The sequence below is a fragment of the Canis lupus genome, chromosome 15 (assembly GCF_003254725.2).
Source record: "Canis lupus dingo isolate Sandy chromosome 15, ASM325472v2, whole genome shotgun sequence".
In the NCBI taxonomy this organism is placed as follows: domain Eukaryota; kingdom Metazoa; phylum Chordata; class Mammalia; order Carnivora; family Canidae; genus Canis; species Canis lupus.
In genome coordinates this window covers 2112610-2181527 of record NC_064257.1, presented here as the reverse complement: position 1 = coordinate 2181527, position 68918 = coordinate 2112610, and the positions used below count along the sequence as shown (strand labels likewise).

Below are 68918 nucleotides of genomic sequence, written 5' to 3'. Positions count from 1 at the left end.
TATATTTTTGTCATCTTTAAATGTATATTATGAAATAACTGACATGAATATTTAAAATTTATGAAACAGAAGCCATAAAAATGAACCATGAAATCAAGGAAGAAAATTAAAACCAAAGAATTTCCTTGGGTGCCTGGGTGGCTCAGGTGCCTTGGGTGCCTGGTTAAACATCTGCCTTTGGCTCGGGTCATGATCCCAGGGTCCCAAGGTCCTGCTCAATGGGGAGTCTGCTTCTCCCTCTCCCTCTGCCCCTCTCCCTGCTCATGCTCTCTCTCTCTCTCAAATGAATAAATAAAATCTTTTTTTAAAAAATTAAAAACTGTTTCCAGTCATTCCAAAAGCAATACATCCCTAAGTGGGATGGGTAAGTGTGAAAAGCAGGTATGTAGAGGTTCCTGGAGGCTTTCACGATCCACTTAGCACAAAGGAGTGGATCGCATGAATACTGACATTTTTTGTGGACTTGACACAAAGTACTGAACTGACTAGGAGAACGTAAAAGGTGTAACACGCCCCTACAAAAGGACACGGATGGCAAACTGAGGGATGAGTTTCATCAGTTAACAAAGGATTCAGGATTAGTCATTGCGTGAGATGTAAGGTGTTCTGAAAGAAACCTGACAGGTTTTCCTGAGCTTGAGAACAGTCCTGAAAATGTCCATAAACGTGACCAATAGCAAGTTGTGAAATGGGAAGAAAGTTTTCTGAATTATCAACACTATTTATTTTCCATGCTGGAAAAGAAACTGTGCTGGAGGGAAAGCGGAATAGTCCCTCTCTTCTCTGTATAGAAACACAAACTTACAAAATTGTTGTCCCGAGTGTGAAGAGGCGAGCAAAGAAAATGTAGCCCCGAACACAGGAAACAAGAAACGGATGTCAGACAAGCAATTTACAAAAATGTCATGTACCTTTTTGGATTCTGTGACTTTTGAGCTATTTGTCAGCTGCTAAAATTTTATAATCTGTTGTGATTTATTTTCTCATTGCAAATAAATCTTCCTGCACCTAAATTCATTAGCTATTGCTGTAATTCTGCTCTAGTACTCCCAAACTCAGTGGCTTACAACCCTAATTATTTATTTACATGGTTCTGCTGATCAGCTGGGGCGCCACAGCTTTAGGTTAGAGCCGCTGGGAGTCAGATGACCTGGGACAGGCCCAGGGGGATGGCTCTGCTCCAAGGGTCTCCTCTTCCACCTGGGACCAGTGTGCTAACCAGGGAATGTCCTTGTTTTTGGTTTTTAAGATTTTATTTATTTATTTATTTATTTAGGAGAGAGAGACAGAGACAGAGGGAGAGAGCATGAGTTGGGGGAGAGGCAGATGAGTGGGGAACCGGACGTGGGGCTTGATCCTAGGACCCCAGGGATCAGGACTAGAGTAGAGGCTTAACTAACTGAGTCATCCAGGTGCTCCAGGGCATGTCCTTGTGCTGATGGCAGGCAAAACTCAGCTCACCAGTGTCACACTGTCATTTCCATTCCATCCCATTGGTTAAACCAAATTGTGTGACCAAACCCAGCATCAGTATATCCCTGCGGATATACTCTGCGTCTTTAGTGGCCAGACCTGCAAGGTCTCATGCCAGAAATGTGCACACAAGGAGGGGTGAAGAATTAGGCTCAATCACATAATACCCTATTCAGATCTAATTTTACACTCCTAGAGGCATCTGGGTGGCTCAGTGGGTGAGTGTCTGCCTTCAACTCAGGTCCCAGGGTCCTGGGATCGAGTTCCGCATCGGGTTCCCTGCATGGGGCCTGCTTCTCCCTCTGCCTGTATCTCTGCCTCTCTCTTTGTGTCTCTCATGAATAAATAAAATCTTAAAAAATTTTTTTACACTTCTAATTTCATAATCTTTACCTTCAAGAGCTCCTCTCCCCAAATTGTATAAATCTCAGGCTTCTACAAAATCTGGATGGATCCCTGGTGGCTGTGTTCTTTTGAAGATGCCCAGGGTAGCTGCAGGGCCACTGCCATAACAATGAACACTCTGCAGATAAGAGCTTCATTAGTAGTTTGAAATACTTGGTACCATAAAGTCCTATTGAATTCAAAGTCCATTCACATCATTTGAAGTCATTTCAGTCATCAATGACAGAAAAGGAAGGGCTGTTAAGTTCTTTAAATAAAATTTTGGGGGGGTGAGGGTGACTGGGTGACGGGCACTGAGGTGGACACTTGACGGGATGAGCACTGGGTGTTATGCTATATGTTGGCAAATTGAACACCAATAAAAAATAAATTTATAAAAAAATAAAATTTCAATTGTGGTTGCAAAAAAGTGTTGATAGTAATTTTTAGAGGTAATTATTAGCTCTGATCAGGAATTTTGGGTAGCTGTTGCGAATACAAAATCTGATCTAAAAATTTAGGTTCCCAGAAGCAAGGTCAAATCTCTAATTAAAAATTTTGAAAAAACTGTATTTGAATGGGTTTATAGATTCAGCACTTAGTATCTTTGCTAACTGTTTTTCCAGGGGATCCTAGGTATACAGAAATAAATGATCACAATTCTTGGTTTATGGCAAAATGTTTTTAAAAAGATTTTATTTATTTACTTATTTGAGAGAGATTGAGTGGGACAGAGAGCAAGCAAGCACAAGTGGAGGAGAAGCAGAGGGAGAGGGAGAAGCAGGCTCCCCACTGAGCAAGGGGCCCAATGTGGGGTTCGATCTTGGGACTCTGGGATCATGACCTGAGCTGAAGGCAGATGATTAACTGACTGAGCCCCCCAGGCACCTCCATTTATGGCACACTCAGTTGGCCCACGTATATTACACTCCATTTTGTTATTTATAGTAATGTAATATGTTATCCAAAACCAAAGCTAGCACTCTGGCCATTATCTATAAGTAACTTAAATCCCCCCATCCCGGCCCCTGTCTCACCCAGTATCACATTTTGACTTTCGTGGATATGGATGCTTCTGCCTTTGTGGGTCTATTCCTACACACACACACAAAGACACACAAACATACACACACAGACAAACATCTATGTTTATTATATGACTATTGATATAAAGAATATACTAATATTATACATTAAAACATTTTCTTTGACCTTTGCTTCTGATTGAAAAGAAATTAAAACATTTTGATGGGCCCTACAAATATTTCGGGCCTAACGCACTGAGTCTGCTATCCCCAGTGGATAAGCTGGCCCTACTCCCCACAGTGAGGTACCAATTGCCCTGGATCCTATGCTCATCAATCCTTGTTTTCCCATTTTTTAGAATTTATTGCACCTCTCTGTATTCCTTTAAAGAATCCTTTCTATCTTAGTCATTTTTAACTTCACAAAAGGCTATCGTACTGTATGCAATCCTTTGAGATTTACTTTCCTTGTTTAGTGTTAGACCGGTAAAATTAATTTATATTTGAGGCATGTCCCTGGAGCTGCTTCATTTGGACCGCTGTCTATCGGACATCATGTGTGAGCTTATATCACAGTTTATTCCTCACTCTCCCACTGATGGGCATTTGAAATGGACATTTTCCATCATTTCCTACAGGAACAAACAACCCCAATGTTTCAGTGGCTTCCAGCACCAAGTCACTTCTAGCTCTCATTCTGGGAGGCGGAGGGTCCCATGTGGCTCTGCTGGGAAAGAGTCTTTGCCAATGGGGAGACTTGGCAAAGGTGAAAAGGAATAAACAATTATGAATAAGTAATGCAATCGATCCCAGATGGCTTCCAGGTTTTACTACATGGGCAGCCCTGCTAGAAACACGGGTAACGCCAGAGCTGCTGGGTCGTTAGCTACATGGATGCTCAGCCTCAGAGGATAAAGCCAGACTTTCCATAGAGGTTTCACCAATACACATGCCTGCCACCCGTGTGCAAAAGATCCTAGGGATCCACGCCCTTCCCACACTTGGTGTTACCGGACCTTTAACTGTTGCAGAGTGAGTGGATGTAGAATGGTGTTTCCCAGAGGCCTCCATTTGCATTTTCCTGATCACTAACAACACTTGATGTTTCTTCACACTGGCTCTCCGTGCTTCTTCCTCACTGGAACATCATGCTCATGGTCTTTGTCCATTTTTCTCTTTTGTTGTTGTTTTTTGCCTTACTGATTCGTAGTTATATACATATAATATAAATATTTTAAGATTTTATTTATTTATTCATGAGAGACACAGAGGCAGAGGCAGAGGCAGAGGCAGAGGGAGAAGCAGGCTCCATGCAGGGAGCCCGATGCAAGACTCGATCCCAGGACCCTGGAATCATGACCTGAGCCAAAGGCAGATGCTCAACCGCTGAGCCACCCAGGTGTCCCAGTTCTTTATACATTTTTTATATTTTTCCCTTTTCTCCTCCCACCTCATAATTTGTCTTGTTACTTCCTTTAAGGTGGCTTTTGTTGAACATAAATTCTTAATTTTAACACAGGTTTATCACTCTTTTATTTTGTGGTAAATGCTTTGGCGACCTTATTTAAGAAATCTTTCTCTACTCCAAACTCTAAAAGATATTTACCTGTATTTCCTACTAAGAGTTTTGGAGTCTTATGTTTGAAATGCAAGCTCTCAATCCGTGGAGAGCTGATCTCTCTCTACACCGTGAAGTAATAAGTTGCCACCTCTGCCATGGACTGAGGTCCCGTAGTTGTGCGGGTCTGGCTCTGGGTCTCATCTGTCCCGAAGCAGCACCACACTGCTTTCAGAGCACAGCTCCAGAGTAAGTCCCTCCTCCCTGCCCTCCTTAGAAGAGCCCCGAGCACAGCAGGGCACCCCCACCAGGGAAGGGAGAGGAGTTGGACAATCTCCCCAAACAGATAGGGTGAGGACTTCAGAACCCAATCCCCATCGCATCCTAACTCTGTTCATTCTGCAGGAGTGGTTTCCGGCACATCAGTTTCCCCTTTGAGTCTTGGGTTTCTGTGTACAAATTGAGAGTAAGGATGCTACCCAACAAAGATGTCCTGAGGGTCAGATAAAAACATATAAGCAAAGATCTCAGTCCAGCACCTGTTCGTTTGTGAGATGGGGCCCAGAGATGCTAGATGCCATGCTCAAGGTCACACGACTAGACTGATCCCATGCTGACTTCTTGCTGCTCGGATTCAAAGATAATTTCTAATTAAGCCTTTTCAGTTTCTCTCCCTTCCCTTCTTTCCACCTCCCCCCATCCCCAAATCCATTTCTGAAAGCTCATGGCACACCATAGTTCCCAATATCTCCATCTACTTTGGCTCTTTCTTATCTGATGGGAACAGAGTGGACTGGTTAAGGGTCTCTCTAACAATGTTGGAGAGGAAGCCAGGTTTATTTAAAATCCAACTTTAAAAAAAAAGATTTTATTTATTTATTCATGAGAGAGACACAGAGAGAGAGGCAGAGACACAGGTAGAGGGAGAAGCAGGCTCCTCACGGGGAGCCCAATGCTGGACTTGATCCCAGGACCCCAGGACCCCAGGATCATGCCCCGAGCTGAGGGCAGATGCTCAACCACTGAGCCATCCAGGTGCCCCTAAAATCCAACTTTTGGTGGCCCTGTTACCACAGGCCTTGGCTGAGTTATGGCTCAGGGTCATCTGAAAGCAACCAGGTCTGGGTTTGGCTTCTGGGCGGCAACCTGGGCTGACCATGAAGCAGTCCCTGGAACTCAGGAATCCGGAATTATGGACGTCACAGGGGCCGTGAGGGTTAATTGCTAAAATCAGTCCACGAGGCAGGGCCCACATCTGTGTTCTTGTTCTCTTTCTCTCTCTCTCTGTCTCTTGTTCCCACCATGGCCCCTGGCATGGAGCCAATGCTTGAGAATGAGTGAATGAACATACAGAGATGCAGAGTCACCTGGAAGGGACAGTTTATCCTCATCCTAAAGACCCTGGCACAGCCAGGGAAAAGGTGTGCAGCTTCCCTGCTGATTTGGTAAAGTCTTACTGAGAGAAAGGGTTCAGGAAAGAGTAGGTGTATATTAAAGGTTGCAAGACTCAAAGTGTGTAACTGGCTCAGAAACTGGAGAGATTAATGGAGAGGAATGGAAGCCACAGACAGACCTAAACTTACAAGGAAATTTGGTGTATGATAAAGGTGGCCTTTCACGTATGTGACAGGATATTCCACTTAGGGGCAATTGATGGGTCATTTGGAAAAAATCTAGCTGTGCCCCTAACTCATTGCATACATTAAAACAAATTCCAGATGAGCCCAAGATGTAAAAACAAAAATAAAAACCATAAAAATAATAGAAGAAACTATCAGAGAATATTGGCTTTTGTAATTACAGAGTAGAGAAAACCTTTCTAGAACGTGACACAAATCCCAGAAGTTATCAAGAAAAGGATGGGGAAAAAAAAAAGAAAGAAAGGAAAAAAAAAAAAAGAGAAAAGGATGGGCAGCTCTGACTACTTAAATATTTTCAAACTTTTATACGGGGAAAAGGCATATGCAAAGCAAATGACACGCTCAACCGAAGAAAATACTGATTTGCTTTTCATGTAACAGATGAGGACTAAGAAGCTGATCTGCCAAGAACTCTCACAAACCAGCATTTTAAAAAAAGCACAAAGGGGGTCACCTGATGACTCAGTGGTTGAGCGGCTGCCTTCAGCTCAGGTCGTGATCCCGGGGTCCGGGGATTGAGCCCCCCATCAGCCCTGCATGGAGCCTGCTTCTCCCTCTGCCTGTGTCTCTGCCTCTCTCTCTGTGTCTCTCATGAATAAATAAATACTTAAAAAAAAAAAAAAAGCACAAAGGAAGAAAAGACAGAAAAAGATGAGTAAGAAAAATAGGCAAATAACATGGGAAAATACATTTTATAGAAAATGACATTCAAGTGGCCAAAAACACATGAAGAGATGCTTGATTCCAGAAAACCAGATCCAAATGAAAATGACAATGTGATGATATATTTTTTATATATCAGATTGGCAAAAATTAAAAGGGGCAGAGTGGCCTTGGGCCCTCTCATGACTGATGGGCAAATGCAAATAGGCACATTATTTTTGGAGAGAAATTCATCAATTTCTACCAAGACTTTATATTTACATTATGACTTTGATCTCGTTAACTCTGGCTTTGAGAATCTGTTTATAGAAACACTGGTATGAGGGGACAAAGATAAATACACAGGAAGTTCTTTGCAGCATTGCTTGTAATAACAAAAGACTGGAAATGTGTGTGTATCAGCAGAGGATTGAGGAATCATGGTATGTCCGCATTAGACAGCTGATAAAGAATGAGAGCGAACTATCTATATATGCCAATGTGGAAAGATGCCCACAACTCAGTTTTCTATTTTGAAAGAAAACCAAATGGAACGGCGTCTGGCTGGCTTGGTCAGTGGGGTGTGTATCTCTTGATCTTGGGGTTGTGGGTTTGAGCTCCATGTTGAATGTAAAGATTATTTAAAAAAAAATCTTTGAAAAAAAAAAACCAAGCTGAATAGCAGATATATTATCTACATATGCAATATTATATCACTAATATATATTATAATACATATTCAAATGCTATTAATTTTTAATTTATATTTTTAAAATGATCTCTCCATATGTTTGTATAAAACACGCACACATAATATCTAATTATATGTGATTATATATCTGAAAACTTATATACCAAAATGTTAATAGTGATTTAGATTGAAAGGCTAAGGTTGAGGGGCAGCCCTGGTGGCTCAGCGGTTTAATGCTGCCTTCAGCCTGGGGTGTGATCCTGGAGACCCAGGATCGAGTCCCATGTCAGGCTCCCTGCAGTGAGCCTGCTTCTCCCTCTGCCTGTGTCTCTGCCTCTGTGTGTGTGTGTGTGTGTGTGTGTGTGTGTCTCATGAATAAATAAATAAAATCTTAAAAAAAAAAAAGGAAAGGCTAAGGTTAAAATTCACATTTTCTATATCACTTAAACTTTTTCCAGTGAGCACATAATACTTTTACAGCAATGTTAGAAAACAGCTGTATTAAAAATATTTTTAATATTTAACTGTATTTAAAATATTTATTTTGGTTTAATATATCAGTGTTTGTGAGCTGGTTACTAAGTCTGCCTCTGAGGATAGACTCCCAATTGCTAACACAATTAGCAATTCTGGCTTTCTGCTGGATCACATTTTCCTCTCCCAGCTTTAGGGACTTCCCACCAAGAACCCCAACTTCCTTTGAGAGCTAGAGTTTGGGAGGACTGCCCTTTCTCCCGAGAGACCCAGAGAAGCCAATCGTGCTTGCCCAGGACTCACTGGGACATAGTAAAAGTGGCCCAAGTGTGAACCCTTAGCTTTAAGGCAAACCCTGAAAAATTAAGCTACTTTGTTGGGTTGGCCTTTCACAGCATGGTAATGGCATCCTCCCCTTGCCACCCCAGACTGAGCTCCCCCAGGGCAGACACCCCATCCCACTGTTGTCTGTATTCCTAGGGGCCAGCTCAGAAAAGGTAACTGGCCCTAATTTGGGAACACAAACATAGGCCAAGAAGACTTGCCCACCAGGCAGGTGGTGATGTCTGGCTAGCCAATGGATGTAAAGAAGCGAGAACAGACTTTGCAGTGAGCCATCAATGGCAGGAGGGTGAGAGGGAGAAAGAGCAAATACAGCAAGTCAGTTTATGAAAGGGAGAAAGGGGGGAGGCAGCCAGCACCCTCCAAATATCTCAGGCAGGACTGCTGGGCAAGGAGCCTGTCCATCGTGGGAACAGAAGGCAGAGTGGTGGGTGCGGATGGAGTGGCGGGTGGGACAGACTATACCGCGTGCTGTCCTGCAAAGCTAGCAGGCAAGGAGAGAGCTGGGGTCGCTGCTCAGGATATCTGCCTGAAAACCCCTTGGTGATGGACACAGCTCGGGAAAGGCAGGTAGCTGCGGCCTGCCACAGCCCACGTGCAATTGAGAGGCTGGCGTGAAGCACTTCTTTGGGTTGGTATCCCCCGTGCCCAGGGCCTGGCACAGAGCGGATTCTAGGAGGATGCTGGAGGAGGATGCAAAAGAGGGCGGCAGAGATGGGGGCCAGGGCCAGGCAGCAGAGTGGGGGGGGCCAATGGCCCACGAACCAGCGAGCTCTCTCCTAGTTTCCTGCTCCCAGAGAATGCTTCGAGGAGGTCCTGGAAGACTGCCTCCACTTCACTGCGCCTCCCTGGGCTTCCATATTCTTAACTATTTTGTTTTAAGATTTTATTTATTTATTCATGAGAGACACACAGAGAGAGGCAGAGACATAGGCAGAGGGAGAAGGGGAGAAGCAGGCTCCCTAAGGGGGACCTGATGGGGGACTCGATCCTGGGCCTCCAGGATCATGCCCTGAGCCAAAGGCAAACAGTCAACGGCTGAGCCACCCAGTCGTCCTCCATATTCTCAGTGGGTGTTGGGAGGGAGCAAGAATGTTGGGCCAGCTCAGTGATTCTGACCTGGAGTCCCAAAACCCCAGGGAACTCTCGAGATAGAAATGGGTACTATAATCTATTTTAGTACTTCTAAATGCATAACAGGAATCGTGCATTTGCTCAGGATGAGACTATGTGCTGACGGCCAGGTGTCTATCTTTGGGGCTGGAACTCCATTCCTCCCCAGGAACAGGAAAGCATTTGGATCCAGCCCGCTCCGCAGGAGGGCCGACCCAGGTTAGGTCATATCCTGTTGGGCCTTTGGCCAGGTCAGCCTGTCCCGGGTGTTAGTTTCCTCTTGGTGGCAATGAGGGTGATTACAGTCCCCCCACTCAGAGGATGACGGAGCCCATGGAATGAGTTGGCACAGGTAGAGGGGCTTGGCACCGAGCCTGGCCTGGAGTAAAGGGTAGTTACTGTCATTATTAATTCAGGGTAGGAGGCCTGGACATCTCGTGCCAATCAGAAACACTGATTGGAGCTACATATATTGATTAATAAATAGTAGGAAATGAATGAATGATGAATTATTTAGAGCAGCTTTTTGGAAGAGAACAACTTTCAAAACATGAACCCCCCCCCACACACACACACCACCAGAGCCCCTTTGTGTCAGTCTCCTTCCTGCCAGAGTCTAATAAGAGACTAGGCCTTTGTCTTAGGAGCCTTGGTGCAATTGTTCTCTCAGCCTGGAATGCCTTTCCCTCCCCCTCTCTGCCCGACTGACTCCTCCTATGAGGCCTCCTATGACACCTCCTCCAGGAAGCCTCTCGGGAGGTGACCTCACTCCTTTGAGGTCACCACTACAGTGTGCAGAGCTTTCTTAGAGCAGTGATTCTCAACCTGGACCACACATCAGAATCAAACCGAGGGCTTGTTAAGACAGATGTCAAGGCCCCCTGCCGAGTGCAGGGCTGCGTGGGTCTGGAGTGGGCCCCGTGGATCCGCCTTTCTCACAGGTTCACAGCAGTTGCTGCTGCTGCTGGCCCCAGGCATCAGGCCGGGGGACCTCTGGCTTCCCTGAGTTCTCTAAGACGCCACGGATCTTACCGGTTAATACCGTGGCACCTCTGGCAGCCCCTCCGTGTCACCTGTGACGATGGCAGAGAAAGTCAAATAACAACATGCAGCATGGGTTTCCCGGGGTTCTGTGGGCTGGCAGCCAGACAGCGCTGTGACCCAGCCAGAGGTGCCACCAGCCTGAAGGCTGAAGATGGGGGGCCGCCCGAGGGTCAGGGCACCTGGAGGCCTGTGGCCTAGGTCATAGCACCCTCTGGTGGCACCAGCTCAGCTCTGCGCCTGGAGCGAGTGGCGGGGCCGGAGGGGATGAGTCCTCGCGCCACCTGCTGAAAGGTGACTCTGCTCCCTCTCTCCCTCTTGCCCCTCCTCCGGGTTAGACCTTACCCACGGCTGTCTACTGCCTTCTGGGTGAAGCCAAGCGTTCCCGGTCCTTTGCTGCCCGCCTCTCCTCTCCTGCCTCCTGCCCCTCAGTACTCTGTTGCTCCCCTCGGGAACCCCAGGTTTCATCCACAGCGACAAGCCTCGGATTTCGTGCCTTCCCATATGCTGTTCTTCCTAATGGGACTGCAGCCCACCTTCCCCTCCCAGAAACTTACTCTTCTGTTAATGTCAAATGTGGCCTCTTCCATGAAGCCCTCCTGGTCTCTCCCAGACAGAAGTGATTATTCGTATAACCCTGCGCCTAGGCCGTTATGGAGACTCCATGGGGCCTGTAAGTACTGGTTTGTGGGGTCTGGGTCCTCCTTGACATCATGAGCTTCTTTGGGGCTCCTGACTTAGCTTTGGTGTCTCAATAAATGCTTATGGAATCTGAAAGGCTGTTTTTCTCCTCTCTCTCTCTCTCTCTCTCTCTCTCACACACACACACACACACAGCTCCAATACTCTCTCAAACCCTCCTTTCTTTCTTTCTTTTTTTTTTTAAGACTGCATTTATTTATTTGAGAGAGAGAGAGAGAGAGAGAACGAGCTGGAGGAGAGAGAAGGAGAAGCTGACTCCCTGCTGAGTAGGGAGCCTGATGCGGGGCTCGATCCCAGGATCTGGGGCTCATGACCTGAGCCAAAGGCAGGCACTTAACCGACTGAGCCACCCAGCCACCACTCAAACCCTCCTTTCAAAGCTGAAAATCACTTTCTAATTCCTAAGGCTGCATAAATCCTTACATATAATTCATTCGTTAATTCAATCTCCAAGCATATTTGAGGCATTCCTTCCTGCGGGCATTCATCCTAGCGCAGGGTGTATAGAGGAGAATAAAGACAAAGTTCCTAGTCCTGGAACTTACATTCTAGTGGAGGAGAAAGACAATAAGCAAAATATATACTGTTAAGCAGTAATAAAGAAAAGAAATTATAAAGAAAAGTAGGGCAAGAGATGGCAATTGATGGACGGGGTCTATTTTAGGTGTGGTTCAGAAAGTCTCACTGCTGAGATGAGATTTGAGCAAAGACCTCAGCGAAGTGACGCTCTGAACCGAGCATATATCTGGGAGAAGGCGTTCCTGATGATATGCCAAGGCCCTGTGGCAGGAGCAGGCTTGGCGTATTCTAGGAACAGTGTGAAGGCCAGTGTCTTAAGTCAGAATCCTGAAGCAGACTCTGAGATGAAGATTCACGTGCAAGTGACTTATTGGGTGGTCCCCTAGGGGTGAGCAGCAAGTGCGTGGGGGGGGGGCCGGGGGGCAAGGCAGGGAAGAGGAGTCCGAGCAAAGATGTGACTTCAGGCAGGATGCTGCAGAGGGTGGGCCCAGCCTGATTCCACAGGGAGCTCTGGAGCGTGAGTCATGCCTTAGAGTTTGTCCCAACCCAAGGCAAGGTTGCTGAGACTTTCATACTCCCGTCCACCCTTGGTTTAGGGTCACCCAGGGAGAAATACAAGCTCAGATGCTTCATGCAAGCAAAGTGGGCTCCAGTAGCTTGAGGGTGGCCCTGACCCCCTTCCCCCCAAAGAGCCATGGGTACTAAGTGTTGAAAGCAGAAGTGCACCAAAGCTGGAGAACGCACGTGATGTGCACAAAGGGAGAACCTGAAGCCATGTAATATTATCAAACATTATTAGTGGAGCATTGACATTACCTGTTACAGTCAATGAGGCTGAGGAGGAGAAGCCAAGGGGAAGAATTAGGAAATGAGATCCAAGAGTCAGCTAAGGCCAGATTAGGTAAACCAACATCTGATTTTGCTCAAAGAGGCAAAGTGCCCAGCTAAAAACCTATACTTCCCAGCCTTCCTTGCCTCTATGGGTGGCCAGTTCTAGACAGATCTAAGTGGATAGAAGTCTGCTGGAGGCTTGTGAGAGAGCACTGATTTCCTGATGGAGGCATCACCTCTTCCACCTTGCTACTCCCATCTTCTTACCTGGAATGTGAACCTGAGACTGGAGGTCAAGCAGCCATCCTGTAGCCATGCAGTCACAACGAGGCAACCATGATAATAAGAGCTTCACGCTAAGGATGGTGGAGCAGAAAGACAGGAGGGGTCTGAACTGCTGGGGATGCAGCAGTGTGACTGCATCTCCAAACTTTTTTTTGGGGGGGATAATAAATTCCTCTTTGATGAAGTCATGGGCTTTCTATTATATGCAGCTGAGCATCATTCCTAAATGACACTGCCTCTAAGCAGTTTGGGAGTCTACACAGCCTCCTACCTTCTGTGAGATCACCTGTTCCCACCCAAGTAGGGTGGATGCCGCAAAGCTCTTTCAGGTTTGCTGATCTTCTGTGTGACTCATCCTATCTTGTTTTTTTTTGTTTTGTTTTGTTTTCTTATCTTGTTTTATTGTGCATTTATTTAGTTATGAGTGGGACTGAGCATTTTTATATGTTTACTGACTATTTACATTTATGTGAACGACATGTTTTTGTGCGTTGCCTGTTTTCACTTGGGGACCCAAAAGGGTTCACAACGGGCATTAGTGTCTTAAAGGTTCTGAGAATTCCTGTACAGCTTAATTTTAGCATAGAATCCTCCAAAATTGGGCAGCCCCGGTGGCGCAGAGGTTTGGCGCCGCCTGCAGCCTGGGGTGTAATCCTGGAGACCCGGGATCAAATCCCACGTCGGGCTCCTTGTGTGGAGCCTGCTTCTCCCTCTGCCTGTGTCTCTGCCTCTCTCTCTGTGTGTCTATGAATAAATAAATAAAATCTTAAAAAAAAAGAATTCTCCAAAATTATTTGATCACAGAACATGTTTCATCTTGGGGTCCCTTTGGCTACTAGCTAGGACAGAGCTTTCCAGCTGATGTGCCACGAACGGGCTGTGGGCACGTTGATCTGTTCCACCACTCAGAAAGTTACTGCAGCTGAAAATATATTTGAACCCTATCAGATGGCTCCCTCTGTGATTGGCAATACTTATTTTTATGGCCAAGATTTTACGGCAAGCCACCTGCTGCCAGCAAGGCTTTGTCAGGGCCACATTAGGTAGGCCACACCTCCCAGAGGTGCAGAGCGAACCATCTCAGATCGGCTGATTAGCACCCTAATTGGCAACTACAACACTGTTTATTTTGCGAGGACCTATAAAATACTGACATATCTGTAATTCTCTTATTTTCCCCATTTTGCTAACATGGGAGGATGGATGTTATTATTAGTCATGGCAAGTGCTTCTGTATAAAAACTAATGAACGTGTTAATTTTCCCCCTTGTCATTTCTTGACTGAGTGAATGACTATTGATTTTTGATGCTAATGTTTAAGTCAGTGTGATTCCTGATGGAATTTCAGAATGAGTCGTTGTGAGCTTTTAAAAATGAGAAAATGCTTCAAAAGTAAAACATACCTGCACGGACCCTGCGCTTCTAGTCTTTGGTATTGATTTATCCAGTGGCAGGAAGAGTGCGCGTCCACGAAAAGACACGCACAGGCATGTTCAGAGCAGCCGTGTTCATCCAAGCTGAAAACTGGAAACAACCCAAATGTTCATCTCCAGATGAATGAATAAAGTGTGACATATCCACACCGTGAGGATGAATTCTCAAACATGAAGCCAAGTGAAAAAGCCAGGTAAAAAAGGCACCCACCGTAGGATTCCGTTTACATAAAGTCCTCGAACAGGCAAATGTAACCTAAGGTGAGAGACATCAGATCGGTGGTTACCTGGAAAGGGATGAGGCTGCTTTCTGGGCAGATGGAAATTGCCTCTATCTGGATCTGGCACACAGAAATGGAAAAATACAAGTGTATGCTGCAGGTTCATGCACTTCACACATCTCACTCTGTGTATCATAGCTCAATAAAAATAATGTAAAACAAACAATAAAAATGTTAGGCCTGGAAATGAAAGTAATTAAAAATAATCAAATCTAATGTTTAAGAGACTTAGACTTTATGGCACCAGAAAATGGGTTTTTGAAATATTTTTGTTCTGTTTGAATATGAGTAATAGCTTTATGTCACGAATTTTCAGAAATTTAATTAGTAAGTTAAATAAAATTAACATTTTAGTACTTCCTACTTTGCCTGCTGAATTCTTTTTTAAAAAGAGGGGAAGGGAGAAGAAATGGGTAGGAAATATCAGAAAGGGAGACAGAACATGGAAGACTCCTAACTCTGGGAAACGAACTAGGGGTGGTGGAAGGGGAGGAGGGCGGGGAGTGGCGGTGACTGGGTGAGGGGCACTGAGGGGGGCATTTGACGGGATGAGCACTGGGTGTTCTTCTGTATGTTGGCAAATTGAACACCAATAAAAAATAAATTTATTATTAAAAAAATAATAAAAAAAATTTAATGCAATGCGTATAAAGCATTCTTAGAGATGCAGAAGACATATGGGCATAGGGACCTATGGTAACCTTAACTATCTTTTATTTAAATAGATATAATTTAAAAAATTATTTCAATTAACATACACTGTATTATTAGTTTCAGAAGTCAAGCTTAGTGAGTCCTCAGTTGCCTACAACACCCAGTGCTCATTACTCCCAGTGCCCTCCTTCATGCCCATCACCCAATTACTCCATCCCCCCACCTACCGCCCTCCAGGGACCCTCAGTTTGCTTCCTAGAGTTACGAATCTTTTATGGTTTATTTCCTTCTCTGTTTTCATCTGATTTTTCCTTCTCTTCCCTTCTGTTCATCTGTTTTGTTTCTTAAATTCCACATATGTGTGCAATCATATGATAACCGTCGTTCTCTGACTGACTTATTTCACTCAGCATAATACCCTCTAGTTCCATCCACGTCATTGCAAATGTAAGATTTCATTCTTTGTGATGGCTGAGTAGTCCATTGTGTATATAGACCCCATCTTCATTATCCATTCATCTGTCGATGGGCATCTGGGCTCTTTCCATAGTTTGGCTACTGTGGACATTGCTGCTATAAACATTGGGGTGCATGTGCCCCCTCGAATCACCATGTTTGTATCTTTGGGATAAATACCCAGTAGTGTAATTGCTAGGTTGTAGGTAGTTCTATTTTTAACTTTTTGAGGAACCACAATACTGTTTCCCAGAGTGGCTGTACCAGCTTGCATTCCCACCAACAGTGTAAGAGAGTTCCCCTTTCTCCGCATCCTCACCAACAACTGTTGTTTCCTGAGTTGTTAATTCTAGTCATTCTGATTGCTGTGAGGTGGTATCTCATTGCATAATATTTATGGATAATTATTTTTTCCATTATAATGGAAAGCTTTTAAATTAAAACTAGGATGTCATTGGAGCACCTGGGTGGCTCCGTTGGTTGAGCGTCCAACTCTTGGTTTCAGCTCAGGTCATGATCTTATTATGGTCTTAGGATAGAGCCCTATGTTAAGCTCCATGGAGAGTCTGCTTGAGACTCTCTCCCTCTCCATCTCCCTTTGCCCCTCCATGGTCCCCACTCCTGCTCTCACTCTCTAAAATTAATAGATGAATCTTTGAAAAAAAAAACTGGGATGTCATCAGAATCACTAAACACAGTAGTACAAAAAAGCATTTGTCATTCAACAGTCAATAAATACACCAAGATAATCACCCATTTGTACTCTGGGACCCTCCAGTTTTATCTGTTGGCTCATCTCACCAGTCTGCATGAGAACTATCAATACTGAGTTTGGGGCTGAAGAAACAAATAGAGATTTTGGTTTGCTCATTGAAGCCCCCGGCTTTGGGGGAGGAACCAATGCTCACAGAGGACACCATTAGAAATGTTGTTTGTATTACCAAGGCTTTGACTGGAATGATATGTTTAAGAGAAACATGCCTTGAATTAGATATGACCAGACAAGTTTAAGAAAAGGTTGATTTATGAAGCCAAGGAAGGCCCTCAGAAATGTGGGTCTGAGACCTTGCTTACGGAGTTTCCCAACAGCTTAGCACACCCCACTAACATATTCACTAACTGCCTCTGCAAAAGCTTGAACTCAAGGTCAACTGATATGGTCTCCATTGATAAATAAATAAGGGCCTGTATTCCTTGCTTGAGACAACAGGCCTAAGACTCCCATCCATGTTATATCAGCTCTTAGAGTGTGCCCATAGGCCTTTCTCCGTGTCCTATGACAACCTCCTGACATCAAGGACTGTATTCCACCTCGTTCTGATAGGAAGTCTCCACCCCAAAGTAAACATGGGAATATATGTTATGCATAGGTTTGCTCAATGTGAATGCTACACCTTTTCTCATGAATAATTATAAATTTCCCTGCCCTTTCATCAAGATATATGCAAAGAATCATTTGGATGTTTTTTTCTCCTGTCAATTCAAGGTTATTCCAATGTCACATTGGTTCCTTCAAATTGTAAGTATTGAAAATTTTTTTACTGTCTACCCCTCCCTCCCAAAAAGCAGCATATAAAAAGTTGCCTCTTCCAAACAATCCTATGGACTCATTGAAAACATCTCAGGTAATGTAGAACTAGAAGCTCAAAAAAACCTTTTGTGCAAAATGCTGAACCTCCAGTCATCAATCACAGTGGTCAGCTAGAAGCAGCAGCAAGCAAAATTCTCAGAACCAGTGAGGAGCAAGCAGTCAGGGGTAAGCAAGCACCTTGGATTATGGTCCCCTGGGGTGGCTGCAGCAACAAGATGCAGAAGCTTGACTTCACAAGTTCATCCCCTAAATCCTAGACTTGAGAAGCACATTCTTTCATTCACAGGAAGTTATCATATGTAAAGATTTGCATTTTGCAATAAATAATGTGATAAATTAAAATCCAAGCCATGGGGGGCCTGGATGGCTCAGTCAGCTGAGCATCTGACTCATGATTTTGGCTCAAGTCTTGAACTCATGGTTGTGAGTTTGAGCCCTACATGTAGTGCTCTAAACTGGGCATGGAGTCTACTTAAAGAGAGAGAGAGAGAGAGAGAGAGAGAGAGCCCCAAGCCTGTTAGTCCCAAGTGTTTTCAGCTTCATGTGAAGAAATAGGCCAATAATATGACCCTCTGCTGTTTCATACAGAAATGCATTGATTCACCCCAAGAAGAGTTCTGTCAAGAGTTTTTGGGCCTAAAAAGAATAAAAATAAAGTATAAACATTGTGAACCAGTCTCACTTTGCAGTTGTTTTGAAGGATTGTAAGTGGCTTCAGAATCTGACTTACTTAGTTGACGTTTTTGAGTCTCTGAATCAACTTGATCAAAAATTGTGAGAATTAGGCAAAAGTACATTTGTGCAGTAATGGGTTAGCTCAGCAGGACCAGGTTCCCCAAACTCTGCACATTCCAAAGATATTTAGGACTAACTCTTGACCAGCTCTTGGAAGATGGCCTCTGAGCCATATTGGACCATGGTCTATGATGCATTAGTTTAATATGCAGGGACCTGGAGATGGGGTTGCTAAGGCCAGTCATGTGGGTGCTGCATCCCTAAGTGACTTAACCCAAATTAAAAACCCTGGACGGGACAGCCCCGGTGGTGCAGCGGTTTAGTGCTGCCTGCAGCCCAGGGCCTGATCCTGGAGACCTGGGATCAAGTCCCACATGGGGCTCCCTGCATGGAGCCTGCTTCTCCCTCTGCCTGTGTCTCTGCCTCTCTCTCTCTCTCTCTGCATCTCTATGAATAAATAAATAAAATCTTAAAAAAAACAAAAACAAACCCTGGACACCAAAGCTAGCTGAGCTTCCCTGGTTGTCACCACTCTGCCTATGTGTTCACATATCATTGTTGGGAGAACTAGGGCCTCTCTGGGTGACTCTATCAAACTAGGAGCTTGTGCCTAGTTTCTCCTGGACTTCTTCACCCAAGCACCTTTTTCCTGCACTGATTTTCTTCTATGAATCCCCTAGCAAATCAGAGCCTAGGGGCAGTCTTGGGATTTCCCCTCCAGTATTAATTAATACACGTTACCAACATTTAGGGACAAAGAAAAAGACTTTACCTTCAGAGAAGTGAAATTACTGGTGAACTAACTTGGAATTATGATTTGAACCCTAAAAAGAAACTACTAAGACTGGTAGAGCAATGTCTGTGTATTCTGGAAGAAAAATTCATCATAATTTTAAAATACTTGACTTGAGAAAAGTACCATTGTATTCTAAAGCCCTTTATATTATTACCAGAAATTTCAACATTACATGTTGTCAACCAAAGAAAAAGCAGAACTGTTAGCTTTTTAGAACAATTGACTCATTCAAGTAAAATTCAAAGGATCCTAATTCTATTAAGAGTAAGAAAGGAGTTTCTGACAGTTGGAGGGGGAAAATTAGAGATGTTGCTGTCACTCCCAGTATCCTCTTGTGAAATGTTTCTTGTCAATGGTGATGATCATGAATTAGAAGGGAGCGTAATTGGAAAAACACAGTCAGAAATATTGTGGCCATTTCCAAGATAGAATCTAATAGAAAACGTTCATAAAAGCAAGCTGAATTCCTATCTGACATTTGAAGAGACGTTATTTGGAAGTTTTATTCTATTAATTTAAATCTATTAATTAATTTTACTCTATTAATTTAATTCTATTAAATATTTACTATTTTCCTAAATACTTTGTATTTTATTTCCTTTCATAATTATGTACCATGAAGAAAATATAGTATTTTCACCAAGTTTTATATCAATAGCCCCAAATCTTGAGTATATTCTGATACTCCCTATAAATACTGCCATTTCCTATACGTCCCATGATGTGGAACATGTTTGGGAAGCACTGAGTTAAAAGAATTTGACTACTGTAAAAAGACTCAAATTATGGGGGCTTAAAAATACAGAATTATAGGGGCACCTGAGTGGCTCAGGCAGTGACTAATTCCTGTTTGCAGCTCAGTTGATCTCAGAGTCCAGGGTCAACTCTCAAGTCAGGCTCTCAGCTCAGCTCAGAGTCTGCTTGGGATTCTCTCTCCCTTTGCACCCCCCCCCATGCTCTCTCTCTCTGTTTCTCTCTCTCAACTAAGTAAATAAATAAATCTTTAACAAATACGGAGTTGTATTGCCTCGTCAGGTAATAGTCCAAACGCAAGCAGTTCTGGGATGATGTGTTGGCTCCTTGGGTCATCACTTGAACACATGCCAGCCAGTAAGAAGGGGTGAGTTTGACCTTTGTCATTGTTGCATCCAGCAGGGGATGTTAGTGATCTTCCTACCTGTCCTGTTCTCCTATTGACCACAGGCTTTCAGGGCAGGGAGCATCTCTCATTGGATGAAGCATCTTGGAGCCAGACAGACATGGGTTCAAACCTCATCTCTGCTGATTACCAGCTGGGGACTTGGGCAGTACTCATCGTTTCTTACTTTCAGTTTCTTCATCCATTACAATGGGGAGCAGAGAATAAAACTCAAAGGGCTGTGGGGAGAATTAAATGAGGAAGGTGGGTCAAGCACTCAGTATGGCATCTGGCGGAGAGTGAGGGCGATAAGGCTCAGGATTTGTCTCTACCTGGTACCTAGCCCTGAGCCTCGAACTGGTGGGCCTGCATCAGTGTTGGATGAGATGAAGGGGACTGAGAGCTCGGGGGAAGGACATTAATCCTCCACCACGTCAGGTCTGCCCTGTGTGCACAGAGGTTCTAGGAGCCACAGGAAGCCCTAGGCAAAGATTTTTGGGACTGGACAGTGTATAGTCAAGGTAATGTGCCCTGGAGGGCTAAGCACATGGGCCAGGTGATGACAATATTGGCTACACTGGATGTTGCCTTTTGTTTTGTTTTGTTTTTAGAGAGAAATGTCTGGGTGGACCCTACCTTTTGCCTGGAATGTGGAAGGAATGTTATGAGAAGCGGGCAGTGGTGATTATCTTCTAGGCCTTAGGTAGCAGCCTGGCTGTGGTGGACTTGTGGTTATCTGCCCCCCCCCACCCCCCAATTCTATTCTCTGCTTCTCCTTAGTAATAAGAGCTTCCCTGTGCAGATGGTCACCCTGCTAGAGGGGACATTCCCTGGCCTTACCTACAGCCCACATGTGGCCCTCCGGCTCAGTTCTGATCCATGCATGGAATGGGACAGAAGGGGTGCAGGCAACGTCTACATTATTTTTTTTTCTAAAGATTTTATTTATTTATTCATGAGACACACAGAGAGAGGCAGAGACATAGGCAGAGGGAGAAGCAGGCTCCATGCAGGGCCCTACACAGGATTCGATCCCAGGACCCCAGGATCACAGTCTCAGCCAAAGGCAGTTGTTCAACCACTGAGTTGCCCAGGCACCCCAACATCTTACATTATTGCCTCAAAGGAAATCGTTGTCCTTCACGTCCTTTCCGTCTCTGCTCCTGGCTGATGTGAACGCAGACACTGCAAGAAGCCAGCCTGGCCCAGGCGGCCGAGGGCGAGGAAGGCAGAGTAACAAGTTGGCAGGAACCTGGGTCCGGGGTGGCTCGCGGGTCGGCCACCACTCGCCCTAAGGCTGTGATGCCGGGAGAGATAAACCGCCTCTTACTGAAGCCACACAGTTTGGAGTTCCCGGGGGTGAGGTGGTCCCCGCTGGAGGCAGGAGAGCCCCAAAGGGCCGTGCGGGAGCCTCTGGGGAGTGCCGGCAGGTGCGCTGGCCGAGCGCGGGGGCCCAGGGCCGACGTACAGCACGTGCCTGAGGAGGCGACCGAGGCGGCGGGCTGGCCAGAGAGGGGGCAGGACGTCCAGGAGCGTGTCCTCTCTGGGGCCCGTGATCTGAGGAAGGGACAGAGCCCCGGCCGCTGTAGGAGGCCCACGGCGGTGTTTCCTACTCTGCCTTGTGCCACCTGAGCGTGGGGGGCCCCGCGTGGCTCCCTGGTGCCAGTCTGGCCTCCGCGCCCATGGTGCGCCCCCGTGCCCAGGGCTCCAGGCCTTACTTCCAAGCTGGGTGAGCTGGGGCTGCGGGTCCTGCACCCCTGCCCCTGGAGGGCTCCACACAGGGGGCGCAGATGAGCTGCCTCGAAGCCTGGGCGGCCCAAGTGAAGCTGGGGCCACTGCTCTCCCAAGAGGGTTCTGGGGACCGATGGATGCCGAGGCGCTGGGTGGCTTCCAGCTTGTCCTCTGCTCCTCGACCGGCGCCCCTGCTCCAGGGCTTGCTGGCCCTGCTGAGCATGGGGGCCCCAGGCGCCCACCCCCCAGGCCTGGGTGCCCCCCAGAGCTCCCCTTCCCTGTGGCTGGCTTCTCCACAGCCCAGCCTGGATGGTTTTCTTTCTTTCTTTCTTTCTTTCTTTCTTTCTTTCTTTCTTCTTTCTTTCTTTCTTTCTTTCTTTCTTTCTTTCTTTCTTTCTTTCTTTCTTTCTTCTTTCTTTCTTTCTTTCTTTCTTTCTTTCTTTCTTTCTTTCTTTCTTTCTTTCTTTCCTTTCTTCCTTTCTTCCTTCCTTTCTTTCTTTCTTTCTTTCTTCTTTCTTTTTCTTTCTTTTTTTTAGATTTTTTAAAATATTTATTTATTAATGAGAGATAGAGAGAGAGAGAGGCAGAGACACAGGCAGAGGGAGAAGCAGGCTCCATGCAGGGAGCCCGACACAGGACTCGATCCCAGGTCTCTAGGATCAGGCCCTGGGCTAAAGGCTGTGCTAAACCGCTGAGCCACCTGGGCTGCCCTGGATGGTTTTCTTCACAAGGATTCGTTAGTGACCCTTCTCTGATCACCCCAGTCTCCCCACCCAGGGCCTTCACTTCCCTAGCTCCCCTGACAGTCTAATTCCCATAGCAAATCCCTGGAGCCTCAGCAAGTCAAGGTGACTCTCGATGCTTCCCCCACTAGCTGGGCTCTCAGCTTCCTTGAGTCTCTTAGGTTTTCACTCAGTCATCTGATTTCTTGCTGCCAAAGTTCCCCGCCAGCCCACCGCCCCCATCATCTCTCCTGCTCTCCTGCCTTTATACAGATTAACGGGTTTTTATTTGTATTTTTTAAAGATTTATTTATTTTCGGGGGTGGAGTGGGGAGGGCCAAACGGCAGAGGGAGGCAGAGAAATCTGAAGTGGGCTCCAGGGCTGAGGGAGGCTCGATCTCATGACCCTGAGATCATTCATTACCTGAGCCAAAAATCAAGAGTCAGACACTTAACCGACTGAGCCACCCAGGTGCCCCTGGATTAATGTGTTTTTAAAAACTTTTCTTTAGTGGAGTTATTTTTAAATAAAGTTTTTTTATTTATTTGACAGAGAGAGAGCACAAGCAGGGGGAGTGGCAGGCAGAGGGAGAGGGAGAAGCAAGGTCCTCCCTGAGCAGGATGTGGGGCTCGATCCTAGGACCCCAGGATCTTGACCTGAGCTGAATGCAGATGCTTGACGAGCAGAGCCCTCCAGTCGCCCCTCTGTATTGTAGTTTTAATGAGGTTTCTTCAGTGGGGAGGGAAAGTTTGGCGTGTTTGTTCAATCTAGTGTTGTAACCCCGAAGTCTTCTCACCACTGAGGCCTTCGCAGGGAGCCAGCCATTCACAGCTTCCTACCAGGATCTGTGACAGCACGTGAGGCCCTCCTCTGACCCCTCCGTCCCCCACCTCGCCAGCCTTAGAGATGCTGCTCTGGAAAGTTTTTTTTGACATCTGGCTGCGTAAGGTGCCCCTCCATTTCCCCCAATCCTATCCTGACCTCGGTATGGTAATTGTTTTGTGACCCAGGCCCCTGGGACAGTGCCTGGCACATGGGGGAGGCCAATACAGGCGTCAGTGAATGAATGAAATAGATGTTTATTTTGCTGACTTTTTTGCTTTGTTTGCATAAAAGGAAACAGAGGAAGATGACTTGTTTACCTAAAAAGGAAGAGGATCTGGCATGGAGGGGGGAGAGAGGAGACAGCTACAACTTAAAGGAGCCAAACAAAATGTTGATTCTTGAAAAAAATAAGAGCTTTGGTAGAGGAGCCTATTATTCCCAGTTTAGCTTTAAAAAGAGCCCGGAGAAAACTAATCTGTCTTGTCAAAAGTCAGGGTGGTGGTCTTGCAGAGGAGGTGGGGGCTGAGGGACATAGAACTGGTAGCTAGAGGGGAACGAGGGGGCCTTCTGGGGTGCTGGTAATGTTCTGTTTCTTAGTCTGGGTGCTAGTTTCATGGATGTGGTCAATAGGTAAAAATACATCAAGTTGTACATTTATGATCTTTACAATTTTTTGTAAGTATGTTATACAAAATATAATTTTTAAAAGATATTTTTAAAGGTTTTATTTATTTGTTTAAGTAATCTCTACACCCAATGTAGGGCTTGAGATGAAAAATCTCATGCTCTTTTTTTTTTTTTTTTAAGATTTTTTTTATTTATTCATGAGAGACACAGAGAGAGGCAGAGACACAGGCAGAGGAGAAGCAGGCTCCCCTCGGAGAGCCTGACGTAGGACTCGATCCCCAGACCCTGGGATCACAACCTGAGCAGAAAGCAGATGCTCAACCACCCAGGCACCCAAGAGTCTCATGCTCTTCTGACAGAGCCAAATGGACTCCCCAAAATAAAGTTAAAAAACAAACAAACAATAACTCAGCCCCAAACTTCTTCTTCCAGAATAACATCACTTCTACCTACCATATCAGCCTCATCCATCTTTCCAGTTATTTAAACCCACAAACATATGGGTGTTTCCCCCATACCTCCTTGAGATCAGATTAGCTAAATGTGTGTTGAATGCAGGTATTTTAAAAGGTTGAATCATTTTTAAAACTCTCATCATGTGCTACAGGAATCGAAGTGTTAATTATGCAAACGTGGGAGTTGTTGGAGATCTACATGAGTTGTCCCTATTTCCCCCCAGGTTTAAAAGGTGCCTTTCAAGTGATCCTGGCACTAAAGGCAGGAGTTGTTCTTAGAGACTGAAATAGATCTCTTTGAGAGATCGAGATACAGATGTCTGGAGCCTGGCCTCAGAACTTGAAATTATAACTATGGAGTTTTATACACATATATGGCTCCACTGAGTGCTTCCTGGATGCAAATCTTTCTAAATCTCTCAAGCTCCTGACTGTCCATCTTCTTTGTGCCAATTGATTAAGTCACTCAACTCTGTGGCAGCTGGGAGAATGCTAGATGCCCAGTGAGAGTCTGGAGAATATTGACATATTGACCCCCTTAGTGATTCTCAGTCCACAAAACACCTTGAGGCAACACTGCCTGGAAACATTTGAGTCCCTTGGATTACTGAGCTGGGCTGAAGTTGCTTTCATGGTGTCTTCCCAACTGAAGTATAATTGGTTTTCTTGCAATAACACTCATTTGTCTTGAACAAATAGGTGGGGAAAGGCCACACCATGAGAAAACTGAACATCACAAGGTTAATTTCATAATTCAGCTCGTCAAATGTCTATTGAGGGCTTGCTATGTGCCAAGCACTCTGCTAGGCACTGTGGACAGAGCGCTCTGCCTCTAGAGTTTTCATACTGAAAGGGTGTAAGGGCCGCAGTTTGGTTGGAAACAAGTGGTGGGAGCTTGTTCTGAAGCTCTGTTTGCACAACGAGTGCAGATTTTTTAGGTAGATTAGATGTTTGAGGTGGTTCCGGGGGGGCTTCTGAAGCTTGAGGGAGGCTTTGCCACCCCTTCCTGCAGCTACTGCAGCTGAAAAAAGGCCGTTTTTTTTTTTTTCTCAGTCTAGAGAGAAGCAAATCCAGATAATCTCAGTATAATGTGGTAAATGCTGAAATGGATGAATTCCATTACAGCGTGCTCTGTAGATCAGAGGAGTAGCAATCAACTAGCATGGGGAGCTGGGAGGGGTGCTAAACGGTGAGGAGACTGGAAATGAGTCCTGCTTGCCATGTTCTCTGAACCCAAAAGTCAAAATATATGGTCTGAAAAAGTAGTCACTTTCTTCTCTGCCTATTTATTTGCATTGAAAGTCTTATATGAATATAAAAACAAAATGACATTCACTTACACACATAACACATTACTTTTCTTAAAAAGAATAAAGAGTAAAATTCCAAGAAATCAGAAGTATCTTTCTGAATCTGGGATAGGTGGTGATGTCAGCTGTGTAAACGTATTTGTCCACTAAGAATTCATTATTATGCTTGCATAATAACATATAAGGTGTTTTTTTCTTTGTCTTTTACTATGTTTTTCCCTAAACGTGTTATTGAGGTACTAGTGTATGATCATAGCATAGGATTATATATAGTACTAATGCATATTATTATATGCCCTATATGAGACAGATGTCTCCATCAGATTATAACATCCCATCATATTCTCATGAAGGACATCAATTAATTCTGAGGTAGATATGAATTTTACCCCAAGCTCAAGTAACTGTTGAAAGCCTTTGATTGTAACATGAATAGCTTTGTTCCATGTCTCTCTCAGAGTGTAATCATTGCCCCTTTCAATCTACCCAGCACTCAGGTTCGAGAACTTTCTTCATAGATGAGCACGAGAAGAGGCTTCATAATTTACTTTTGAATAAGCCAGGTTTTCCAGTGGCTTCTCCCCCCCCCCCCCCCCCCGCCCAGTGCATACTCTTGGCATCCTGTTGGCTCTCAGCAGAGCTGCTTTGCCTGAACTGCACTTTGCGGCACTGCCATCAGCCCTTATTGAGAATCATTCTAGGGAGGAGCCCTGTGACCAGAGGTCTGCTGTATGGGTGTGATTGAGACATTTTATCCATGCATTACATATCCTGCGTCCTCTCCATGAAGACTCTGAGAAGAAATTGATTTCTGATCTTAGTTACAGAAATAAAAGTCCTTTTAATTCATTTGGGAAACACTAACTGAGCACCTACTACTTGCAGGCAATGTGAGAGGTGCTGGGATACACTCCTAGATGAAATACAGTCTAGTAGAGAAGACACACATCAAATAACTAATTACCCCATCAGTTGTTATATTTTTGATAAATGCGACCAGGGAAAAATAGTGTAGGGGCCCCTTACGGGTGCCAATAGGAGGCTCTAGGGGGGTAGCGAAGGGTTATATTTCTTCTGAGCAACTATTGTACGGTGTTCTATAAATCATATTGACCCTTTTCATTTTGGCTGCTGGGAAGTAAAAGTCAAATTTGTGACTCACCTCTAGAAAGCTTATAGGATTTGGGATCTAATTTAATTTCTAGATTCATTTATTTGTAGGGGAAAAATATTTTCCAAATGTGCACCATGTGCTGGGACCAGCTAGGCACTGGGCATATACCAGTAAATCACATAAACAGGTCCCACAGTTCAAGAGCTTGTAGGTAAGGGGGAGATCTGGACATGGAAATGAACTGTCAAAACACGACTCGTAGGTGTTGTGCTTGGAGAGGTCCAGGCAGCAAGAGAAGAAATGGAGAAGTGCTAGACCCAGCTTGGGGGAGGAAGGCTGTCCAGGAAAGTTACCTGGGCAAGTGAAGGCCAAGCTGCAATGTGACATTAGTAAGGCAAAGGGAAGGGGGTTTTCCAACAGAGGTCTATGCAAAGATCCAGATGTGGGAAAGAGAATAAATGGCATATTCAGGCAACTGAAAGAGTCCAGCATGACAAGTGCATGGGGTGGGTCATATGGCTGGTGAGGTAAACTGAGGCCAGTTTGTGGGCAGCCTCATTAAATCAAATTACAGTTTTGACTTTATCTTGAAGGCAGTGGAGTGCCACTGAGGAGAAAAAGTTCCTACCTTAATTTCCTCTTTGCCTCATTTTTTTCACTCGTATCTTACACACAGACAGACACACACACACACAGAGCTTTTAATCTGTTCATGTCCAAGTGAGGGTATAACCACGTAATTCACTAACCATCATTAAAGAAAACTGGCTCAAGTGAGGAAAATCCAGCATATCACAATTGTATGAAAATAATATATAGCCAATAAGAGAGGATACAGACTATGCACAGAGTATCTCTTGAAAGACAAATAAGAAACTGGTAATACTGGTTGCCTCTGGGAGGAAAACCAGGTGGCCGGGGAATAGGTATGTGGGGAAAGCTTTTACTGTGTGTTTCTTTTTGCCTTCTGAATTTTGTACAATTTATGTATTTTTTAAAAACTAAAACAACCTTTTTATTTTAGTATAAGTAGCCCCCATCTGGGCAAACTATACAAATTTAAGTCAGCAGTTGTGGGCTCCGTCCTCCTCCGCAGCTCACCCAGATAATGTTTTTTTAAAATTATTATTATTTATTAGAGAGAGAGAGAGAGAGAGAGAGAAAACAAGCAGGGGGAGTGGCAGGAGGAGAGGGAGAAGTAGGCTCCCTCCTGAGCAGAGAGCCCAATGTGGGGCTCGATCCCAGGACCCCAGGATCATGACCTGAGCCAAAGGCAGATGCTTAACCAACTGAGCCACCCAGGCGGCCCTCACCCAGGTAATATACTAGAACACTCGGCCAGGGTGACAGCATATTGATGTGAAAGTAAAGAAAGTCACTCCAAGGAGCCTTGGTGGGGAAACAATTAGCAAGATTTGGTGATGGGCGGGGGGGGGGGGGGGGGGGGAGGAAGGGGGGCTGAACAGAAAGGAGTCAAAGTGAACCTTCATATGTGCTCTCAGGAGGGCATTTTTACTTTTCACTCCCAGTTTCGTGTCACGTGGGATGTAGTGATAAGGATGGCATTTGCATCACAGGGTAGTAGTGGGAATTAAAGTTATTAAAAGGTGAATGGGAATTATGTCTGATAAGGGATCTGAGACACAGAAATGTGAAGCAGTCTCAAAGAGATTACAATCGGGTGGGGAGGAGACGTCCAAGTAGATGAGCAATTTCAGCACCCGGCTGAATAAATGTCTTAGGGAAGCAGTGAGCGCCCCGTGGGAGGACCTGTAGGAGAGGCGCTGTCCTAGATCCCGTTCCCTAGAAATCAAGACTGAGATGGGGTTCTTGTGTAAGGGAATGCTCACTTTTCACTTGAGCAATGCTCACAAGTGAAACCCATAAGGGGGAGGCAGCACAGGGCAGCGAAGGAGCTAGTCAAGACGAGGGGTGTGTTTAGTTCAGGGGTTGGCAAACTGTGGCCTTCAGATCTATTTCCATTTTGGTGGCGTTTCTTTTGTTCAGGGATGACACTTTTTGTGCTACGAAGACAGAATTGAGTAGCTGTGACTCTGTGACCCCCTAAAAGCTTAAAATATTTATGATCAGGCCCCTTTCAGACAGTTTGCTGCCCCCTGGTTTAGGCCTCCCAGTGGGAGCTCTAGAGCAGGAGCCAGTATTGCAGAATTATCCTAGCTGGAGACAAGGTGCCTGTTTGTTCGAGCCGGTGACTTTCATGCTTAGAAGAGCCCCAAACCTGGAGTTCAGGAGACAGGTCCAGGCTGGAAATACCAATGTGGGAGTCATCAGAGTATAGATGGTACTTAAAATCGGGATGAGATCATGTAGAGAATGATTACAGATGGAGACGGCATCTTTTGAGCCCTGGGGCATAGCAATGTTTACAGGTCAGGAACACGAACGGCTCTAGGAAGGGGCACCCAGAAGGAGAGCCCTATGAAATAGAAGAGAAACAGAAAAAGTGGTTTCCTAGAAGCCAGTTTTTTTTTTAAAGATTTATTTATTTATTTATTCATGAGAGACAAAGAGAGAGAAGCAGAGACATAGGCAGAGGGAGAAGCAGGCTCCCTGCAGGGACCCCGATGTGGGACTCGATCATGGGATCCCAGGATCATGCCCTGAGCTAAAGGCAAACGCTCAACCACTGAGCCACCCAGGTGCCCCAAGAACATGTTTTAAGGAGGGAGTAACTAGTTGTGACAAATGCTGTTAGGAAGTGTTCAGTTTAGGAGCAGGATCTGGGGGCAGTGCAGCTGCACCCACAAGCCCCCAGGGAGTCTGTGAGCTCAGGGCTGGGGGAGGAGAGCAGCTCAAACACACACACACACACACACACACACACACACTCTCACACTGTGCAAGTACAGCCACACTGGCATCTTTACCCAGGACTTGTGAGTCTAGCCTGGACTCCAGAGGTCTGGGAACACAGAGGTTAATTTTCGACAAGCCCAGTTTCATTGGAATTTCGTGAGCAATAGCCTGATGTGAATGAGTCCCAGAGACAGGGAGGAGACCAGAGGCAACAAGTACAAACAGCACTTTCTGGAAGCCCTGCTGAAAAGGGACACAGAGACATGAGGGGTAGCCAGAGAATTATGTACAGTTAAGAGAGAGCTTTTAAGATGGGAGAAATGGCATCATGCTAGTGGAAATGATCCGGGGGAGGGGGGGGACCTGACTGCTGATGCACAAGGGGAGAATCACCAGGGTGACCTTCCTGAGTTGAGGAGAAGACAACTATGGGGATAGTTTGTCCACAGCGCCGGGGAGAGCCAGAGCTCGTGCAGATAGAAGGGGGCTGGGGGACACGGCAGTGGGAGCTCAGGGGGCCTCTCCTGATGGCTTCTATTTTTCAGTGGAATAGGAAGCAAGACCACTGCTGAGAAAGAGCATCGGGGAGGAGAAGGTGGAGGTTCGAGGCAAGCAAGGAAAGGGTAAACTGATGATCTCGAATACAGCGTGGCTCGTGCTCGTGTCTCCTACAGCATCTCGATTACTTCAGCGGGTATGTTCTCAGTGTCTATCATGTCCCAGCGCTAAGATAAACACCAAATGCTTCTCGAAAGAATGTGTGGCCATAGCACATCCTCAAACACATCCCAAGCATGTTTTCGATTTGGAGCTGAGTGCAGCTTGGGTAGCTTGGCAGGGTAGGAGCAATGGTGATCCAGATTTGGAAGAAGCCAGAAGCTCTCTCTGGGCCACTGCAGAAGGCTCCTAACTGGTTCCTTGGAAACCATTTGTTTGAGCCGTTTTCCTGAAAACAAACGTGATCATGTCACACCTTCCGTTTGAATCTTTCAATGAAGATTACAAGAGCTTGTGACAAATTGCTTCTAGGGAAGAAAACGGGAACGTTGGGGTACAGAGGTGAGATTTTCGAGTATATCTGGTGTAGTGTTTGGAGGGGCAAAAAAATTAACCATCTGCATGTGTTCGCCATTCGAAAGAAAAACAAAATCCCCTCCTCAAAAAAATTTCTATGGCTTTCCACTGCCTGTAGGACAGAGAAAATCCGTCACTTGGACTATATAATGCTCTGCATGGTATGGCCAGGCCTCGCCCGCCTCTCCAGTCTGGTCTCATAATCTCTCTTCCTTTGGCTCTTCCAATGCTGCTACGCTGGCCTTCCCATGCAGCTGTGCTGGGCTCTTCTGGGCCTCAGGGCCTTTACACATGCTTTACCTCCTGCCTCACTCATTCTCACTCCCAACCTCTCCCTTCCCTTTCGTTGCCAGTAAATGTCAGTTGTCAGCTTTGAACTACCTTTTCAGGGAAGACTTTCTTGCCTGCATCCCCGACCCCCACCAGGCTCGGTCAGTTCCCGCGCTGGGCACTCCAGCAGCAAGAACTTCTGGGAATCACGATGACGTGCAACTAGCTGATCGCTTTGCCCCACTCCGTCGTCACACCCAGGACACGGGGTCCTCTGGAGCCCGGCCCAGCGTGGGGCACTCAGGGGGTGCTCAATGAGCGTCAGCCGGCGGGAACCCCGTCTCTGGAGCCCTCTCCGCCGAAAGCGGCCGCCCTCAGGTCGGGTGCAGCTGCACGGGAAGCCAGCTGCGGGGAAGCAGTGAGCGCCCGGGCGTCCTCCTTCCAGGCTTTTGCATTCAGAGGCCAGCGGGGGTGGGTGGGACGGTGACACTGCCGCGGTCCCCGGTCCCCGGTCCCCGGTCCCCGGTCCCGAGGGCGTGGCGTGGCGCGGCGTGGCCGCAGAGATGAGCTGCGGGCCCGCGACCGGCAGCCGTGAACCTAGTGCTCACGGGGTCGGGCGGCTCAGAGACGCGGCGGGACCATCTAGCCTCGCCTGGGAGGCTGCAGGAGCCCGGCGACAGCCTTGCCAGGTCGGAGAGCCTCCCCCGCCAGAGAGGCAGCGGCGCCGCCCGGCCCCGCCCGGCCCCGCCCGGCCCCGCCCCGCCCCCCGGCCCCGCCCGCGCCCCGCCCCCGGGCCGAGGAGCCGGCCGCCCGCGCCTGCGCACTCGGGCCGGCGCAGGCCCCGCCCCGGGGGAGGGCCCGCGCGCCAGCCCCGCCCCCCGCCCTGCGTGCGCAGCGCCCGGAGCCCGCCCCCGCGAGAGACTGCCGGGCGCATGCGGCGGCGCCGGCTCACTGGCTGCCCGCGGCCCCGCGCGTCCCTCGCCCAGCGCCCCCGCCGACGGCAGGCCTGCGAGCCGGCCTCAGGTAGGCTGCCTGCGGGCCAGGGGAGCCGTTCTCCCGGGCGGGAAGCGGCGAGCGCCCGCCGAGCGCCGCGCGGGACGGCCACACCGCCGGCGGACAGACGGGGCTTCGCGCCAATCAGGGAGGGGTGCCCCGCGGGCCTGGCCAATGGGCTGCGTGCCTCGCCGAGCGGGGCGGGCGGGCGGCCGGGCCGGCGAGGAGCCGGCTCCCGCGCGCGGGGCCGCGTGGCCGGGCGCCGCGGGCGAGCGGGGGCGCGGGGGGCGCGGGGGCGCGGGGGGCGCGGGGGCGGGGGGCGCAAGGGAGCCCCTGCGCCCAGCCCTGCCCGAGCGCTCGCGGCGGCCGGGAGCACGGCCTCGGCCCGGCCGGGGGGCGCCCCGGGTCCCGGAGGCGCCGCCGCGCGGGGGATGGGCTCGGTGGCCCGGCCTCGGCGCCCCCGGCGCGCCCCGACTCCCGCGGGCCGAGGGGCCTTGCAGCGCCCGCGCTCCGGGCTCAGGGTGCGGCCCCCGCTGCCCCGCGGCGGACCTGCTGCGTTTTGCAGAAGTTCACCACGTCTGCGTGGCCCGCTTAGGTGCACGCTCGTCGTAACGCCCAGCCCTGGGCCGCCCCGGTGACCGCCCATGCGGGGCATTCTCACCCCATTTTTACCAGCTGTAAGGACCCGGGGCGTCAGGCAGCTCGGAGCAACCCGATGGGTCTCAGTGCACAAAGTGCTAGGGCAGGAGGTGGCTCTCAAACACCAATTTAACCAAAAAAAGCTTTCTTTCTTTTTTTTTCTTTCTTTCCATCTTTGTTGAATTCCCCTGTGCATTTTTTATCTAAGATTTTCTTATTTTTAAGTAGTCTCTACACCCATTGGGGGGGCCCAGACTCACAACTTGGAGATGCAGAGTTGCTTCCTCTACCTAGGTAGCCAGCCAGCCAGCCAGCGGCCTCTGAAGCATCTTGATTTATGTTACGTCTGTGCTTGAGAACTCCCTGATGTGTCCACTGCCTTCAGAGTGAAGTTCAGATAGGACCTTCAGGTTTCCAAATGAATTGGTCCCTTGCTTACATTTCCAGCTTATTTCCCACCGTGTTCCCGTCCTCCCTTTCCGCCTTTCCCACCATCTCCCTATCTCTCTTCTTGGCCCTACTTCTGTTTTCTGTAGATGGCCTTCACCTTCCTGTTCACTCTCCTCCCTTCCCCGTGCTTTGTATCTTACAGTCAGTCCTTGAAGACTCCCTGCAAGTCTCAGTTCAGCGAAGCAGGAGCAGTCTGGATCCTCTCCCTGCCTTAATTTTTCTCACGCCTTCTTCTGCTGGGCCACGATCTCTGCCCTGGTCTTGCCACTGAAAGCTTTCTGCTCCGCCTTCTCCACGTATGCCTTTCACATGTTGTCCCGGTTTCCCACCATCACTGGATTACTCATTATCTGTAACTGTTTTGTCTCTAACCAAACTGCCAGCAACTTCAGTTACGAGCCCAGATGTGATTAAGTTTTGTGGTCCCTGCTCTTCCTGTGAGTGGCCTGAGACGATCTCTGAAAATGGTTCGCTCTTCACTTGACCCAGAAAACCCTACAAAATCTCGCAAATCAGGAGGTTCGCATCTTCGTGTTCAGTTTAAGAACATGCGTGAAACTGCTCAGGCCATCAAGGATAGGCATATCGAAAAAGCCACCGAGTATCTGAAGGTTGTTGCTCTGTAGATGTACTATGTGCCATTCGGTCATTACAGTGGTGGAGTTGGTAGGTGTGCCCATGCCACATGATGGGCATGCACACAGGGTCGGTGGCCCAAAAAGCGTGCTGGATTTTTACTACACGTGCCTAAAAGTTCAGAGAGGGCTGCTGAACTTAGGGATTTAGAGGGGACAGAGCAGTGTCCCCCCTAAATGTGGTCATTGAGCACATCTAGGTGAACAAAGTCCCCAAGGCGTGGTGTAGAATTTACAGGGCTTATGGCCAGATTCACCCATATCTGAGCTCTCCCATCCGTAGTGAAAAAGAGCAGATTGTCCTTAAACCAGAAGAGGAGGTTGCCCAGAAGAAACTGAAGAAACAAAAAACTATGGCCTGGGAGTAAATTTTGCATAAAATAAATGCAAATAAAGGTAAAAAAACAAAACAAAAACAAACCCAAAACAAAATGGTTTTGTGGTTCCCAAAGTGTCCAGCACAGTAGCACCTACACATCAGTGTCGCGCATCAGGGTGAGTGAGTGGGTCCTGTCAGCCTCTCCCTCCTGGTCTTTGGGCACATTGGAATCTTCATTGTCAGGCACTGTGGGAGCCCGCAAGAATCATCCCTCAAGAGAGCTTTAACCCTCTTTGAATAAAGTTGGGGCAAATCAAATGCAAATGGATGAGATGGGTCTTCTGTAAAAGTAACCTACTCCATAACCCACTCAGGGTGGCCGAGGAATTTCTAGGGACGACGAAAATTGAGTCTGAGACTGGATATAGTGTCAGGGATATACCTGATAAGAACACATCTAAAATGTAGCCAAGTCTGATATTTGTGTGTCCATAAGGAGCCATTTGACTGAGGTGAGAGTAGCAGCCCCTCCCTCCCAGGTATTAGGGACTTGGGAAGAATGCATACCGTATACCCATTTGGGGAGATCACAATGTGCATTAAGTTATTAAAGGCTACTGGAGGTCTGGCATTAAACCAATTGACTGTTAAACAGCATTTCTCTGATTTATAGGTCTGTAGGCCGCCTTGTGGGAACCCCATATACGTTTTGCAGAAACCAAGGAGCATGCTTTTGGAAACGCTCTAACAGGATAGAGCAAGTCCTATTCTAGGTGTCTTCCTTGAGGTCCAAGGGGGAAGTCGCGTCCAGCGGTCTTACTTTGCCAAGAGTATTCATTCCTGCCTCGGGGAGGAGTGGGGCGGGGAATGCTTCAAGCAGAACTCCCCTGTTTCCTTGTTCTTTCTGAGCTTATTTTTATTATAATCTGGCTTCACATGAAGTGTTCCCGGAGGAGGAAAATGTCCTGACCATGCCAAAGCAAGCATTCTCTTCTGCTTGGTGATTGTGTGTCTCCCTTTGGTCACATTTGGATTTACCAACCACATGGTGTGTCTGGGCCTCTGTAGCTGAGGGGCCAGTGATAATTTCTCCCCGGCAAGCCTGTGGCTGTCGCCTCACCTCGAGCCTCTGCTCTTCCTGCGTACATCTACCCCTTTTATCTCTCACCGCATCTGTTCCATTCCCGGCCACAGCTGCGCTGCTCTTTGGATTTAATCAAATCTGCCCTCCCTTTGCATCCTCTGCGCATTGTGTGCTTCAGGCCGGGTGGGCATCCGATGTTCCTTCCCTGCAGTATATGCGCTTTCTCTTCCCGGCCCTACCTGGGCGAGACTGCTGGCAAGGAGTAAGTTATTCGAAAATTACAGGAGAGAACCACCTCTGATGAAGAGTTTGAGGCTTCATTGTGACTCCTTTTCAGCGTTGAAACTCTACTGTCTTCCATAACCTAGAGAAGTTGTGTTTTCTTGGTGATACGTTGTAGATTGGCCAGAGACGTTCTCTCTTTCGTGGCCAAAGTGCTCATCCAGGACTGAAACCTTTTCCACTTCCACGCAGGGAAGATAATGAGGCATCGCTTCCAAACTCCTGGGTCCAGTGGCTATGTCAGCCAACATCGGGGGCATAGTGTTCTCTGTCCACAGAGCTGTTCTTAAGTTTTTACATTTTATTTTTATTTTTTTAGGTTGTCTCTCAAGGTTGTTAGTTGTCCGAGCCTTCAACAAGAGCTTCATTATTTGATTAAGCGAGTTGTTTTTTTGACTCCCGTTTCACTAAAGCCATTCAGTGATTCCCAAGAAGTATTTGTTAGGGTCCCACCTGACAACCTTCTAGAGTGGTGCGGCTGATAGGGAAACAGGCTCCTGGAGGGTGCGTAGCCAGTAAGAGGCAGAGCCCTTGAGCCCAGATACGCATGCTTTGTGGAGATATACTTTATCTGAAATTTTTCCTTCTCCCACTCCCAGGTCAAAAAGTAAAATGAAGTACATTCTAGTCACTGGTGGTGTTATATCAGGAATTGGAAAAGGAATCATCGCCAGCAGCATAGGCACCATACTGAAGTCATGTGGTTTACATGTAACTTCAATTAAAATTGACCCATACATTAACATTGATGCGGGAACATTCTCTCCTTATGAACATGGTAAGCACGATGCATTTCTTTTCTTTGATTAACATAATGATGGTGGAGTATATAGAAGCACATGTCAGCCTTTGGAAATTGTGTATATTTTGCATAAACATAACTTGTATTTCCTTCCTTCCAGAAAAGTCCTTAGTGTAGTGGAATATGCTTTTCTCACCTGAACAGAGAGCAGGAAGCAGAAATCTAAACAGGCAACGTCATGAGGAGAGTCTAGAGGTTTCTGAAAGAGAACCCTCTCTCTGAGGGGGGAAAAGAAGACATTTTTTTCTTTTTCCCATTTGTGAGCTCTTCTCCTTTTGTGATGGTGAGAATGAACCATCCTGGGCAGAACTTCTAGGATGACGTCTCAAGGAATGAATGTTAAACAAAGGAACGGGGGAAACTTTGAGTTTCACAACTTTGTTTGGAACCAAAGTGTAGCCCAGAAGTTGGTTTTTCTGATCAACAGGATCTTAATATCCGGTATGAGTTCTGAAGGAAATCATGCTTTGATCACATCAGAAACGTTTTTCTGTAGGAGGCTTTGTTGAAAGTTCTTTCTCTTTAGGCAGCAGATAGCACACTCCTGTCAAGCTCCCCGTACCCACCGCCCTTGAGGCTATGATTTCCTTCGTTCCTCGCCCTCTCATTACTTCCTGATTGAGACTGAGCTTGTTGATAGACTGGAAGTATCCTATTACCTTTTGCAGAATGGTTGGTGATTTTTCTTTCTTTTGTGTCATGTTTAGTTTTCTAGAAATAAATTTCTCTGCTTCGTATCAAGGTAATGCAGACTTTGTTCTGCTTAAGTGTTTACGTTTTGAGACTCGCGTTTGCCATGACATAACGTGTTTTTCACTTACCCTGACCATTTCCGCCGTTCATCACAGGTGAGGTTTTTGTGCTGGATGACGGTGGGGAAGTAGACCTCGACCTGGGGAACTATGAGCGCTTCCTTGACATCCGCCTCACCAAGGACAATAATCTGACGACTGGAAAGATCTACCAGTACGTCATTAACAAGGAACGCAAAGGAGATTACTTGGGGAAAACCGTCCAAGGTAAAACTGGGTTTGCCTTCAGGGTATAAATATTTTAACCAATTTGCTTTCTTTTCTTTTCTTTTTTTTATTCCAATTTGCTTTCTTTTGTGTATAGAAATTTACTATCTGTGCAGTTGCAGCCAGAAGTGTCCAGGTATTGTTACTGAAATATGCCTTCGGTTGAAAATTCAGAGTTGTGCTGCTGTTTACTAAAAAAAAAAATAATAATAAATGTGAAGAAGCCCCTGCTGTTCTGAGAATGACACGGAAGCTGTGAGTCCTGTGGCAGGATTTGAGTCCAGAGAGCTGTTGTTTGCACGCAGTGATGGGTGTGAATTAAGGACGGCAGCTAGGCCAGGGCAGCAAGCCAGGTGGTGTGTGTATATGTCGTGCATCTGGGATGGATTTCGGCGGTGGTAGGAAAAGAATGTCCTTCGTGTTCATTGGTTTGCAGGCTGCTCATTGGCGCACATGGGCCTGGGCGAGTCTGAGAGGCCGGTCCCTGGGTCCTCCTGTGCTTTCATCAGCCGGCTTCACCTGTGTCTGTCTGCTGCCCTGGGGTTTCACACAGCACTCTTTTGAGAAAATTGCCACTCTTAAAAGGTGGGGTTCAAAAACCACTGGTTTAGTGTGTCATGGCCGAAGTCTAGATTGGGGGCGGCGTGTGTGTTATGAGAGTGGCTCTCCTCTTAGCTTTAGACTTTGCTAAGCCGAGGGTCAGGCTGACAGGCCGCTCTAGTCTGGGGTCGCCCTGGTCAGATTCGGGGCTAATGGGGTCATGTGTTAGAGCTTTAGCCCTGCCACTTCCCAGCGGTGTGAAGGCAGGCCGATACCTAACTTCTGAGATCTGGTTCCCTTTTCTGGGAGATGGCGATAAACTACCTGCCCTTCCTGATTGTTCAGAGGGCAATAAAACTCTGGGCTCCTGACACACGGAAAGGGGGTCAATTAGGAATTATGACGATCTCGATGATACAGTTTGTTGTTCTAGGTCTCCGGGGTATTCATTCGTGTACACATTCATTCGTCACATATTTTTTGAATCCTCACTACGGTCACACCCGCCCTGGGGCTACATGATGAACCAGACCAGTGAGCTCGTTGCCCCCACGGAGGCGGAGGCTACCGAGTGGGAGACACAAAAATACATGAAACACGGCGTCTGATAAGAGCTGTGGAGGAAATAAATAGTGAGGAGAGAGTGTGTGGAGATAGCCCATTTGGACAGGTGGCTAGGGGAAGTCTCCCTGAGGGGCATTTGTGATGAGAGGCCAGCCGGGGCCGGAGGGGATGGGGCACAGCACACAGAGGCCCGGGCTGCAGGGGCCCTGTCATAGAGGTCAGGGGGTGGAGGGTGTCCTGCAGAGTGACCTGTGGTTGGGGGGATAGGATGCGTGGAGGGGGGGTCAGGTGGCCTGCAGTCAGGTTACACAGGACCTTCTGGGCCATGGTCCCCGAGTTTGGATTTCAGAGCAGTGGGAAGCCGTAGAAGAGTTTAGAACATGGGAGCCGAGGAGCTCTGTTTTGCATTTTTAGAAGATCCCTTTGGCTGCTGTGTGTGGAATAGATAATGAGTATCCTTGCGCCCGAGGCACTGCTGGTTATAAACACGAGCCAGTTAAACAGTAATCCCTGCCCCTTAGGAGGCTGCCTCCCGAGTCCTACAACTAGGATTTTAACAAGTGTTTAGCTTGGTAGCTGGCTCTGCTGAGCCCTGGCATGCGAGGCGCTCCACCTAGCATCTTACCAGTAGTGTCGCTCACAATTTCCACAACTTCATGAAGTTGAAGCTCTTACTGCCCCTGAGTGGATAGGGACATCGAGCTTAAGAATAGTTCAGTCATTTGCTCAAGGATCCGTACCTAATGAGCGGTGGAACTGAGGTTTGAATCCAGACATTCAGGCCCCAGATGCTGTGCTCCTGACCACCCTGCCGGACCCAATTGTCTCTCCTTGGGGGATTGTTTATCCTTCTGTAAACCGGAACACGATGGAATGGGGGCCTGGGAAGCCCCCGGGTGTGAAGCGGCCGCCTTCCACAATCAGTGGTGTGGGGCTGAGTTGTGGTGCTGCCGGGGTAGACTCTGCACAGGGCCAAGTGCTCTGATGTGGTTCAGGATGCACGCTTGGCCTTACCCTCTTGTACGTTCAGCCACAACTTGGGAACCTGGAAGGGAGGCTGTGGGAAGTATGAGGAACCTAAGGATTTTTCAACGCCATCTTGGAGCTGTGTCAAAAATATGTTTATGACCCCATCACCACTCCAGGCAAAGCCTGCAGCACTTTATTGTCCTCGTAAGCATGTCTGCCTCCACCAGCACTGACAGAAAAGTTTAAGGTATGTATTTCTTTTCTCTCTTCCAGTTGTCCCTCACATCACAGATGCAATCCAGGAGTGGGTCATGAGACAGGCATTAATACCTGTGGATGAAGATGGCCTGGAGCCTCAAGTGTGCGTTATTGAGGTTTGTATGTCTCTTTTCTTTTTTTAAAGGTTTTATTTATTTATTCTTGAGAGACACAGAGAGAGGCAGAGACACAGGCAGAGGGAGAAGCAGGCTCCATGCAGGGAGCCCGATGTGGGACTCGATCCCCGGACCCCGGGATCATGACCTGAGCCGAACCAGACACTCGACCACCGAGTCACCCAGGCGCCCAGTATGAATCTTTTCTAACCGAGTGTACATATTCCTCCCCTCAGGCCATCAGCTCCCGATAAGAGGTGCCCCGTGAGGCCCTTGACCCTCCTCACTGCAGGGGGCGGGTAAGGGCACAGTCATGGGAGCGGCCACACCACTGCGAGCAGTACTCCGTGCAAGCATGTGTCCGTTCACTCTTTGTGGACAGTACCGCTGAGAGCGGCAGGACATGTTTTCCTCCGTCTCTTGAGAAAGTCAGCTCCTTCAGCCCTCCTCTGGTAGGAATGTTGATCTCTCTCAGTGAGCCCCATGGCTTTCAGTTTCTTTACTCCTGCTCTGATGGTCCTAGATCCATGTTCCCACAAAAGTAGGGGACTCAGAAATTCCAGCAGTTTATGATTGATACATTTTTATACAAAAGTTATTTACAGCTAACCAAGTAGATAAGATTTAGGTTTTCTTTGCTTCGCAACTTTGTGCAAATAAAACCTCTAGTTCATTTTTTCACCCAGTCTTTTTCTTGGCCAGATCTATAACCTTGGAAAATGGAGAGCCTGTCCAGGAAAGTAACCTTTCAGCATAAAGAAATGTCAGTTACTCCTTAGTGACATTATCTGGGCTCAGAGAGTCCACATTATGCTGTTTCTGATCACAGAGCTGAGCTGATGAGGTGCAGTGTTAGAAAACTAACCCACTAGAAAAAGGCTTAGTGCTTGACCTCTACGGTACCTTTGTTCTTGTAGCTCGGTGGAACAGTGGGAGATATAGAAAGCATGCCCTTTATTGAGGCCTTCCGTCAGTTCCAGTTCAAGGTCAAAAGAGAGAACTTTTGTAATATTCACGTCAGTCTGGTTCCTCAGGTAAGGCATTTAAGTTTTACTTTGGGGAGAGGGGGTTGTGGAAAAGAAAGAGAAGAGGATGGTTGTCATTCCTTATCTGTTTTAGATATGTGAGGTGAAGGGAATAAAGACCTTCTTTGTGAATTTAAAATTATTGTAATCCTACTTTTTGAAAAGATCGGATGGAAAACATTTAGAAGATTTTCCAGGGAAGCTGCAGTTGAGGATGGTGGATTGAAAATATTCATTTGTCTCTACTACATGGTGAAAGCCTGCTACAACTAGAGTAAAGGGAATTTTTTTTAAAGAGAAAAATTCACAAAGATAATGTGAAATAATCAATGGGAGCAAAACATAGGCGGCCAGAAAGCAGGTGATGTGTACAAAGTGACATAGCAGAGGTGGGAGCAGAATCCTAAGCCTGGAGCAGGGCCAGCTGAGAAGCAGCCCTGTTTGCCCTGCAGAAGCCCCAGGGCCCAGGCAGGGGTAGTGCCAGGTGCCGTGAGGGCTGGGGGGCGGATCATGGTAACTGCTATTCGAGAAGCAGCTAGAACCCAGCATCTCCTTCCCTAACATGCATAACTGGGCATCAGTCCCTCTCCACCAAGCTTTTTCTCTGGAGAGGAATTCTAGACGAGCAGATATTAGGAACAGTGAAGAGTGGTAATACTGAACTAAAAACACAGGGGTAAAGCGCACTTCTATGCTGTTGGGACACCCTGCCTTCTGTCCCTCGGTTTCCAGAATCATATCCAGTCTTGGACCATTTCCCACAAGGTTCATGATAGGGTATATGACTCGCCCAAGAGAAAACACAATGCCCTTCGAGGCTCCCCAGTGACACAAGTGAGGACCCCAGGGGACAAATCCACCCACTCAGAACTTCCAGTTAGATTTTAAATGTCAACTGGCAGCCAGTGCTCACCAGATATTTGGGAAAAGCACCTAACTTCACAAGAAATCAAAACGGCAGGACAAAGGGGGAACTTAGAGGAAATTTGGGCTCTGGAGGAAGCTGAAACCTCCTAACTTGGAAGCCAGAACAACCTGTCGTTAATGTCCTCAGAGAGTCAAGGGGTCAAGGGGAAATAAACTGCATCCATGAAACAAGAATTGGGCCTAAGAAGGGGGCATTCAGAGAATGAAGAGAATTCTTGGAAATTAAAAATGGGATAGCAGGAATGAAAAAGAGAGAAAGAAGGTGGAGGAACTACCCCGGGGAGTACACAAGAAGATCGAGAGATAGGAAATGTGAGAGAAGGGGTAAGAGAACGAGAGGACTGGGCTAGGATTTCCAGAAAATAATAGAGAAACGGAGGGGATGTGTAATCAGAACCAGGGGTCAGCAAACTGTGCCCACAGGCCCAGTCAGCTCACTCCCAGTTTTTGCAGATGAAATTACATGGAACTACAGCCCTGCCCAAGTGTTTATGTGTTGTCCGTGGCGACTTCTTTATTTAAAACAGCAGAGTTCGAGTCCTTATGACAGCCTGTATGGCTCACAAAACCTAAAATATTATCTGGCTTTTACAGGGAAAGTTTTCTGATCCTTTGATTTAAATGATTCAAGGAGATCTCAGGACATTAGTTTCTAGATTGAAAGGACCCACCAGATGCCCAGCATATTGAATGAGAAATGACCCACAGCAAGACACATCACTGAAATTTCAGAATAATGGGGCAGACATTCTAAAAGGCTCTAAAGAGAAAAACCAAGAGTCAGTAAGGCATTACACTTTCTCAGCAGCAATACTAGAAACTAGAAGACTATTGGAGCTATTTCCTTATAAGTGCTCAGGGAAAAATGCTTTCCAACCTAGAATTCTATTCCCAGCAAATCTACTAAGTGTGAGGGGAGATAAGGGATAATTTAGTGCTTAAGAAACTCAGAATACCGAGAAAAGAGAACAAACAAACACCAAAAAGGAAAACAAACCAAATTTGGACAGAAAGGAAAAGCATGGTGCTTGGTTTATGGTGGGCAGTATTTAAACACTCAACACACGTAGCACTGGAGAGGTATCAGGAGATGGGTTGTAGCCAGAGGACAGGTTCATATGTAGTAGAGAGAGAAGGTTTCTCCTCTAACAGGGGAATCCATAGGAAATGTCTTAAGCTACAAATCAAGAAGTAGCTCAAAGCCTACCAGAAGGATCAGGTAAGAGTGGGAGAGGGGCCGGCCGCCTCTGGGGATTGGGGAAGGGGAGTGGTTCAGCGGGCACCAGTACCGCCATCCTTAAAACAGACTTTGGAGCTCTTTGACTCTAAAATACATGCACACATGCCTTTGACCAAGACAAACAAACAAAACACCACTAAATTAGATAATGGTCAATAAAAGGGGTACAGAGAACAATCATACCTGAAAATTCCTTATCAGAGAGAAATTAACTTTCTTCCTTTTGTAAAATAGCCAAGTTCAACAGGAGAGCAGAAGACTAAACCCACCCAGAATAGTGTGCGGGAACTCAGAGGGCTCGGGCTTTCTCCAGATCTGGTAAGATTTTTATGATTCCCTGGTTTCAGGGTAGTCTTGTGTGCCTAATTAAAATCTCTTCTCCGTGTACCCTGTGACTTAACTTGGAATCTAAAAAACAAAGCAAACAATACGCAGAAGCAGACCCATAAAGATAGAGAACAAACTGGTGGTTGCCAGAGGGGAGGGGAGGGAATCGGCCAAAGGGGAGACACAGGCGTCCCGTGAGGGAGTAAGTCATGGGGAAGAAGAGCACAGCACAGGGCATGAAGTCAGTAGTGTTGTGTTGGCGTCACCTGGTGACCCGGCACGCCTGGTGGGCATAACGTAGGGTATAGAGTCAAATCACTGTGTCGTACCCCTGGACCCCTGAACCCGATGTAACCTGTGTGTCAACAACACTTCAGTTTAAAAGAAAAAAAAGGCAAGAAAATCTTTGCTCCATGGCACATTGAAATCTTGTTTTCTTGGCATGCTTTTCATTGATGGTGGGGAAACAGGGTTGGTGCTTTGCGCTGGGGCTGTCTCACAGAGATGTCCTCGGGGGCAAGCATGGGGTCATGCCTGGTCTCTCCCCTCCGTCCATCATTCACTGTCCCCTCCCTTGCATCCAGGACTTAAACTGAGGAAAGCCTCAGTTCCTCGGTTCCAGTAGATCCTTATCTGTGGTCGTCTGTCCCGCCCCCCAATTAGTTGCTCCAGACTGAGATTTAGGAATTTCAATTTTGAAAAACGGGTTATACTTAAACAGTGGGTGTGCATTGTGCTGGAGTTAATGTTTTGATCCGGCTTCAAAAGGTGATGTTTATTTTAACTGCAGTTGGGGGAAAAACCCCAACTTCGTAATCCCTTTCTTCTGTCTGAACATCTTCCTCTGTTTACTGCTAGGTTGTGTGCAGGTGCTCAAACCCTCTTGACACGTCAGTGAAAGAGAAAATATCGATGTTTTGCCACGTTGAACCTGAACAGGTAAGTAGCAGTTCCGCCTTCGTGTAAGTCGTGCTTTGCGTCTAGTTATCCTGAGGTCTCCCGGCCACTTTCGTGAGGCTCCTGGCATTTCATAATTCGAGACAGCAGACTGTCCGCTAGAACTGATGTCTGTTGGCCCCGTGATTCTCCATCACCTTATCGCTTGTGGTTTTCTGGACACACCTGACCTCTCCTGCCACTTCTCTCCGTCCTCCTTGTACTCTTTGCTCCAGCCATGCTGAATGGATGTAGCCCTCCCTGTTGGCCTGGCCGTCTCCTATTCATTTTCATCCTTCAGGGCTTAGCCAGAACACAGGATTGTCCGTGAAGCTTTACTGGTCAAACTGCCTCACCCTCAGACCTCAAGGTGGATCCTCAGGGTGGATCCTTCTGGGGCGACCTCTGTCTCAGGGGTGCTGGTGGTGGGCCTGTTATACTGCCCCTCAGTGTGTGTGTGTGTGTGTGTGTGTGTGTGTGTGTGTGTGTCCGTCCCTGTCCCCATATTTGTCTCTACTCATAGGCTTTGAACTTTTTTTTTTTTTTAAGACTTTATTTATTTGACAGAGTGAGTGCATGTACATAAGTAGGCAGAGCCGTAGGCAGAGGCAGAGGGAGATGCAGACTCCTCGCTGAGCAGGGTGCCTGACACAGGCTCCATCCCAGGACCCTGGGGTCATGACCTGAGCAGAAGGCAGATGCTTAACCAATTGAACCACCAGGTGCCCCCAGACTTTGAGCTTCTTCAAGGCATGGACCACTTCATTCGGCTTTATATTCCTGGTGCCTGGTATCTAAGGTGGTGTAGGCTCTAAACGTATTTTAGTTTTCATTACCTGTGCTAACGGAGGGTACCTATTAAATAGGAAATTCAAGATTTTGGGACCTCTCATCTGTCCAGTGTGGGGCATGGTAGGGGAGTCCTGGTGGTGGTAAGTTGAGATGTTGGCTGTGGTCAGGTTCGGCTGAAGGAGGGGAGCGGGGAAGTTGAGGTCAAGGAATTTGTGATTAGGTTGTGAGTGGTTTGCTTTGCCGCCAGGTTACTGAGGATCAGTAGATGAAGCAGGAGAGCCTGGCTGGCCTAGTGAGGAGAGAAGAAAGCAGCAGAATTGAAATAAGAGGAAATCCTTTTACAAAACTACAAGGAATACAGAAGTGAGGGTCCAAAAAGTTAAAGTCACTGGCATTGGAATGAACGGAGCAGGACAGCCTCTGACCTGCAGCCACCCCCGCCCCCCGCCCCCCGTCTCTGCAGGCACTCAGGTGTCAGCGTGTGAGCGTGGCCCAGGGCCTGAGATCAATGTTCCCGGTGTGTTTCCGGAGCTGGGAGCTCTGGCTCAGGAATTCCTCTTCCTACTAAGTACAGATCTTGCTTGCCTTACGATGGGCTAAGTCCTAATGCACCTGTTCTTAGGTTGAAAAAATCCTAAGTTGAAAGGTATATTCTGAATAGAAGTCTTCTATCAGATACAGGATTTGCACATTTTCCTCCAAGTCCATGCTTGTCTTACTGTTTTTATATTCATTCATTCATTCATTCATTCACTTATTTATAAAGATTTTATTTGTTTATTAGAGACAGAGAGAGAGAGGCAGAGTCACAGGCAGAGGGAGAAGCAGGCTCCATGCAGGGAGCCTGATGGGGGACTCACTCCATCCCGGATCTCCAGGATCAGGCCCTGAGCTGAAGGTGGCGCTAAACTGCTAAGCCACCTGGGCTGCCCTTGTCTTACTGTCTTAGTGGTGTCTTTTGGAGCACAAGCTTTTACATTCTAATGAACTCCAGTTTATCCAATTTTTTTCTTTGTAATTGTGCTTTTGGTATCATCCAAGAACTCCACTTAACAAATGCCACAGAGATTTTATGTTTTCTTCTAAAAGTTTTGTGATTTTGGGTCTTATATTTAGGCTTGGGATCCATTGTCAGTTAGCTTTTATGTATAGCAGCTTTCTAGTAAAAGTTGAAATTCATTTTGCCTGTGATAGCCAGTTGTTCCAACTCCATTCGTTGGAAGGACTGTCCTTCAATAGTAATCTATACTTTTCTTTATAAAGGTGCTTTTTAAGGATTGTTTATCTTTGTAAAGTTTTAGTCTAGCTTTATTTATAGCTATTCATAATTTTTGTAACTGTATGAATGGTATATTTTTAAAAATTATATTTCCTAGGAGCACCTGGGTGGTTCAGTTGGTTGAGCATCTGACTCTTGATCTCAGCTCAGGTCTTGATCTCAGGGTTGTGAGATCAAGGCCCATGTTTATCTCCATGCTCAGCATGGAGCCTACTTAAAAAAAACAAAATTATATTTCCTGGGGATCCCTGGGTGGCTCAGTGGTTTAGGGCCTGCCTTTGGCCCAGGGCGTGACCCTGGAGACCTGGGATGGAGTCCCATATCGGGGTCCCTGCATGGAGCCAGCCTGCTTCTCCCTCTGCCTGTGTCTCTGCCTCTTTCTCTGTCTCTCATGAATACATAAAAATCTTTAAAAAAAAAATTGTGTTTCCTAATTAGATACAACCTATGTATAGGAACCCTTCTGACTTCTACTCATTGATCTCAAGCTTAGCAGCCTTACTAAAATTCTGCTAGTTCTGATTATTTGCCTATAAATTCTCATGGTTTTTATGGATAAGTAGTAATACTGTTTGCAGTTTTTGGCAGTATTTTCTTATTTTCTGGTTCGTGTATATATATATTATTTAATGGTAGTGGCTGATATCTCCAGTACATTATTGAATAGCAGTAGTGATGGTGGCCAGTTTTACCTTGTTTCAGAATTTAAAGATTAAGCATTAGTATTAAATATTGAGAACCAAATGAGGGATTTTATTTTCTTTATATTTTTTACATTTCCCTCTTGGTCCTAATTCACCAAGAATTTTTTCGGTGGATTGGTTTTGAATTTTTATTAGATCTGCATCAACTGAGGTGACTGTTTTTCCTTCTTTAATCTATTTGTGTAGTGAATTCCACTGTTAAGTATCCTAATGCAGTGGTTCTCAGACTCAGCCTGAAAAACTACTTAGGCCTGCCTGCTTCCCCCTAGAGGTTCTAGTTTAAGTGGTACGAGGTGCTTTGTGGACTTGTGAATTTTTTTAAAAATTCACCCAAGTGATTCCAGTGTATAGCCAAGTTTGACAGCTATTGTTATTGGGACAGATCCTACTTGGATAAGTGAATTTTTTTCTTTTTTTAAACTACATTTGTGGTTTGGTTTGTGATTTTTTTTTTTTTTTTTTTTAAGATTTTATTTAGAGACTGAACATGAGTGGGTGGTGGGGAGGGGGAGGAGGGAGAGAATCTCTAGTAGACTCTGCACTGAGTGTAGAGCCCAACTTGGGACTTAATCTCATGACCTGAGTGAAATCAAGAGTTGGATGCTTAATAGACTGAGCCACCCAGGCACCCCTGATTTTTTTTTTTTTTAAGAATTTTTACATTCATGTTCATAAGGGATTGGCGACTAGTTTTTTATTCTTGTGTTGAGTCAGTGTTGGTAACGTATATTTTCCTAGAAGATTGCCCTTGCCATTTTCAGATTTAGAAGTTATTTTCTGAAGGTGACATAGCCAGTAGGAGGCTATCAGTCCGGTTCGTTTTTGTTTTTATTGAATAACCTTTGCTCATTTTTATGCAGGTGATCTGTGTCCACGATGTCTCATCTATCTACCGAGTTCCCTTGTTATTGGAGGAGCAGGGGGTCGTAGACTATTTTCTCCGGAGACTTGACCTTCCAATCGAGAGGCAGCCACGGAAAATGCTGATGAAGTGGAAAGAGATGGCAGACAGGTTTGCCTCTTTATGAGGAGCTGGGAGATCGGGCCTTTATTTCTCTTTTCCGGAGGGTTGCAAGGAATTTGCCCGTGCTGGCAGCTCATGCTAGGAAAGGACTTTGTGGTAAGAAATGCAAAGACAGGCTCTCAGCCCTCAGTTGCATCGGGGATGAAGAAGTCCTGGTGAGCTGAGTTCAGATCACACACCCATGACATTGTGTCCCCTTGACTAGAAAAATCAGTATGAACAGGTGTCTAGTGGCCAAGGGCGAGCACTCCTATGCCAGGCCTGCCTGGATGGCACTGCTGGGTCCCCTGCAGATAGCTGAGCTGTGGTTTGGGCATGTGGCACTCCCCGCCCACCAGAAGAGGATGCATCGCAGGGGTGTCCAGTCTTGTGTTACTACTGCTGCCAAAGCTCATCGCTTGGAGGACCGTCCCCCTTCCTCTGAAAGTTGGGCGATGCTCTGGCATCACATCAGAGGTGTTCCCGCAGTGCCTGAGAGCACTGGCTGTGCCCCGCTGAAGCTGCACGGGGGAGGCGCTGCTCTGGCTCTGATACTCCCTTTCACTTTGACATCCTCCCTTTCACTTTGACATCCTCCCTTTCAGTCTTTATGCGTTTCCACATAAATCCGTAGGTAGCCATGAAAATGCACACGGCTCTGTGATCTTTTTTTCATTAAAAAAGAATTTAAAACGTATTAAAACGTTTTTGCTCTGTTATTAATTATGCTTTATAATGAACATTTTTAGTGAATATAGACAATTGTGTTAATGTCCTGTAATTTATTTGACTGTTTCCTTCATCAGGTTAATAACTCTTTTGAATTATCTGAATTATCTGTTACTTTTTTTTTTTTTTTTTTTTTTTTTGCTCTTTGGGATTTTAATTTTTTTTTTTTTAAGATTTTATTTATTCATGAGAGACACAGAGAGAGAGAGAGGCAGAGACACAGGCAGAGGGAGAAGCAGGCTCCATGCAGGGAGCCGGACGCGGGACTCGATCCCGGGACTCTAGGATTACACCCTGAGCCAAAGGCAGATGCTCAACCGCTGAGCCACCCCGGCCCTGGGATTTTAATTTTTAATTTTATTTATTTATTTGGATTTTAATTTAAAAAAGATTTTTGAGATTTTAAAGCCATTTCTTCATGCATGATTCTAAAATCCTCCTTTCCAAAGTCTGCTACATGAATTTGAAAGTTGCTTCCTCTTTACTATTCTGTCCATAGAATTCAGATCATCCCTAGTCCCATTATATTTCTTCCCAGAGATGTTTTTCTTTATAGAAAGCAATTTTGATCTCACGATAGGTATTCTAAATAATTTGGTGGTTCTTGGCCTTTGATAGATACGATCGCTTGCTGGAGACCTGCTCTATTGCCCTTGTGGGAAAATACACCAAGTTCTCGGACTCCTATGCCTCTGTCATTAAAGCTCTGGAGCATTCTGCACTGGCCATCAACCACAAGTTAGAAATCAAGGTAAGGAGAGGTGGCACGTGTACAGCCGAGGCATGAACAGGGAGGGCTTTTGTATTCTCATAGATGCTGCAGGCATATCTGCTCTGTATTCCTGGAGCTCAGAATTTCTTTTTTAGAAATAAAATGTACTCATGGTTGGCCCCTGGCTTTGAGAAAGAACAGTATAACATTTTCAGGAAACAACGAAAGGGAGAGATGGTCAGAGTAGTAGTTGAGAAAGAGCAAACGGTTGAATCTGAGCATCAGATGACCAAGTAAAATTGCCCCACGAGAACAGGGGAGCCCTGGTGGGCCAGAGGCACATTGCTATTCCCCTGACCTTATATCTGTGAAGTGGGAATGCTAATCACCACCTCCTAGAGCTCAGCAGTTTCTTTGAAATGTGTGTTCAGTTGCCTGGCCAGTGCCTGGAGGATGGGTAGCACCCAGTGAATAGTACTTCTTGTGTTCTGCTCCATGACGTGATGTGCAGAAGCCAAGCTGATGGAATGTCAGGGCCTGGCCCCTGCCTGTCTTCTTCAGGCGGTGAGGTCTTGAGGTTCAGGGCTCAGATTCTGGGTGTCCTCACCACTGGCATTGGGATTGGCTTCCTCCTTCTCCAGGTGTTTCTCGGTGCCATCACTTAGTTTGCTTTGTGCTGGCAAACATTACTGTACAATGACCTAGTGTATACGTTTTAAGAATTACGGGAGCCTATCACACTTCCCTGACTGACTTTTGCTAGTTATTTGGCTCATTCATATGTTATATCCACTTGGACGTAATCTGTTAGTTGATGGGGGCCGAGTGGGGAATGAGTCAGTGAGGTCTCGAAGGTGTGAAGGGAGCACGCAGGAGAGGGGTGAACCTGTCTGGGTGGATGTGTGAGGAGGGCCAACTTCCTCGAGGAGGGACTCTGGGAGAGTTTGGGACGATGGGTGAGGTGGAAGGGAAGGGATTCAGACAGAAGGTAGAGTATATCCACGGGCTTGGAGGCAGGGCTGGATGGGCACTCAGTGGATGGAAAAGGGTGAACTGGAGACAGGCCTGTGAGATCCTGAGTCCCGTCAGCTGGGCCGCAGCAGGTCTTACCCTGAGGTTCAGGGAAGTCGTCGCAGGGTATTGGGCAGGAAGGAGTGGGGGGAAAAAGTTGAACCACATCATAAGAAGGTGGGCAGAAGATTTGAGGGGACACGTCCCTAAATGACACACCTGATGTGTGTGGAAAGACAGTCAAATTCAGCACCTTTGGTTGTCAGGGAAACAAATGCAAATTAAATCACTGTGAGTCACTAACACACACCTGGCAGGGTGAGGGTGTGGGACTCGAATCCTTGCTGGTGGGCCTGTGAGGTGTCACAGGCACCTTAGGACCCACACGAAGGTAAACTTTCATACACTTACTCCATGACCCTCAGCACTTCCACTGCCAGATGATTACCCTGAGAACATATGGCCACAAAGCATATTTTTATACAAGAGGACTATTAGGACTACTATTTTGATATCTAGAATCCGGGACCAGTGCAAATGTCCAGAATGAGTCCGTTTACACATGGTCCTCTGTTTCTGTGGAGGGAAACCACCCAGGGGTACAAAGGTATAAACTCGTGACATGCACAGCAACAGGGATGATGAAGCTCGGAGACATCCTGAGCCAAAAAAGCCAGACACAGAAGGCTGCATGTTGTATGTTTTTATTTCTGTGAAGTTCTGAAAGAGGCATCTGCGGGGATAGAACGCCGAGCCAGGAGCGTCCGGGGCAGGAGGTGGAGAGGAGGCGGTTGGCAGGAGGGCAGAGGGAACTTGCTGGAACGACAGCCATTTTCTTAATCTTTGATTGAGCTGGTGGTCACACCTTTGTGTGTATGTCAGACACAACTCATTGGAGCGTATACTTAAGATGCTTGGATTTTGTCGTACGTGAGTCACGCTTCAGTAAAGGTGCAGACGTGGAAAGCCATCTAGGCAGGAGATGGGCTGGGGCCATGCATTCCGAGCAGAGCAGACGCTTTAGACTCCCTCCAGTGGGCTGAGGATAGGGCCGGTGGGGAGACGGATTGGGGGGGGGGGGCACGGATTTTTGAAGGCAGCATTTGTATCTTAGAATATAAGATTTTAAAGTTTATTTGAAAATTATTAAGTTAAAATATCTGAAGATTATGATTTTAGAAGCTTATTTTCAAGTCAAGGAAGATGGGGCATTGAGAGTGTTACGTGGGAGTGAGCAAGAACCCTGACCTTCTCTCTCTCTGTCTGAATAACCCCCAGTACATAGATTCTACGGACCTGGAGCCGAGCACGTTGCAGGAGGAGCCCGTGCGCTACCACGAAGCGTGGCAGAAACTGTGTAGTGCTCAGTGAGTGGTGCCCCCTGGCTTTGGGTGGGGGGCAGCGGGGGCAGCGGAGGGCCGCAGCTTCCATGAGCACAGCGCTATGCTCTCCCATGCCGGGAGTAGGTTAGCTCCCTTTTTTTTCAAGATCTTTTCATTATGGCAAAGGCCACAATGCTTTGGTACGATGCCAGCCTCACAAAAACGTGGCTTATACAAAGTAGGGTGTAGTTGAACCTGAAGAAAATGTGTTCTGATTTTATTGACGTTTGCCGTACGCGTCTACCGATGAGGCTTATTTAAAGATTTTCACCCGGGACGTTGGATAAGGGCCCATGAGCAGAATATCCTGGTTTGTTTTCAGCAGCTGTTATTTATAATAGTAAAATCGGCACGACAGCCTCAGTTGCTGGAACGGTGGGGTGTTTCAGAGCCCTGCAGTGTGACTGAGACCGCCGCTCAGCAGGCACGCTCAATTGACAAGGAGAGGCTCCCCTTCCGCTCAAGGGAGCACTTTAAGCCAGGAAGTAACAAGTCGCATTCTTTTTTTTTTTTTTTTTAAACAAGTCGCATTCTTAACATATATTTTTTACGTGCATTTTTAATATATATTAAAAATTATGAGAGAATCCACATGTACCTTTTTTTTTTAACTTTAAGCATTTTGTAACATCACTCAGAAACATTTAGTGCACGTTTTCTAAGTTCATAGTGTTTACGTACAGCTCGCTGGCGATCTTGAAATCACCGTCAGAGCCCCAGTAGCAACACACACAGAGTGACTTGGTGGCACCAGTGTCTTGGGAATGGCTCCTTGGGTGGTGACTGCGAGTCGGGCTGGCGGGCAGGGCCAATCGCCTTGTGGTGTGCTCTCTCGTACAGTGGAGTGCTGGTTCCAGGGGGATTTGGTGTTCGGGGGACGGAAGGAAAAATCCAAGCAATCGCCTGGGCTCGGAAACAGAAGAAGCCTTTTCTGGGTAAGGAGTAGCGGAGATCAAGAAAAGGTGCCACGTGGGAGCTGGGGAATAAAACAGCCAGGTTACTGAGACCGAGCATTAGGTGCCATCTTTCTGGGTAACAACTCAAGTAGAAGCATTTTGGTTCCTTTTGGGAGAAAATTAGACCATCTTACCATGAAAAGTTTCATTTTATTTTAAGTTTTTTTTTTTTTTTTTTTTAAGATTTTATTTATTCATGAGAGACAGAGGCAGAGGGAGAAGCAGGCTCCATGCAGGGAGCCTGACGTGGGACTGGATCCCAGGTCTCCAGGATCATGCCCTGGGCTGCAGGCCGCGCTAAACCGCTGTGCCACAGGGGCTGCCCACCATGAAAAGTTTTAAGAGCGTGTACAATCCCGTGTAGGCATCCTGGAATTTGGGGAGAACGGAATAGCAAGCAGGAAGTCTTGGCCCCTCGCTGGTCCCAGCTGCGTGACAGGACACGTAGTGCAGAGTTTCACATCGTCCCTTGGAATCGGGCAGAGTGGTTCTGGATGCTCTCTGATGCTGCAGATTTGAATAATTTTCAACATGATCGGTTGTAAATGGGGACATCATGGGAGAGAGGAAAACTTGAATTTTTTAGTATGAATAGAATATTGCTTAATTCTAAGTGGAATAGCTTCTAAAACTTGAAATCTTCGTATGAGAAGTTTTTGAGAGCTGAGACCCCCAGTGTTTGAAAGCTGATACAGCGGGGGCGGGGGGCTTGTTTGTGACAGGAAAGTACGAGAGCTTGCGATTGTCCTCCTGGGAGCACCAGGCCGCAGGGGCCAGGGCAGACTGGGGGAAGGTGGGAGCTGCCTTTTCGACGGAGATTCACGTGTGTTTTCTCTCCACCTGCAAGGTGTATGTTTAGGAATGCAGTTGGCGGTGGTTGAATTTTCAAGAAATGTGCTGGGATGGCAAGGTAAGTGTTTGTTAAAAACCTTGCTAAATTCTTGCCGAAGCATTTCGTGGAGGGTCTGAAGCCTGGCGCCCGGTGGGTGACGGGGGCCGTGGAGGGGGCCCAGCCTGGCTTCGCGGGACGTCGTGGGGGCACAGGGAAGGGGAACCGCCGGATGCACCGAGGGAAAGCACGGCTCCTCCAAGCCTACTGACTGCAGGAAGGGGGGACCGCCCTGGCTCTCTGCCTGCGTTTCCTGCCCTGGATGGAGTACCTGCACCCCCCTCGCCGTAGCCACCGTCCCTGAGCTGGTGCCGAGCAAGGAAGCTCTGGCCTCCCTGAGGCTGTGCGGTTATTAAGAGCTCGGGCCCCAGAACTGGTCAGACCCGGGCTCACATTTGACTCTGCCTCGTTGCGGGTGACTTTAGGTAACTCACCTAGCCTTTCTGGGCTTCTGTTTCTTCTGTCAAACGGAGTGATGCTGGCCCCTAGTTCTCATGCTTGTAAGAAGGAAATGAAAACGTGTGTAAGTAGTCCCAGCATGCTGCGCGGCAGACGGGAGATTCTCTGTGCCTCCAGCCCACCCGAACGCTCCGTGGCCTCCCACCACGTATCAGGTCTCACGAGGCTGTGGGGCGACTGGGCTCAGCAGGCTGGTTTCCTGCTCCCGGTCTTGCATCAGATCACCCTGCCGAGCAGTCAGCCCTGCCCAGCAGGGACATAGAGATGCTTCTCTCCACGCAGCAAGGCTCATCATTCACTAATTCAGCCACAGCCCCTCACAGCGTGGCGACCTACCAGCCTCCAGAATCGCAGGCCCGGTGTGCACGCGCTCAACAAGCTTGCTAATGTTCCAGGGCCAAGCGCGGTTGGCGGGGGAGGGGACCACAGTGCCCCTGAGGGGCGAGGTGCTCTGGGACCACCGATGAAGAGCCCCCACGGCCCCTCTCGTCCCCGCGGCCCAGCCGACAAGGTTTTTCAGAAAGACCTCATGAGTTGTAAGAAAGAAACCAAGCATCCTGAGGAGCGTAAGCAGCGGTCCTGCTCCACAAGGGACGAGGGGCTCTCCTGTTAGGGTTGGGCTCCTTGTACGTGTTTCTGAGAGGCCGGCCTCCCAGGTACCCCGAGGGGCTGGTGGCCGTTCTGTGGGCAGCACACCCTTTAGCTGTGGCTCCCGAGCCCCTGGCAGCCGGTGTCCTGACCACCAACCACCCTGGAGCTGGCCCTCTGGGCCCCTGGACCCTCCCAGCCATGCTCCACCGCCCACTCGGGGTCCCAGGTGGGTGAGCCACCCGGTGACGAGCCTCCCTTCAGCGGGGAGCTGGCCCTGCTGAGGCCCAGCAGGGAACGGTACCCGGCCTGTCACAAGGGGCTGGGCGGGACCAGGAACTGGGTCCTCTTCCTTTTAGTCTTTAGTGGTTTTGCTCACAGCTGGACCATAAATTCAGTAAAGGAAAGGGAGGTCACAGGGTTCTGGGATCAGTGACTTCCTGCTGCACGAGGCGGTTAGGCAGCGTGAGGTGCTGTGGATGAGAGACGGCCTAAAACAAGAAGGGGAGAGTTGAGGCACCCACGTAAGAGCTGCCGTACAGAACTGTTCCCTGAACAGACGTGACGAGGTTGTGCCGCTGGTTCCGATTTCCCCATTTTTGCAGCGTGGCTCCAGAGAGCCAGCAGGTGGAAAATGTTCCCCGCGTTTGTGCGCTTGGTGCCTCGGGCCTTCGGGTTACCCCTGGTTTCATTGCGATCGCTGAATGGTCACGTTGAACTGGGGAGGGCATTTGTGGTTCAGAGCCAAGGAAAGACCCTTGGAAATCATCAGTGTTGTTGGTAACTGTTGTTGTAACGTAAGGTTTTCGATTTTTCAGATGCCAATTCTACGGAGTTTGACCCTAAGACCAATCATCCTGTGGTGAGTCCAGTGTTTGAGCCTCACCAGGGCTCAGAAGGGTGCGGAGGGGGCGGTCGCGGGAGCCGTTAATGCTCAGACACGGGAAGGGGACCGCTGGGCCCATCCCCGGGACCCTCAGCCCGACCGGATGGAAGAACTTTCCATTTTCATTGCGTGATCTCTCACTTCTCTTCCTAGTTTGCAGCAGAAAAGGTTTAAGACAGGTAGCAGCCTGGTGGTTCCCGGCTAGGATAATGCTCTGTCCGCCCTCCCTCGGGCCCCACGAGGCTGTAACACCACTGCTGTAACGCGGCTGCACCCAGTGCACACTCGCGGGGCACCCAGTGTGCCAGGCGCCGCCCTCACCCCTCTAGAGACCTCACCCCTCTAGAGACGCCCGTTCGTTTCATCCTCGACAGCCCGGGGGGTGGGCAGATTATTCGAGAGCTGAGGAATGTGGCTCTGATGTGCTTAGTGGTAACCGGAGCCCGTGGGGGCCCGTGGAGCCTGTGGGGGCCGCATGCCTCCTGTGATTGGGGCTCCGGGGGAGGGACAGCGACTCTGGTCCTCTTCAGACTGCGCCAGGGGGTGACAGGTCTGCTCTCGATGACAGCAGCGATGCTGTGATACAAGGTGGTCAGAGCTCTGGATCTCAGGGCATTTTAACAGCATCCGTGTGCATGTGTTGGCCTGAAACTGAACTTTGCTCACGTGAAGAGCTCAGGAGAAGAAGAGTGTAGGGTTTGAGGTGTGCAGCCTCTCGGCGGTGGGAGAGCAGGGCCCAGAGACAGTCCTCGAGGCTGGGAGGTGCCCACAGGAGCCCAGAGGAGCCCGGGACCGAGCTCCGCGCTGTCCTTCGAGCGGCTCATCAGTCCAGGAGAGGTGACGTGTGTTCGAACCTATCCCATCTCGCATCCGTGCTGCCGTGTTAGGCTCTAGAAGGTGCTGTGGCCCAGCAGCCCTCGTGATCCGGAGTGCTGGGGGCAGGAAGGGCCAGGGGCATGGGCCGCTGTGTTCCTGCAGCCCAGGGCAGCCGCCTGAAGTGCTTAAGCCCCACCCAGCACGGGGTAGAAAATGCCGAGAGGAAGGCCTTTCCCCAGCGACGAGTGTCACACCCCCGAGTGTCACACCCCCGCCACGCAGGGAGATCAGAGCTGCTCACAGGCCCCGGCCCCCGGGCAGGCGGGCTCTCTGCCAGCGGAAGCAGAGTGTGGTAGCGCGTGCCTGTTTTTCGGATGCCTCCAGGTCATAGACATGCCGGAGCACAATCCCGGGCAGATGGGCGGAACCATGCGGCTGGGCAAGAGGAGAACCCTGTTCCAGACCAAGAACTCGGTCATGAGTAAGCGCTGCCTCCCCGGCCCGCCTGCAGCGGGCACGTCCAGGACGCACGTCTGGGGCTGCTGCTGGGCTACGAAGGGCCAGGCTGAGGCGTCTTGGGTTTTCTCACTAGGCGAGTTCTTTTCTTCCCCTTCCTACTCAATAGCCGAGGAAGCAGCGTGGCTCTTAGCCCATGGGTGGTGCGGTCAGGGGCCTGGGGGCCTCGGGTGCGGGCGGGCTGGGAGGGGGCAGTGATAAAATTACTAATCGGTGTTAAAGATGTAGGGAAAATTGGGGGAGGAAGATATTGAGAATTACTCCAGTGTCGTTTTCTTGCTCACTGGGAAAATTCTGTCCCAGTGTCTGTCGTAGTTTGCGTCCCTGGAGTAGGCCACCTTGCAGTCCGGCTGCGAGTCCACGGGCTCGGGGCCTACCCCGGCCGCCCCCTGAGCAGGTGCAGCGCTGGCGCCGGGGCGCTCTGCGGACCGTCGCTTAACTGCACGGTGGTGCTCCCCGGTCCCCGGGTCCCCGAGGCCATCGCCGTGGCTCTGGGAGTGTCTCTGTCAGGGCTTAGCTATTGGATGTGTCTGTGGGGGGGTTTTCCCAGGCAGTTGCCAGGAGGAAAGTGCTTCGTACCCCAGTAGCCCCGCGTTGGGAGCTGGTGATGGGAACGTCTGTTTTTGTTACGGTTTTCCTGGCGTGGTCAGTAAAACTAAGCCCGAGAATGAGCCTAAGCTGCGCTGCTGCGAGCAGGCAGCCGGGGTTGGCGGGAGGAGCCCAGAAACAGCTTCCAGGGGCTTGGCTGCTGGGTGACAGCCGTACGCTGAGAAGCAGGTGCGGTCGCGAGTAGCTCGTGAGCCGGGATCCCCTGCATTGGCGTGCTCTCTCCTGCCAGGGAAGCTCTACGGAGACCCGGACTACCTGGAAGAGCGGCACCGCCACAGGTTTGAGGTGAGGAGGCGCTTTGTGACCTTTAACCGCTTCTCCTCTGGAAACACAGGAAGCCGAGAGGTCTGCCAACTTCCTCTTCACGTGTCCGCAGGTGAATCCAGTCTTGAAGAAGTGTTTGGAAGAGCAGGGCCTGAAGTTCGTTGGCCAGGATGTTGGGGGAGAGAGGATGGAGATCGTGGAGCTGGAGGGTGAGTGCGGCGGCCGTGTCGGGGGGGGGGGGGGGGTCAGCGGGTGCCGGGCACGGGGGCGTGAGCGCCCAGCTGGTGGCCGGACAGTGAGCGCAGGCAGCCCTGCTCTGCGGGGGGTGCTCTCGGGGACCAGGCCCTGGGAGCTGGGAGCCCGGCCTCGGGCCTCGTTGTCTGGAATGAGGGCTTGCACTTGCTGCTGCTCTGATTTGCTGCACACTCGGTCCTGTGGCAGCGCCAGCTGGGGCGGGCTCCCTGGGGGGGGGGCAGGCTCCCTGGAGGGGCGGCCTCCTGAGCCCTCCGGGCACCAGCGGGCAGGGCCAGGGCATCGTGTGAGCCCCCTCCGTCTGTGTCCCACCCCCCGCCCCCACTTTATGGCTGCCTTCACCCAGGTCCTGATTACGATGCTATTTTTAGATAATTGTAGGGTCTGTAGGAACAAACGTTGGACGGGGTTTGCTCCTTTTCTGTGTGGATGCACAGGACAAAAGTGCTTTTGTGTCTGTTTCAGATCATCCCTTTTTCGTTGGGGTTCAGTACCACCCGGAGTTTCTGTCCAGGCCCATCAAGCCTTCGCCTCCGTACTTTGGGCTCCTGCTGGCCTCCGTGGGGAGGCTCCCGCATTACCTCCAGAAGGGCTGCAGGCTCTCGCCCAGGTGCGGTCACTCTTCTCTGGTCTGTCGGGGTCCCCGGCTCGTTGCCGCGGGCGTGCTCTCCTCCCTGGGGTCCTTGGGCTGCTTGTGTGCCGCCCGGCCCTCACCTGGCCTCTGGGATCGCAGGTGTTGGGAGCACCCTGGGGTCCCCTTCCCGCTGGCAGCCACAGCCCCGCCCCGGCGGGTCTCCTGCCCCACCGCCACCTTTATCTGGGCCCAGTTACTACTCACGCTGAGCTGGTGGTTAGAGTTTCAGGAGTGAAGTAGAAATTGAACGTGTATCTTGTCTAACCAGAAGCAGAAAATGCCTCCTCCGCATCTCTGTGCTAAATACGTGGTGCAGGGGAGCATCTTTCCGACTCCTGCTGCATGCGGACCGTGTCCCTGTGGTGCTGGTGGTTGGGAGGACGGAGAGGGAAAGCGGGTCTTTGGTGGTAGTGAATAAACTGCCTGAATTCCACAGGGACACCTATAGCGACAGGAGTGGCAGCAGCTCCCCGGACTCTGAAATCACTGAGTTGAAGTTCCCGTCCATAAATCATGACTGATGGTCACGTAAGTGGTGTTCTTCAGCTCTAGTATTTGCGTGCGTTGGTTTTAATGGCGGTAATGCTGGAGTTAAGATACCACCAAAGTTTGGCGTTGAGAGCTTTACCTGCCGGAGGATGTGGGTGATAAGGTCCGTGTGGGCATCAGGTGGGCGAGGCCGCTCTGGGAGGCGGCGCACCTGTCTCCGGGGGCTCCAGTCACCGGGCACTGGTCTTGTCGCCGCTACATTCAGGTGCCGGTGTGACCTAATTCCAGGGGAACTGGGCTCTCAGACCTGGGTACCTCGTGTAGCCGCGAACTGGGAGGTCTTGAGGGAGGTGACCACGGAGACAGAATGGTCACGTTTGCAGCCACTCAGGCTTCCATCAGGGAGTGCTTAAAAACTGACACAACACGCAACACTTTTATGTTGGTTGCTCTTTATTCTGGAAATCCCCTAAGATCCGGACAATCACCGGGCATGCTTTGAACGTTGATCTTTACGTTGACAGGGTTCATATGCTTATGACGTGGGGTAGCTGTGGGCACTGCCCTAAAATTATGCTAAGTATTGTGACAGTGGAGCCAACCGTGTTGGCCGCCTGCTGTGAGTGCACCTCCTGGTGGGCGTGGAGGGAGGGTGTTGGGTTGTCAGTGGTCTGTGGGGTCTGAAAGGAGAAGCAGGGATGTGGTGTGGGCCCATGTCGGGGGGTCCCACCACGGGTGGGGAAAGCTCCCACCAAGCGGCCCGGGCGGGCGGCCTCCTGAACCCCGCACACCTCGCATTGACCCCGGGGCCTCTGGCTGCGTGCATGGTTCCGCAGGCACACACCTGTGCCCTCCTGCCCTGGACGCTGAGCCCCCCGGCCCGTGGGTTCGCCCAGAGGAGGGCTGTGTTGTGTTGGCACAGACGCACCCCGTCTCCCCACCGGCAGTTTGCTGCCTGCGAGTCGGAGAAACCTCCCTAAAGAGAAAGCGAACGTTGTCAGGGGCTGGGTGGTCGGTGGAGCCTGGATCCTCCTGCGTCGCCACATGGGGGCCTCCGTGCTGGTGGCCGTGAGGACACTGATGCGCGGACAGGAGTGCAGGCAGCGGGTGGAGGAAGGAGCCTTGTGAGATTTGGAAAATGTGTGATTGTGCAGGAATTACAGATTTAGCTTCTAATTATTCATATTAGGCTCCCACCACTGGCTTTCGCCGGGGGTGGGCGTGGTTTGCGGTAGCAGCTGACTGTAAACTCCCTTTCCTACCTGAACGGGCATCACGTAACTGCTCTTTTTGTTCTTGTTTTAAACAGGGGCGATCTTCGGGAGAGCCTTCGGACTCTGAGAGTTTACAGCTTTGATTTTACACTCAGCTTTTGACACTTCCTTTAAATTATGTTTTTATTAAGATTATTTTATTATGGGGCAAAGGTATTTGGAAGACTTTGTGACTCATGTGGCCCATCCTGTGTGTCGGCCCCTGACAGCGTGCGCCCGGCATCCACACCCCACGTGGGCCCCGCCGCACTCGGCCGAGGAGGAGGAAGAGGAGGAGGAGGAGGGCGGCCCCTGGGCGGGAGTGGAGGATGCCCCTGCTGGGGGAGCGCCCGTCGGTCACCTTGTTTCTCCAACTACCTCCCGTCGTCGTGGATTCACGTGGGTAGCCGTGGTTTCCCTGGAAGGCCGAGGCCGAGGCCATAGGAGGCGCCGCGCAGACCCAGTGCCCGGAGGGACAGCTCAGGACGCTCTGTGCTGGTAGCCGGAGGGCAGCGCCGCCCCCGGGAGCAGTGAGAGGACGGGGCCTCGGTGCCCACGGTGGCCGGCGGGGACGGTTCGTTCGGTGTCTGCAGCGTGGTTTCTGAATCCCCGTCCTCTGGCCACGCCTCTCCTCCTGGGGCTGGGCCGTACTCCTTGCATCAAGGGGTTGCTTAAAAAAAAGAACAAAGCATCTTTGGGGGAAACTGCCTCTAGAAGCCTCTCCTGTACCGACAGCTTTGCCTGAGGGGAGCTCTTGCTTCCAGAACGGTGTTACTGCAGCTGAAACGCAATCCGAAAGCTATTTTCTTATCGTGGTGCATCAACAGGCACCGCGGTGCCCGCTACCCCTAGCCAGACTCCGTGTATTCTCTAACTTAAGAAATAAATGACACAGAACGGGACCCACTGCGTGTGTCGTGCTCCTGGCGCGGGACGTGGCCTCGTGCCCCGGACCCTCAGCACCTGCCTGCCCTCTGGTGGGGCAGCCTCAGTGGGGGAGCCGAGCTTTGCTCAGAAACCGAGAGGAGCCTTTCCTTCCTCCAGGGCTCAACGCCGGCAGGACGGCTTTATCCGCCCCGGGTCCTCCTGTCCTGGCCTTGTGCGTCCCAGGTCGAGTCCGTTCCCTGCGTGTGCAGTGACCTTGGCACCCGCCCACCCACCCTCTGGCTGCTGAGCCCACGTGCTGGCGGCAACGCGGTGTGTGGGGCAGAGGCTCAGCCTGCACTGCCCTTCCTCGCAGCCGGGAGAAGCCGGGTCCCCGGGTCGGGGAGAAAACCATTTCTTTGTTACCGCGTGGTGCGGTTCCTCCGTGGATCCAGAGGAGCGGACTTCCCCGGACGCCTGTCCCCACTGGGGCCCCGGAGCTGGGGTCTGCCCTCCCCCGGCAGGGTAGCCGCACCCCCTCTGTCCCCATTCCCACCACCCCAAGCCAGGCGTGTCCCAGCCCGTCACGCCGGCCTCATACCTCGACTGCCTCAGCCGCAGCTGATGGGGTGAATTCTAAGCCCTGCTGCCCCGGGGTCGCGTCACACAGGATGGTTTCCGAGAGAGCCGTTCCCCACACCAAGGCTCTGACGACAGCCGCGCTGCCCTCCCTGCAGCAACGGGGCCTCGGCTGGGCGTGGGGTGGTCTGCAGAGCCCCGCGGTGCGCCGATGTCCTGCCCGTGCCGGAGCGCGCTGCAGCTGACCCGCCATCGGGTACAGGCTCCCCGGGCCTGGGGGCCTGAACAGCCCTGCCCCCCCCCCCCCCCCCCCACCGAGACGGCAGAGTCGGGCCGGTTCTGAGCCCCAGATCCCGGGAGAGCTGCCCTGGACCCGGCGCCCCTGCTCCTCTGGCTTCCCGAGCAGCACCTACTCTGTGCTGTCCTCACGGAGCCTCTGCAGACCTGTTCAGGCCCCGGGCCGGGGTGACCGGGGGCCCAGGGGCCGAGGAACAGGAGGCAGGAGGTGACCAGTCAGGACACACATCCATTATCCGCATGTCTGGGAAGCGGTGGGAGCGTGGCGCCGGCCCTGGCAGCTGCACGGCCCCGGGGCCCCGGGAGGGGGAGCCGTGCATTCCGGGGCCCCGGGCGTTGCCCTGTTCCACCAGGTTCCGTATTTCCCCGTGGCTCAGACCCCGAGTCCAGGGGCATCCTTGTGTGTTTCCCCTACTACCTGCCTGAGGTAGGTTCTGGACGGCAGCCGCGACCCTATGCCCGGCTCCCTGTGGTCTGGAGCCTGCGCTGGGCGAGGGGGCGAGGAAAGGCTGCAGAGCGTGATGGCCGACGCTGCGGCAGGAGGCTGGAAGCAGGAAGGGGGGCTCGGGGGGCTCCTGGAAGCAGGAAGGGGGGCGCAGTGGGGCAGGGGGGAAGTTGAACCCAGAGCGAGCAGGCTCCTGCAGCGTGGGAAGGGGCCCTCCGGGGGGGAGGCGGCCAGTCGAAGGCCCTGCCGCAAGTGTGTTCAGGGGACGGGGTGGCCGTGTGGCCGTGACGTGGGCGAGGGTCAGGAGGGGGCGAGGGCAGAAGGGCCGGGCTGCGGAATTGTGGGCCCGCTGTTCCGACTTTGCCTCTGGTGGAACGGGGGCTCCTGCAGGGCCCTGCGCCCTGACGCCACCCGACGTTCGCTGGCCATCTCCGCTCTGTGTGCGGACCTGACGGGGGTGGCCTGAGCAGGGATCCTCGCCCAGGGCTGGAGGGAGCCTGGCGTGGAGGTCAGACCCCTCCTGGCAGGCGCTGGTGGTGCTGGGGAGACACGGGCGTCAGTCTGATGGTGACCGTGGGCCCCCGCCCGCGCCCATTTCCCGTCTTACAGAGGAAGAAACTGAACAGCGGGAGCACTTGGCCGCTGAGGGCCCGTCTCTAAGGCCGAGCTGCACCTGCCCGGGCCCCACGCTCTGGGCGGGAGGAGCCCCGCGCTGGCTGGCCTCGTGGATGGGGGCGGGCGCGGGACTCCCCACTCAGCTGCGCGCAGCGGCTCACCGGGCGTCCTAGAAAGAACCATCCTCGCCCCAGGTGTGTGGAATTTATTAAAGGGCTGTGACGGTCACAGGTTCCAGCAAAGGCCGCGGTGGGGGCTGCGGAGTGGCCTGTTGGCCCCGGAGCCATGTGACCGAGTGGGCCCTCCCCAGGCTTTCCCAGTGCACATTCCTTCTGGTGCGTCTCGCTGCTGCATCCGAGGCACGAGCCTCCGAGGAAGCAGGGCCGTCCTTAGAGCTCGGCCCCAGGGTGGCTCCGGCCGTTTTTAGCAGCGCTTTCTGGAAGCATGGTTGCTGGAGTTCCGTGCGAAGAGCCATTTCTCAGCTCCACGGACCCGGATCTGCTCGGCTCGAGGCCCCCGCACGGACGGCCAGTGGGAGGCCATCGGGGGAGCGCCCCCTCCAGGTGGAGCTGGCCTCCGCCCGCCCGCCGCCTGGACCCTCACAGGACGCAGCAGGTGCAGGAGATGGGCCGGCGCCGCTGGAGCTGCTGCTGGAGCTGCTCCTTCTCTGCCATCAGCACCTTCAGCCTCTGCTCCAGGTTGCCCAGCTCGGCCGCCCACTTCTGCGGGCGCCACAGAGCCAGAGTCCACGGCGGGGCCGCCTGGGGGGGCCCCCTCCACCTGGCCTTGAACCGATGGAGGGGGTCAAGACCCAGGGGCCCCGGGTGGGGGTTGAACCGATGGAGGGAAAGACCCAGGGGGCCCAGGGTGGGAGGGTGATTCCTGGAGGCCACTGGGAGGCACGCCGTCCCCTCGAGGTGGGAGCCGGTCCCTGCTGTGCCGCACCCCTGACAAGTCAGGCCTGGGTCTGGAGGGAAGCCGCCTGACCCGACTCCCGCCAGCATCCCAGACCCCGGCCCACCCAGCCTCTGGCGCCTCCCAGTTCCGTGGCCACTTGCCCCCCTCTGGCCGTCAGCCCCTTGTCCCTCTCTGCTTTCCTGTGCCCGACGTGGGACCGAGTCCAGCACTGACTCCCTCCCATCATAAGGGCCTCCCCCAAACGCAGTACAGTCTTCGGGTGCTCCTAAAACTTCTCGCCATGCCCCCTCCCCCGGCTGGCCCAGCCCACACGGGGCGGCGGTCACCGCGCTCAGCCCCTGGGGGCGGGGGGCGGGTGCCGGGGCCGGGGAACACGCCGGCCCTCCCGGGAGCGCACCTGCCGGCACCACTCCTGGATGGCGTGGACGGACAGCGGGCCCTGGGTGCTCCCGTCCCGCCGCAGGAACACCTCACCCTGGTCGGTCTCGTAGAGCTGTGGCTGTGCCGGGGCCCGGGGGCCGTGCACACTCAGGCGGATCACCTTGGGGGGGCGACAGCGGCTCTGGCAGGCTCCTCGGGGCGCCTGGGGCCACCTGGGGTGCGGGGGGCTTCGGGGCCCTCCTCGGGTCACGGCCCCACCCCTGCCCAGCCCAGCAGGGTTGAGGCCCGGACGGACCTGGACCCTTTCCGGGGGACCCACCTTGAGGGGCGTGCTGGCGGCCGAGGTGCTGACCACGGGGATGAAGGAGAGCGTGTAGGCGTCGGGGAAGACCTGGGGCCGGAAGCCCTGCAGGACCGAGTCCACCAGCAGGCGCACGCGGTCCTCGTCGCGGTGGCCGCAGCGCACGCCGTGCACCAGGCCGCTGTCCTCGACGCCCACCAGCAGGCTGCCGCCCCCGCTGTTGAGGAAGGCGCACGCGTAGCGCCGCAGGTGGTGCTTGAAGGCCAGGCTCAGGTACTCACCGCCGCCGCGCTTGAACTCCACACTGCGCGTCTCGCTGCCCAGGAAGGCGCCCTGGAAGAGGCGCTCCTGGCCCAGGATCTCCTGGTGCGCGATGGCGCTGTCAGAGCGCGTGCCCCCCGCCTGGCCCCGGGACCCCCGCAGGGCCCGCCCCGGGGTGCTGCTGGGGGGGCTGGGGCAGGGGCTCGGGCCGCTGTCCTCCTCCTGCGGGGCGGGAGGGCGGGGGTGAGCCGGAAGTCAGCAGCCCCCAGCCCTGCCGCTCGCCCGGGCGGGGAACCTGCGGGGTCCAGCTCTGAGCCGCCCCTGCTCCTTCCTGCCGGGCCGCGGGGTGCATGGCGGGTCTGACGGGCTCCCCCGCCTGCGGTTGGCGCTGCAACTCCTGTGGCCAGTGCCTTCCTACTAGGGTACAGACCCGGAGGCCCTGTGACAGCGGGTGAGGGGGCTCCCAGAAGCCCGCCCCCTCCTGGTCTCCCTGGGATGCCTGCCTCTTGCTTTCCGGACCACGGACCCGTCCCCCCCGCCGCCCCCCGCGCCCCCAATCTCCTGCCTCCTCCGGGCCCCTGAGGCCGCATCCACCGTCTCTGCTCTGTTCCGCTGGCCTGGCCCCGGCCTCCTCGCGGCCTCCCTGCCTCCCTCCCTCCAGGACCCTGGGATGCAGGGGGACTCTCCGTCCCCCCTAACGGGGTTCTCTGCTGCTGTCCCTGGCTCCTGGTGGCCTCCAGTCTCCAGCCAGTGTGTGTGGGGGGCTTGGTGGCGCGGGGCACGCCCCCACCCGCCCCGCAACCCCCAGAGAAGACAGCTTATCAGAAACCTGAGGAAACTGTCCCGCACACGTGCGCACGCGCCTTGAAGTGCCAGCCGCAGAGCTGTTCGGCTCTGCAACAATCTAAACACAGAGTTTTCATCCCAAAAGAAAAGGAAAGCCAAGTGCCCTGGCATGGCCGCTCCCACCCCCGTAGAGGACCCCTGCGGCCCCTGGGGCCTGGCCCCTGCCCCCTGGCCCAGCTCTCCTTCAGCCTGAGCTCCGGAGGCACCAGACGGCTTGTCCTTATGCACGCGGGACGGTCCCCCGCCTAGGACATCCTTCCACTCCCTAGTCCCCGCTGGGGCCTCCGTCCTGCGCATCTGTCCCTACAGCTCTGTGACGCCCGCAGCTTTGTGACTCGTCGGGTCCGGCTCTGCTCTGAGCTGGGGGCTCCTTGAGGGCAGAGCGAAGCAGCCCACACTTTCCTACCCGCCTCAGCCAGCACGGATCCTGCCCCCGAGTGGACAGTGCATACCCTAGGGCCTGGGCTGGCCCGGGGAGGATGGACAGGGGGCCCAGGGAGGATGGACGGGGGGCCAGGGAGGATGGGTGGGGGGCCTCAGGGAGGATGGACAGGGTCCCAGCGAGGATGGGCAGGGTGCCCGGGGAGGATGGACAGGGGGGCCAGGAGGATGGACGGGGGTCCCAGGGGGGATGGACAGGGGGCCCAGGGAGGATGGACAGGGGACCCGGGGAGGATGGACAGGGGGCCCGGGGAGGATGGACGGGGGCCCAGGGAGGCCCCGCGCGGCCCGTCTTCCAGGCTGGAGCTTCCAGGCTGCAGCCAACCACCGCCCTGTGCTGAGGGGGCAGCGTGCAGCGCCAGCCGCAGGCTGTGGTCATCGGGGTAGCACATCCGACCCTGGCTCCTCAAAGACACACCTGTACCCCCGCCCCCGCCCCTCCCCCAGGGCGAGGCTCTAGGGTTCTCAGGCCGCACTTACCTCCCTGCAGTTTGGGGGTCCCTGGCCCTCCCCCAGCACCAGCTCCTTCCCACGGGCCGCCAGCTCCTTGGGGATCTGCTGCTCCTCCCAGGCTGCTTGCAGGAGCCGGGGGAGGGAGGCCAGGGTGTCCTCAGGAGCCGACACCTGCACCAGCGCGTAGGCCCTGCGCGGTCGCCTCACCACCTCGATGTGCTCCCGTGGCACCCGCAGCTCCAGCCGCTCCAGGGTGTCTCGCAGCAGGCAGGTGAGCACGGGCACGGAGAACTGGGGGTTCAGGTGGCCCACGTAGAGAATGTGTGCGCCGGGTGCGGTCTTGAGGCCCGAGTCCTGGGGCAGGGACTTGTTCCCTGGGGGCTCTTGCAGGGGCTGCTCGCCTGGGGGCTCCATGAGGGGCTCCTGCCGCTGTTTGCGGCGATCTCTTCCTGGGGGTCTCTGGAGAGGTCTCTCTCAGAAGGGCTTCTGGGACTCCTCACTGCCGCCTGTTCCTCCCAGGACCGCCCAGGGGGCGCAGGGGGCACTGACACTCCTGGGAGGTTCACAGTTGGGCAGGGCTGGCTGGGCAGGAGCAGAGGGGGGAAGGGTGGAGGGCCAGCCGAAAGGGGCCTGCGGCCCGCCGAGGCGCAGGAGAGGAGAGGGGAGCCAGGGCCGAGGCGGACAACAGAGCGCGTGGGCCTGCCCCTCCATCCCACAGAGGGGAAGACGGAGGGGATGTGCCCCCCAGAGGGCAAGCGGCCCAGAGCTCAGGTCTCAGGGCCCCGCCACGCCCCTTCACGGGCCCCAGGTGTCCTGTCTTACCCCCCAGTCCACAGGCTGGAGGAAACGCTTGGGATTCCCTGGCTATCAGAGATTCCTGCTGCCTCCAGACCTCAGGGAAACCTTTTCAAGGGGACCTCGGAGAAGCAGCCGCCACCCAGGGGTCTGAGGACTGGCAGCGGCTGCAGTGCTGCTTGCCCTTGCCTGGTCTGAACCTGGTGTGAACCTCGTGAACCTGGTGTGAGCCTGCTGTAAACCTAGTGTGAACCTGGTGTGAACCTGGTGTGAGTCTCGTCTGAACCTGGTGAGCCTTGGCTGAACCTGGTGTGAACCTGGCGTGAGCCTGGTATGAGCCTGGTGTGAACCTGGTGTGAACCTGGTGCGAGCCTCATCTGAACCTGGTGTGAACCAGGGGGTTTTAGAGCAGACATCTTTCTGCTTCAGGCACACTGACCGAGGAAAGCTTTGGCCCCTCCCCAGAAAAACGGCCTCCACCCATACACAGCTAATTTGAGGCGGCTGTGGCCCTTCTTAAGAGCTCCTGGTCTAGACGGAGGCCTCCGATCTTGGTCCAGAGAGCAGAAGTGAGGGGGGGGCAGAGCCGGGGCCCTGAAGTACGCCCCTCCCGCCGGGCCAGGGGCCTCACTCCTGAGCTGTGCCCTGTGTGGCCCACAGCAGCACCTCCACTCACCCCCACACGCCTGACCTCTGCTCTGCGTGGCGGGTGCCACCGGCCTGCATCTTTCCAGAGTGGATCCTTGGGACAGTCAGGGCCGGGAGAGCAGTGCGGCTGGGGTGGGGGCGTTCAGGACCAACAGGAACAGGAGGAAAGGACATGACCCTCATGTCCCGATGTTCCTGGGGGAGCGTGGGAGGTGCCAGCCCTCAGCTCCCACAGACCCCTGACCCCCAGCCAGCAGCTCCTGGGGACCCTTGGGGGCTTGGCGGGGCAGCCAGAGGGAAGCTGGGGGGAAATGGGCGGGGCCGGGCACTGCCTGTGATCTCACAGGAGTCAACAATGCCTTCCTGGCTGCCTCAGGGCCGGGGGCCACAGGTCCCCACCTTCCCCTTTAGTCCCCAGTCCCAGGCTTCACGAGCGCAGATGGCCTAGCTACTACCAAGATGAAGCAATGCGCACGGTTGGTTCCAGGTCCTCTCCCTGCCCGGGGCGGAGGCTGGTGGCCAGAAGCGCCCCGAGAAATAGGTCAAGAATTGCCATTCCCTGTCAAGGACAGGCCTGTCACCTGCTGCTCGACCGGCCCGAGACATGGGGGATACACGGCCTCTGTTAGCGCAGCTGGGGGTGGGGGGGTGGTGGTAAATGCTTCTGCTGTGCAGATGTGGGTAGCCCAGTCCACGCAGCTTCCGGAAGCCCTGAGTGGGCGGCAGAGGCTTCGGCCGGGGAGCCTGTAGGGCCGTGGGGGCGCCCCCTCTCCGCGCAGCCATCCCGAAGAAGCTAAGGGCATCTTGTTTCCCCTCGGGATGGAGGAGAAGCTTGGTGGGGGAGACGGTGTGAGGTGCCGGGGCGTGGGGGCGAGGGCCGCGGCTTGCCCTGCCCTGTCCCGCGGGCCATCCCGAGCCACTCAGGTGGGGACCGCATGGCCTGGCTCTGCTGCCCGGGAGGAAGGCCCTGGGGCTG

The 68918-nt window shown here is 50.9% G+C and overlaps 3 protein-coding genes across 5 annotated transcripts; 1 reads left to right on the top strand and 2 right to left on the bottom strand.

Annotated features, from left to right (window-relative positions):
• Positions 1–31627: 31627 nt before the first annotated feature.
• On the top strand, positions 31628–61000 carry CTPS1 (CTP synthase 1). The gene is made up of 19 exons (XM_025419746.3): positions 31628–31773; positions 35752–35930; positions 36803–36973; positions 39320–39420; positions 40338–40454; positions 42847–42930; positions 43798–43878; positions 47511–47662; positions 49001–49133; positions 51384–51472; positions 52328–52422; positions 53291–53353; positions 55198–55241; positions 56466–56562; positions 57436–57491; positions 57583–57679; positions 58188–58332; positions 58793–58884; positions 60155–61000. Exons 2-18 carry the CDS (start codon positions 35765–35767, stop codon positions 58875–58877), a joined length of 1776 nt encoding a protein of 591 aa, XP_025275531.1. The 5' UTR covers positions 31628–31773; positions 35752–35764; the 3' UTR covers positions 58878–58884; positions 60155–61000.
• Positions 61001–61847: 847 nt separating this feature from the next.
• LOC112642286 (WAS/WASL-interacting protein family member 3-like) lies at positions 61848–63081 on the bottom strand. Its single transcript, XM_025419745.3, has 2 exons — positions 62891–63081; positions 61848–62822 (listed from the first exon to the last, which is right to left on the bottom strand). Exons 1-2 carry the CDS (start codon positions 63079–63081, stop codon positions 61967–61969), a joined length of 1047 nt encoding a protein of 348 aa, XP_025275530.1. The 3' UTR covers positions 61848–61966.
• A 7-nt stretch (positions 63082–63088) lies between these two features.
• On the bottom strand, positions 63089–68272 carry SLFNL1 (schlafen like 1). Of its 3 annotated transcripts, none has more exons than XM_049094415.1 (5): positions 67971–68272; positions 66527–67081; positions 64517–64981; positions 64214–64357; positions 63089–63620 (listed from the first exon to the last, which is right to left on the bottom strand). In XM_049094415.1, exons 2-5 carry the CDS (start codon positions 66911–66913, stop codon positions 63498–63500), a joined length of 1119 nt encoding a protein of 372 aa, XP_048950372.1. In that variant the 5' UTR covers positions 66914–67081; positions 67971–68272; the 3' UTR covers positions 63089–63497. The 3 variants fall into 3 exon arrangements, with proteins under 3 accessions (XP_048950372.1, XP_048950371.1, XP_048950373.1); XM_049094414.1 differs by having other exon boundaries at positions 66527–67077; XM_049094416.1 differs by having other exon boundaries at positions 64517–64861; positions 66527–68272.
• Positions 68273–68918: the final 646 nt, after the last annotated feature.

What these genes read in the sequence shown, in the direction of transcription:
- CTPS1 (XM_025419746.3), top strand. Translation starts at nt 35,765, where the DNA reads ATGAAGTACATTCTAGTCACTGGTGGTGTTATATCAGGAATTGGAAAA. An exon ending in TGGAAAGAGATGGCAGACAG is followed by an intron (nt 47,663 to 49,000) that starts GTTTGCCTCTTT and finishes GGCCTTTGATAG; the next exon opens with ATACGATCGCTTGCTGGAGA. An exon ending in GACCAAGAACTCGGTCATGA is followed by an intron (nt 56,563 to 57,435) that starts GTAAGCGCTGCC and finishes CTCTCCTGCCAG; the next exon opens with GGAAGCTCTACGGAGACCCG.
- LOC112642286 (XM_025419745.3), bottom strand. Translation starts at nt 63,081, where the DNA reads ATGGTTCTTTCTAGGACGCCCGGTGAGCCGCTGCGCGCAGCTGAGTGG. An exon ending in GCTGTTCAGTTTCTTCCTCT is followed by an intron (nt 62,823 to 62,890) that starts GTAAGACGGGAA and finishes GTGTCTCCCCAG; the next exon opens with CACCACCAGCGCCTGCCAGG.
- SLFNL1 (XM_049094415.1), bottom strand. Translation starts at nt 66,913, where the DNA reads ATGGAGCCCCCAGGCGAGCAGCCCCTGCAAGAGCCCCCAGGGAACAAG. An exon ending in GACCCCCAAACTGCAGGGAG is followed by an intron (nt 64,982 to 66,526) that starts GTAAGTGCGGCC and finishes CCCGCCCCGCAG; the next exon opens with GAGGAGGACAGCGGCCCGAG. An exon ending in TCCAGGAGTGGTGCCGGCAG is followed by an intron (nt 63,621 to 64,213) that starts GTGCGCTCCCGG and finishes TGGCGCCCGCAG; the next exon opens with AAGTGGGCGGCCGAGCTGGG.